Source organism: Pavona decussata, unplaced genomic scaffold (assembly GCF_977016875.1).
Source record: "Pavona decussata unplaced genomic scaffold, jaPavDecu1.1 SCAFFOLD_168, whole genome shotgun sequence".
Taxonomy (NCBI): Eukaryota; Metazoa; Cnidaria; class Anthozoa; order Scleractinia; family Agariciidae; genus Pavona; species Pavona decussata.
This window is the reverse complement of record NW_028145579.1, coordinates 580,339-650,973: the sequence shown is the minus strand read 5'-3', so window position 1 is coordinate 650,973 and position 70,635 is coordinate 580,339. Positions and strand designations below refer to the sequence as shown.

General features: G+C 39.0%; 8 protein-coding genes, 1 long non-coding RNA gene and 1 pseudogene across 14 annotated transcripts in view; 9 read left to right on the top strand and 1 right to left on the bottom strand.

Annotated features, from left to right (window-relative positions):
* The window catches only part of LOC146464187 (uncharacterized), a 5,971-nt gene extending 3,842 nt beyond the window's left edge, over positions 1-2,129 (bottom strand). Inside the window, exons 1-2 of the mRNA XM_085130090.1 lie at positions 1,756-2,129; positions 1-114 (exon numbers count right to left, since the gene is read on the bottom strand). The exon at positions 1-114 is cut by the window's left edge and continues 558 nt beyond it. Coding sequence (XP_084986216.1) covers positions 1-114; positions 1,756-2,020 — 379 coding nt within the window. The 5' untranslated portion in view covers positions 2,021-2,129. The remainder of the gene's footprint in view (positions 115-1,755) is intronic.
* Positions 1-10,128, top strand: part of LOC146464186 (monocarboxylate transporter 10-like) — a 25,979-nt gene extending 15,851 nt beyond the window's left edge. For 3 of the 5 annotated variants that reach the window (XM_085130112.1, XM_085130111.1, XM_085130113.1), the window contains 2 exons: positions 2,466-2,574; positions 3,064-3,202. In XM_085130112.1, the coding sequence (XP_084986238.1) occupies positions 2,466-2,533 (68 nt within the window). In that variant the 3' untranslated portion in view covers positions 2,534-2,574; positions 3,064-3,202. Of the gene's footprint in view, positions 1-2,465; positions 2,575-2,916; positions 3,366-7,383; positions 7,580-9,310 lie in introns of those variants that run through there. The other 2 variants (XM_085130116.1, XM_085130115.1) reach the window with 2 other exon arrangements.
* A 3,293-nt stretch (positions 10,129-13,421) lies between these two features.
* Positions 13,422-15,747, top strand: LOC146464185 (uncharacterized). The gene has a single exon (XM_085130053.1). The coding sequence runs from the start codon at positions 14,162-14,164 to the stop codon at positions 14,948-14,950; it is 789 nt and encodes a 262-aa protein (XP_084986179.1). The 5' UTR covers positions 13,422-14,161; the 3' UTR covers positions 14,951-15,747.
* A 2,371-nt stretch (positions 15,748-18,118) lies between these two features.
* Positions 18,119-34,835, top strand: LOC146464184 (uncharacterized). The gene is made up of 15 exons (XM_085130092.1): positions 18,119-18,313; positions 18,467-18,544; positions 20,507-20,563; positions 22,089-22,181; positions 23,203-23,344; positions 26,014-26,114; positions 26,619-26,818; positions 27,847-27,961; positions 28,914-29,053; positions 29,437-29,598; positions 30,480-30,632; positions 32,053-32,166; positions 32,749-32,805; positions 33,245-33,422; positions 34,062-34,835. The coding sequence occupies exons 1-15, from the start codon at positions 18,235-18,237 to the stop codon at positions 34,205-34,207; spliced, it is 1,815 nt and encodes a 604-aa protein (XP_084986218.1). The 5' UTR covers positions 18,119-18,234; the 3' UTR covers positions 34,208-34,835.
* A 1,852-nt stretch (positions 34,836-36,687) lies between these two features.
* LOC146464183 (alkaline phosphatase-like) lies at positions 36,688-46,390 on the top strand. The gene is made up of 8 exons (XM_085130100.1): positions 36,688-36,841; positions 38,717-39,046; positions 40,027-40,272; positions 41,243-41,479; positions 42,314-42,454; positions 43,888-43,995; positions 44,337-44,618; positions 45,901-46,390. Exons 1-8 carry the CDS (start codon positions 36,805-36,807, stop codon positions 46,131-46,133), a joined length of 1,614 nt encoding a protein of 537 aa, XP_084986226.1. The 5' UTR covers positions 36,688-36,804; the 3' UTR covers positions 46,134-46,390.
* Positions 46,391-47,633: 1,243 nt separating this feature from the next.
* Positions 47,634-55,599, top strand: LOC146464182 (alkaline phosphatase, germ cell type-like; annotated as a pseudogene). The gene is made up of 8 exons (XR_014868592.1): positions 47,634-47,831; positions 49,583-49,938; positions 50,392-50,396; positions 50,798-50,901; positions 51,588-51,728; positions 52,752-52,859; positions 54,366-54,655; positions 55,329-55,599. The product of XR_014868592.1 is annotated as an alkaline phosphatase, germ cell type-like (transcript).
* A 3,169-nt stretch (positions 55,600-58,768) lies between these two features.
* On the top strand, positions 58,769-61,847 carry LOC146464181 (uncharacterized). The gene is made up of 4 exons (XM_085130139.1): positions 58,769-58,871; positions 59,215-59,534; positions 60,734-60,902; positions 61,834-61,847. Exons 1-4 carry the CDS (start codon positions 58,769-58,771, stop codon positions 61,845-61,847), a joined length of 606 nt encoding a protein of 201 aa, XP_084986265.1.
* LOC146464180 (uncharacterized) lies at positions 61,848-64,299 on the top strand (the record flags this gene model as incomplete). The annotated part of the gene is made up of 2 exons (XM_085130138.1): positions 61,848-62,156; positions 63,909-64,299. Coding segments are annotated over 2 exons (513 nt in total), but the record flags the coding sequence as incomplete, so codon positions are not given.
* Positions 64,300-64,721: 422 nt separating this feature from the next.
* The window catches only part of LOC146464178 (CUB and peptidase domain-containing protein 1-like), a 26,695-nt gene continuing 20,781 nt past the window's right edge, over positions 64,722-70,635 (top strand). The window contains exons 1-2 of the mRNA XM_085130131.1: positions 64,722-64,930; positions 65,373-65,664. Of these exons, the coding sequence (XP_084986257.1) occupies positions 65,440-65,664 (225 nt within the window). The 5' untranslated portion in view covers positions 64,722-64,930; positions 65,373-65,439. The remainder of the gene's footprint in view (positions 64,931-65,372; positions 65,665-70,635) is intronic.
* On the top strand, positions 65,960-68,732 carry LOC146464179 (uncharacterized). The gene is made up of 2 exons (XR_014868591.1): positions 65,960-66,333; positions 68,673-68,732. It is a non-coding gene; the product is annotated as an uncharacterized LOC146464179 (long non-coding RNA).

Genomic DNA, 70,635 nt, shown 5'->3' with positions numbered 1-70,635 from the left:
CTAATAAAAGCTTGTTGATCTTGAGCATCACGTCTGTTGTGCTTTTAGTGTTCGTCGTGTTCTTGGGTGAATCGGCATTGCGCCTGTATATGTCGCGTTTAGAGGAGAGGAATTCTAAAAGGCAATAAAAATATTTTAGAGACCGATATAACTATTTAGGCCATCCACTGTGTCAATTTGACAGTAAAAACTACACTGGTTTAGCTGAACCAAGAGATGAGTGAACCAGCAATGCAAATATGGCATAGCAGCAAATCGATAAATGATTAACCAGTCACTCATTTACTTTTAAACCTGTCAGAAATTCTTGGTAGTGGACATAAATGGGGAGGAATTCGAAGTCAATCAATCAATCAATCGATCTTTATTTTTTTGTACTTGCTCTTGCTCAAAAATAAAATTACAACAAAGAAAATATTAAAAGTAATAATTGGAGTACTGGCTGCCTGGAATAACCATAGGGGCTAGCGGAACCAGGTAGCCAGTTGACATCAGCAAGAAAGCTGAAGCACAAATGCAAACATAAAAAGAAAAAGAGGAGAGAAAAAACGCTAATTCTACTCTATGAGGGAAACCTAGAATAGTTAAATTTAAATATGAATACAAAAAAGTAATATAAGAAGAGCACACAATAGCTATGGCAACTAATAACAAGCTTTATATTAAACTATAGCAGAAAAAAAGAAAACATTAAGGCTTGGAAAGGTGACAAAACTAAACAAAAGACTAATTTACAGGTAGTTTGGGAAACATCACAACTGCTAATAAGAATACAAGAAACTAATAATCTTTGACAAGATCGCTTTTTACTGAGAGGGTTTTTGAATTTTCACTAATTGAGTTCCACACTTTGGGGCCCTTAAATCTTATATTGAAGTCTGATGAATCTCTTTGATTTTCAATTCCGGACTGAGTTAAAAGTGAACGGCGGCATTATGATATGGAGCTTATCTTCTTTTAAAAGCTCTCTATATGACCTGACATTTGTTTGTCACAGGAAACGACATTATCTTGACATTCAGATATTAATCCCGTTACCGTCGATTTCAACAGTCACGCGAATTTTTTTAAAGCCCGCTCAAAGACACAGCGAGTGAACCGTAGCATATACGACGACTTTGGCAGATCGGCTGTAAAACGCTGTAATATCGAGAGCTCGTCTAAACGGGATTGGTTTGACAACGTTATCGGTAATACCCCTACACTGCTAATGTTCCTTCAGCGTTTGTGTCAACTAGTTTTGGTATTCAACACTATTCTCATGATAGAACTTCCGGGAGCAGAAGATATTATCAACTCGGTTATGAATGATCTCTTCTTTCGATGAGATATGCAGAGAAATCTGTTCCAAAGTTATGTCCTGATATATGATTTGAAGTTGGAAAATACATATTGACCCGGCCAGGGTAAGCTTTCAAGGGAGACACACACAATAGGGTCAATGATCACGTCTGTAAATTCCTGACATTGTGTCTTTGTTGTTTGTTTAATTTAAGCATTGCTTTGGCTCGCTTAGCTGAACTTAAACAAATTCTTATTTTTGCCAGCTAAAGGAACTAGAAAACTATTTCGTTTGGTAAACTATTGAGTTTTCGAAGCCGGTATAAAAAAAATGTCAGTTTCGAGGGCTTTAGGGAGAGTAGACACCGCCCAGGTTGTTACCGATTTACTTTCTATACCAAGCCATGATTTGACCCAAAATTGTTCTACTTATAACCATTTTGCTAAACTGAAGCACCAAAATAAAAAAAATACCAGGAGTATCCTTGATTAACTTCATCCGGTTTGAGTCGTCGTGCGGTAGCTTTGCCTCTCCCTCTGCGACGTCTTCAAGAGCATTTATTCTCTTCTTTTGGTCTTTTAACTCTAATTCAACTCTCAAAAACCCAGCACAGTATAATACAATTGACACAACAGAAATAATGGTAGCAAAGGAAGGCAAACCTTGCCTCTGAGTGATCATTTCGATGAGTATGCTGCTCAACAATCGGCGATCGACTTGATATGTGATATGCAACATTCAGACCAGATTAGATCACGCGCCTCTACCGGGAAAATTGCCAGTTTTCACTTTGAGCTATTTATGTAACCTGTCTTGTCAATCATGGTGTTGAAATTATCTAGGGAACACTGGCTATCAAGACCCTAACCCTATCATGAGACCGGGCTTTTTCCGTCTTCTGGGGCCCGGGACCCCTCCATAAAATTCTGAAAAAGTCATCACGGTTCATAGCGTTTGCGCAATATTGAAAAAATTTATTTGGGTTCAAAGTCGTCGCGGACAGATTCTTCCCCCTTCCCCCATCTTGATAGGGTTAAAAGGCAATTTTCTTATAAAATTAATTAAGTGGCATAAAATGCATGCACGCGGGCAAGTGATCTTACATTTCCACTGTATAAACTAAAGGACTTAATTCAGTTAGTATAAATGTGATGGTATATTTTTTGTAATTGCTGCATTGCAGGTTATTTATCCGGATCTTTTACGCGTGACCTCGTGCAGTCAATGCCCAAGGTTGAAATTAGATTCTGACAGTGGAGGGGGAGCTGATGAGGCTGACGCCTATGATCGAGGTAATCCTATGCCGGGCACTACCTCTGTCTCACGCTGCCTTACGCCAAAAATCACAATCGTGTGCAAGCACGCTGAGCAATTTTGGAACTCAAGCCGAAGATCTTGGGAAAATAAAACCCACATACTGAATGCAGCCTTGGCCACGAGTCCCGAACTAAAACAAACATGATTTCAACGCATTTTATCCTTTGACACAATAGGTCCTTGTTCATTGCTAGTGTAACTATGGGAGTTGAATCAAAAGGGTAAAATGTTGACTCGCTATATATACAAGCAAAGAGAGAAAGAAAGAAAAAAAGAAAGAAAGAAAGAAAGAAAGAAAGAAAGAAAGAAAGAAAGAAAGAAAGAAAGAAAGATTCCCGCCAGTTCAGTGCTTAGGCCCCTGGCCATTCTGAGCTTTACTACTGCCTGGCCGCAAAGCATTATGTAACTGCAAAATCTATGAAATCTATATTTCTGTTGTGCTTTCTTCTTAAATCTCCGTTAAGATTTACAATGGCACCCAAGCGAGTATCATCATCAGCATCAAACGAAGGATCCCCTAAGAAAAAGCGAAAAACTGGGGGCAAGGACAGCAAAACCAAAGGGACGCTTTTATCGTCAGGGAAACCTTCGACAAGCTCAGCAAAAACATCGCCAGTTAAGAACCTTAACCCGAAACGCGACAAACAGGGCAAGCTGATTTTCGCCGATTTTCCAGACTTCAAACCAAACTTGACTCCAAAAGAGGTTCTTCAAGCTGGCAGCTTTGGAGGAACTTACTTTCGACCAATCTATTCAAGCGTGACAGGTACGTACAGCAGTTTTAATGAATGGACAGTTGTTTATTCAGAGTGCGGGACTACATGTATTGTTAAAGTAATGGAAACCCAATGCTTGCGGACAACACTAAAGAACAGAATGCCTACAATCCCACAATATGACAAGAGCTTACGTGGTTTTTCTGTTTCACAGTCTTGCGTACAGTGCACTTAGGATACCCTGGCCTGCATGTAAAAGGCCTTATCACGGTTTTCGACGCCATTTTGACGGGTAGGCAAACAGGCTTGAAATAACAGTGTTTGTATGAAAATCCGATGTCAAATAATTTTCATAAAACATTGCTTCTGAAAAAGTCATGAATTAAAAACTTTTGGCACTAGGAAAAGGACTGTAAGAACAAAAATTGGAGGGATGTAGCTGTGACAGAAAGCGTCCAGTCGTGTTTTGAACTTTCCATACATTTGTCTGTACAGCGATAGACTGCAAAACAGTCGTTTTTTCTCTTACAAAGGCAAAACAGTCGTTTTTTATGCGGGATGCCCTGAGGGGGCATACCGTGTCTAAAAACGAGTCGATTTCTTTTTTTTTTTTTTTTTTTTTTTTTCTTCCTCGTAGTCACAAATCGGTACATTAATTTATTCATTAAACCCTCTCCTCTCCTACTCGGGATGTATTGTTCTGATTGTCTTCAACAGAAGCAAGCCAATCAAAATCCATTCTTGTCGCTTACATTGCGAGGGAGGGGACCCACTCACCCCTACCTGTGTGACGTCAACGCATCATTTTATCTATTTATTAAAAACAGATTAAATTTGTCGCCATATTGTTAACATGTTCTGGACTCAAGTGTGCCATTTTCAAACGGAAATTTTACCATTTTGAAGCGGCAAATCGAAAGAATAACTTCTAAGAAGCACCCGACATTCAAAACGGTGGAAATTGGTAAGTTCCTGGCGAAGGAATCGTGCTTTGTTTGACAGTCTTAGACCACGACGCGAGACTGAAAAGAGGTCATTGAGAAGCTTACGTTATCGCAATGGAATTCCCGCAATTTCCCTTGAAACCCTGAGTAGCGTAACGCAAGGGAAACAACGTAACGCGATCGTCGTGACTCAAACTATTCCATTAGCAAGGATAGTTTTATCAATCGGCGAAGCATACAGTTGAAATAAATGAATCAGCCCCAGCATCACGCGTAATGCCAGTATAGCAGGCATCTTGTTCTCTTACAAGAGTGCGAAGCGCTGTAAGCGTGGATTCGCGCACACAAAGCGCGAGCGCGAGCCTCACACGCCCTGCGAGGAAAAACGACTGTCAGCTTTCCATACAACGAATTCGTTCTGACTCAGATATCACTGGGTGCGAAAATTCGATGACAGCTCCGCCCACATTTAAATATGATACACTCGCTGGGTTTATTTTCACAGGAAATTACATAGGAAAGTTGTCACATCGGCAGAAAATCTTGATTTCAACGGAGCTCTTCTTTGTGCATTCAATTTTACCTCCTAAATGTAAGCGTGTTCGGCTTTTAACCGAAATGTTGGTGGAAGTGTTCTGTTTTTAAATATGAATCAAGCAACACCAAAGAAACCTGCTTCCTCGATGTGGAAGAAAGTCAAAGGAAGCGACCACGGCGGATAATTGCAGATTGTGTGGTCGTTCTTTTAAAATTCAGTATGGGAATTTTAAAACCGGTTGGATATCCTCAGAAAATATGTTTGTTGAGCCCAGAATAAACGGTAAAACGTTGCCGATGCTGGCGAAAGTATCAATGTATCAATGAAAATACTTTCAAATCATAAGCCGTACCATGTGAAAACAGTATGCGATTCATCCACAACAATGAGAGACAACGAGCGACGAGAAAAGGACAGTCTCCTTCAATGTAAACTTCTCGTTTAAAACTTGTTCAGCATAGACAACTTGAATTTCACTATTCCTAACAACATTTAACATCTCGCCTTCAAACTTCAGTTCAGCTGAGGAAAGGTTGAACTCATTTGATGTTATCGGCTCTTCTATGATGCTTAGTGGGCAAATGACAATGATCGTCAGCCCTTCGACTGAAGGAGCTGCTTTTGGGCTCGCGTTCTTCGCCACTGAACAAACAGTTGATAGATAAGACTTTTTCCAAAAACACCAAAAACATCCCTTCCTCTGAGAAGCAACTCGACCGCTTCCTTTCGCTCTGATTTCAGAATAAATCCCAAATCTCTCGCAAGCACATCCAAATCCACGTCTTCCATTTTCCCGCGAAGAGATCATTTGAGCGTGAAATTGACATAGGTTCGATTATCTCTGATAAGGTGCGATTGACATTATGTTGACAGGTAGCGTCATAATTCAACCAATGGGAATTTCCCGTTCGTACAGCAACGGGAAATTTGAACGAATTAGTTGTATGGATAGCCGACAGTCCTATTTTTCAGCGTCTCTCCCCAGTCCCACTCTTCGTTTTCACAGTCGGTCCAGACCTTTCGATCGAAGACCGGGCGTACTACTACGACAAACCAACGCAAAAATACGACTGTTTTGCAGTCTAGTGTAGCAAACCAGCCGTGAGCTGCTACTAAAAATGGTTCGCGGGAAAAAATACAGGGAAATGTATGGAAAGTTCAAAACATGACTGGACGCTTTCTGTCACTGCTACATCCCTCCAATTTTTTTCTTAAAATCCTTTTCCTAGTGCCAAAAGTTTCCAATTCATGAATTTTTCAGAGGTGATGTTTTATGAAAATTATTTGACATCGGATTTCCATACTTGTAAACACTGTTATTTCAAGCCTGTTTGCGTACCTGTCAAAATGGCATCGAAAACCGTGATAAGGCCTATCATGTAATACATGGAACACCAACCTCCCCCCCCCCCCCTTCCCAGGAAACAGGAAACCCCCAGGCAAACCGACCGACGGTCTGGCCAGTAGGTCCACGGCTGCTTACTACTAGTGCCGTGAGGCTTACAGCTGTACAAGTCTTGAAGTGGCTGGTGGTTATTTCCAAATTTCTGCAGGTACCCCAAGCTCCACAAAATTGTATCCCTGAAAAATGTTAACATAAACTTAAGAACTTAACCAAAATAGCAGCATGATATTAACCAGAAGATGCACATGGCAGCTGTTGACACATACATTGTATATATATCTTAATGTTTCTTTATTTCTTGGTACGTTGGGATTGAGGACTGTATAGGTAGCTTCAAATCCAACAGAACAAGTATAGTATAGATCTTGTTAGGCATAAGCCTTGTTTGTAGCTGACCTCCAGGGGATGCACCCAATGAGGGATAGTCAGTTGCCCTTCAAGGGATTCCCTCGACTTTGACTCTCATTTTTTTGAACTGTTTGCCTGAAACTTTTGATCTGTTAGTAAAATAATGGGGGAGCAGGCATGGCATCGTGGTGAGAGCACTCACTTCCCACCAATGCGGCCCAGGTTTGATTCCCTGTGTTAGCGCCATAATGTGGGTTGAGTTTGTGGTTGGTTCTCTTCCCTTCTCCAAGGGCTTTTATCAGGTTTTTCTCCCTCCCCAAAAACTAGCATTCACAAAATTCCAATTTGTTGTGTTTCTTTAAATTCCAAGTCTTGGCTGACTATGGTGGTAATTGCGGCAATGTGAATGTGAAAATTACAAATGAATGTTGTGCTCCAAGGGAATAAATATGCGACCACTGCGGTCAGAAAATTTGCCAAATTATGGTACGCCATGACAGCCTATGAAAAGGAAGGGGTTGCTAAAAAGAAAGCAACATATTAAGGTCATATTAAACTAATTTTAGGAGAAGACAACTTTCATTCAGCTAAATAAATACATAACAGGTATACAGGTTACAGCACAGACAAGTACAAAGAAAGGTGAAGAAAAGAATAGTGCTTGGCATTGCTTACATGTATGTGCTTATGGTTGACAATGAGATTGACAGTCTTCAATAGAGAGGCTAATGATCCTTGATCCCCAATGTTTGTTACTGATTTCTGGTTTCCATTTTTCCCTATTTATATTTTCAATTTTTAGTCATAATAATTTTTTTACCCCACTTTTCCAGAAACAAAATATTCTGCTGATGTCTATAAGGAATTTCCAGCTGATTGGTTTGAAGGCCTTAACATCAAAACTCAAGTCACTTCATCAGTGTATCGCAATGAAGTCAACATGTATAAAGTCAAATGTGGTGGCAGCTTGGAAATGTGGGAATCATCTGGCTGGATTCACAAGCAAGATCCCTATGGCTGGTTTCAATGGTAAGTCATAAAGTATCGCTGACTATAAGTAACCTGAGAATGATGTATTATTCAGTAATGACACAGGCAAACTCGGAAAAAGAAATTCCGAGTGCTCCTATCAGGAGTCGAAACTAAGACCTTCTGATTACTAGTTCGGATGCTCTACCACTGAGCTACAGGAGACTCGTGGGAGCTAAGGCCATTAAACTAGGTTCATGAGACAAACATCCTGCATACTGCTAGGATTGAAATGTCAATGAGTGGCATATGAGTAACCTGTTTACAAACCTTCTATAGTTTGTAGAGATCGTTGAGAACAAGTGTAGGGTTACACCTTAAGAGGGCAGCGGGAAGGGGGGGGGGGGGGAATAGGGCTATTACAAAATTTGGCTTTGAGGTAGGGACGGATGCTCACAAGAGGTGTGGGCCAACATAGAGAAAGGAAAAGGGGGGGGGGGGGGTGCTTAAGAGAGTTTTTTTTTATGATGCATGGCTCATCAAAAGCCAAGAGAAGAGATAACAAGTTTACGAGTTGTGTAAACAAGAAATTAATTAAATTAATGATAAATAGCAATTACATTAAAATGCTAACCTAAGCAAAAACGTCTCAAGTTTGCTTTTAAAAACACTGAGTGTCATGTTAACATGCAGGTCAGCCGGCAGGCTGTTCCATAAAGCCGGTGGCACAACAAAAGTAAAGACCTACATGTACACTGTACCACCAAGTTGGGCGCATTGTCTCTAATAATAGGCGATTATTTGAGCGTAATGATAATAAGCTCTTTTCGTTAACTTTATGATCAAAGCTGATATAGGCTTAAGGATGTACCAAGGTTATTGCAAAGGAAAGCAACAAAACACTGAACTCATATGATTGACTAGCACCTCATCCACGGGGGTGAGGGAGCAGAAATACTCTTAGTTGCTTCATGCCACAGAAACTGAATGACGCTCTGGCAATGTGGGCAATCCATCGCCCAAGTATGTCTTTTGCACTTCTCCTGGAATTCTGGAAACTCATGGAAGTATAAATTTTTATCCAGCTGCTGGAGAACTTCTGGAAAATGGTGGTTTTTCCTTGGTCTACTGGAAAACCCTTGCAGGTTTAGAGATATGATATAGTTAAACGAGTTCAAACTGGCAAAGTGATAGGAGTTACTGTCATTATGTCTTGATCAGTAACCATGCATTTTTGAAGCACCTTTGCAAACTGTTTCTTGATGAGCATGAGACTTCAGTCACACCTTTGTAATGCGCGGATCCATTTGAACCTTCAACATCCCCTACCGGTATACCCTGGGCATTTGACCATTTTCTGTGCCCGAGGAGTGGGGTTTTTTGACGCAAATGGCCTTGCTGAGGAGTGTTGGATTTGAACTTTAACTCTATGTACTGGGGAATTTGAACCTCAGGTGGCAAGTTCACACTTTTCTTCTTGTCCGGTGGAATACATGTGGTTCTCCTGACCTTTGGAAAGGTTTAAGGGGAAAAATGTCGCTTTTTTTTTTCAAATACCTGGGAATTTGCAGGGGGAGGGGGGGGGGGGGATGGTGAAGTTTCAAATTGATCGGCACATAATTAGAGGGTGTAATGTCAAGGAAATGTTGCCTGTGTACTCTGGAAAATTCCTGGAATATCAGTTGCTCTAGATCACAAGGAGCAATAATGACCTTTACTTTCTTTTACAAGCTTCCCTCTGTGGGGAGGGCAGAGGTCAGTTTTGGATCTTACGTATTTTTCTCTTTTTAGGTATTGCAGATTTTATCTGGGTCGGCGCACGGAAGATGATAGACGGCAGGTTGATCGCTGGAAGAAATGCGCTGGGGATAAAGGACGCTGGCGAAATAACCTCATCACAAAGATTGTCCGTAGCGGCTGTGCTTACGATAACTTTGCTGTGTCGCCTGTTGTGCGGCAAACTCTTCAGCACTGGGCTTATAAACTGAACAAAGAAGACTTCGATAAGTACGCCAAAAAGGTCAAACTTTAGACTTCGCGACCTCTTTTTAGCTCATTTTCATGTCCTAGCAACTTGGCCGTGCCACCCTTAACACTGTTGTTCTTACAAACGGATCCTGTCCACTTTTTTCGTCCGAGTCATTACTTTCCTGTAGCAACAAGGAGAGTCCTTGATAAACGGAGGACTTCCGGAGCACTCGTGCTGCTTTCTGATGGGACAGTAGGAGTCGAGAACCGTTCGGGTACTCTTCGGCACTTATTCGATAACTTGGTTAAGGCAGAGATTACGTCCTGTATGACAGGAACTGGAAAGTCTCTAAACTTTTGTACTTGTTAAGACAGGTAAATCCAACACGACAACACGTCAACCAACCTGTGTAATCTTTAAATAATGAATGTAGAGGCAGAGAAACCGTAGGTACTGAACACAAGGCTCATACCGCAAGTCCGTTTTCATTCAGTGTTTCACTTCACGATGTTTTCATCAGTCAGTCCCTTTGTAAAGAGCAAATGGATTTTATTTGTTTTTAATGTTATTGTACACTATTTATAGACAGTGTGCCCATTTTTTTATTTTTATCATTATCGCGAATAAATGAATTAATTGACTCAAATCAGCCCCTTTATTGTTATCACTTTCTTCTTCTTCTTCTTCTTCTTCTTCTTCTTCTTCTTCTTCTTAGTAAGTAAGTAAAGCCTTTATTTAAAGAGGGTGTCACTTAATAGCCAAAGGCTAATAAACTTGTGGCCCTCACAACTATTTACAATCTAAATTACTGTAAGCTAAAATATATATATATATATATATACAGTTAAAATATAAAATATGACAGGATTCGATTATAAGATAAAAAATAAGTTATTAAATTATGAAATGATGCAAAAATTGTTGTTCCTTAAAAATCTTGGCAAACATGTTCTTTTCAAAACATGCTACAGAATTTAGTTTCCTAATTTCAATTGGTGTACTGTTCCACAGTCTTGTTGCCGAAACAGCGAAAGAGCGTCCTCCTTCTGTTTCTCTTTTATATTTAGGACAAACAGCATTAGTGCTTGAATATCTAGTGTTGCGGGAGTGCTGCTTATTATTTAAAATTAAGTGTTCATTTAGATAATTCGGCAAAGTCCCATTAATTCGCTTATACATTATTGTGCATTTATTCATTTATATTATATTGTGCATTTCTTCTTCTTCTTCTTCTTCTTCTTCTTCTTCTTCTTCTTCTTCTTCTTCTTCTTCTTCTTCTTCTTCTTCTTCTTCTTCTTCTTCTTCTTCTTCTTCTTCTTCTTCTTCTTCTGGTAACAAGGTGCCGAAGATTAGATGAGTGAGTCCGTTCTTGGCACACGGTCCGACTATACCATACCATACCATATACCATACCATACCATACCATAATTTTTATTAATACGCGGTGAGTTTCAATGCTTTAGCTGTTGATGTCGTGTAGACTCCATTAGAATCGCGTCATCCTTGCATCAACCTTGTACTCCAATGGAACCTCTCTATGCGAACCTACAGATTTTAGTATCGTCCTTTTTTTTTCCTTTCTTTGTTTGTTTTTCATGTACGATTCGTCGAATTTCAAAACCGACTCTGGCTGACATTTGCACACAGATACACAAATTTCAATGCCCATAATATCTTGACCATCTACTTACACTCGCTGGGTGTCGGGTGTATTCAGCCTGAGGAGTTTTGTCTTCAACACAGTTCCTTTACTGTTGGTCTTGAGGCTTTTAACTTTCTGCTGGATCTGGCCTTTTGTGTTGGAGGTAAGCGCGATGTCATTCATATGTAAATTCAAAGTCGTTTTAAGTTAGATGTTAAAGCCTTCCGACTGTTTTTCTCGTGCTACAATCGATCACAAGGAGGAACAGGAACCCCGACAAGCTACCGGCCTTGATTTACACCAGACTTCACATCAAACCAATCAATTTGACCAGAACAATTGACCACTGCACACTCATACCATCACGCATTACCTTGACCATCTTGACCACAGGTCACCAAAGCGTATGTGACACAGGTTACCATGCAAGTTGCCTGCAATCGCTTTCTCCTTTTCCACGCGACAGACAATTTTGCGCACACTTGCACGTTCGCTCCATGCTGGAAGTCTATTAAGGCACGTCGGAGGTGTACCATGGATGCACAGACGCATAGTCTAACAAAGTGATAAAAGATAATCAAATAATCAGTTTCGATTTTATCTTCTAGTTCGACAAAATTAAAAAAAAAAAAATCCCCTTTTGTCTTCGCTATACATGCCCATACCGTGAAGGGGGATCCAAGCCTTTACCCATCTATATAGCATTTTTGACAGAAAAGGTGACCCTTCAGCAGAAAATGGTTCCCTTTCACATACCCACAGTAGAAACACTGCTTCTCTTTTCGATGGGTCTGTTCGAAACCAGCCCTTCTAAAAACCTGAATGACAGTTTTCCCTAGCCCTACCCTTTTCTATACTTCAGCCCGTAAAATCCTTATACCCTTGGCTGACCGTTTTATCAGATATACCTCAGGCTTGAGAAAGGGTACCGCTTTTCGGGCGGAGTCTCCCCAGCCGTATAGTCGATTATAGGGACCCCCTCCCCCGGAACCATACAGCTTCACTACCTAAAGTATAATCAAACTGGCGAACACAATTTGTAATTGGGTTGTATGCAACGGACATACAGTGTGTGCTTTGGAGTTTCCGTCGCATGCAATTACAACTCGGCTTGTTTTGAATTTCAAAATATATGCGTGACTTTTGCGTGATAAGCGCCTATCCAGTCAGTTACGGGTTTACATAAGGGTGCTGATATTTTTCAGTTTCAGTGATATCTGTGCTGAGAGCGAGCAAAACACGCATGGGGCACTTTTCCTAAGTAACTTGCGTGTTTCGCCAATGTTACTAGAAAATCAAATGAAACTCTCCGTTTTCTTTCATCAACCGCCGCGCCGCATTTCCTGAACTCAATCAATTGTTGCTTTGTTGGGTGGTTATGGGGGCGTTGTTGGAGGTGTTTGGTTCAAAGCAAGTGTCAGCTTACAAACTGATGTGACAAGCCCGAGGCGACGACTATATTAAATTTAAAGGCACACAGCACATATCATTTCTGGCTAGACTCGACTCCCTCTGCGCGTTTAATTTGTGAGTCGTGTCTAGTCTTCGTCTTTAATTTATTTACCCCTCAACGGCAAAAAGATCTGTACGTTGTAAACAGAAGGGTATGCAAGATAAATATTTGGGGACAACTTCATGGCACTCAGGATCGACGCATTAAAGATTAAATCAGTATGGAATTTTGTTTTTGTTTTTTGGGGATTCGATGCGTGAGCAATGATCAAGTTGAACGTCGCGTGATGTAAGCGATATCAGCTCCGTATCTCATTATCCACGGTCTTAATTTAATCCCACTCATGCATGCGACGGCCGTTTGCCAAAACTCACAGGTCTGTTTACTCAAGTTAATTACTGAGGTGCTAAAGAGGGAATCCGAAAAAAATTACGAAAGGATGTTATGTTATATAAAATCCTAACGACTGTAGCGAAGGTGTTGTAGGTACATACGGGATGTTGTCTTTTACAATACTTCAGGGTCCTTCAGCTAATTCAGGGGCTTCAGTCTTCAAGGCAATACTTAGGTACCTTGCTCTGTCATCCTCTCTTGGTTTCTGTATAGACAGACGCAGTACAAAGAACAATAACAGGACTGACTGAAAAGTGGTCTAATCTCACAGTGTGTATTAAAACAGTTAATGCGCTCCTGGCAAAAGAAGTGATCGGCACAAGCACCGCCAAACTCACATTCTGTTACACCGTAAACCCACTTTGCTCGAGTAAATAAAAATCTGTCATCATAGATTTCTTATCAGCTGGGTAGATTTTTTTTTGTTTGTTTGGGATTTTAGACCTTTGCGTGCAAGCTGAGCTTGAAAAAGCTCTTTTTCGCGCACTTTCCTTGCTGTAATAGCGTTCAGAAGGTGGGACGAGGCGTGAAAAACGCGCGCAAAAAGCGAGAGGACACAGTGCGAGGGAGGCGAAAGAACCCCTATCTCTTCCTTTCTTTGTCTTCTCTCCCAAGACCCCGGCCCGCCCAAGACTCCCGCGCGTGCATCGCAATAATTTCTCGCGCCGCTTCCCCCTGGACTGAGTCAACTGAGACCTCTTTCATGCGCCGCTGCGCGTGCGCTTAACGAATGCAACCATATGGTAAAACGATCACCGTGGGTCGTAATTCTATCTCCTGTCACGAGTGCCTGTTTTGATTAAACACGCGAAGGGTTCAAAGCCTTTTTACGAGGTGTAATCTGCGAAGCGCATTCTTTAGTTACGTCGTATTGCAAAATAGATCGGAAACAGGTCAGCACATGCTCCATAACAAAGTTATCGTAGTGCAAACTGAAAGGCTTCCTTTAAAACACGAGAGGGAGATTTGTTTTGAACGAGCGTCCGAAAATAGCCGAAAGCAGGAGCCCATGACCCTGCCGAGAGAGAAAGAGGAAGGTGAGAATACTTGGATTTTCACGGTGGGTCTACGTTTACAAATGCTAGCGACGTTTACGTGCGTCCATTGTTTCTCGAGGAGTACGGACATTTAAATTCGTTGGTTTGTACGATCTACTGCAGCCGGCTCAAAGTTCGGCAGAGAAACATGTCTCGATATTACAATACAAGTAAAGATGAAATGGGATTGTCGCGACAGAGCACGAAAACTTACAAGGTGATACGCCAGAAATCAAATGCAGAGCTCAACGAGAAGTTACGTCGCTTGGACATCGAACATAGCACGAACATCGCTAAGATTTTGAACGAGAAGTACAACCTTAGAACAATACATTATAATTTAACGCATTCTGGGGGAGAAACATCATCCGACAGTGAGAGCGACGAGGAACTAAACAACGGCTGTATTTCAGCTGAGAGTGAAGATGTTCAAAGCTTAGAGAAAAAGGTTCAAGTTCCCACCGCGGACAGCAGTAAAAAACAAAACTTTCTCCAGTTACCAAGCATAATGGAAGGTTCGCCTGTGAATTTAAAACAACAGTCGAAGTCTCCAAAGTTGGGTCGAAGCCCTCTTCCCCCATTGTCGGAACACGGCCTTCCGACCCGTTTACGATTGACTTCTGAGCCGAGTATCTACGGAAATCCGACGTCAACGCGATCGCGTCAACGAAGTTCGACCCTCCCGATAGGACATATGCCAGGGGACAGGCAGAGAAAATGCGAATTTAAAAGAATTACGAAGCATGAAAAGTCAACCCATAGCGACGGAAAACGAGTCGACGACGACAAGTCGAATCATAGCCGAGACGACGATAGATCGGCGAAGCCGACATGGGAAAGCGAGTTACATGGTTGCCGTTACTTAAGGCATAAGAAGCATTCAACGCCGGACTTTCTTGATACAGATGCGATATTCGATAAAGTACCAGAAAAATAGATTCCATAGGTGAATAGCAGGGTAACCTGTTCACAGGCTATGCATGTTTGACTGAGATGAGATACGTGTACGTAGTGAACGTTTTTCAATGACCCCTGCTCTTAGAGGCCAAAGGGCAGTAGGAAGAAGAGTATCAAACTTCCTATTCTAAATCAGTAATTTCTCATGGGAAAATAAACAGCTATTCATGGATTAGGAGAAGATTTAATATCGTAGGGAAATTTTTACGACCTTTGCCGGAATGCGTATAACATGCATCAAATCGGTTGTCAAACTATTAGCTAAGATGATCTTATCTCCTTCTAGCTGTAAACCTAGCCACGGCCATTTGCGTGACAACGTAGTTTTTACGGCTCAAAAATAATCTTTTTTTAAGCTGAACTTTTTTGTATTATTTAATGAGCATATTATATTCGAGTTCAGAAATTACTAAAATAAGTCGGAATGACAGACAGACAGACAGACAGAGACAGACAGAGAGACAGAGAGAAGACTCAGAAAATGCCTTGTAAATCATTAACTGGTATTTATGGTTCAATTATCAGTTAACTGAAATGGCTCGTTTTGTAGTCTCCTCTTTTTTTTCCTTCAATAGACTTCTGCATTCACAGCATTCACGGTGCAAACGTTTCTTGACTCTATCCTCGTTTCTCCCCGCGAGGCTCGAGGAGTAAACAGCGGCAAAAACGTCTGTGAGGGCGTTCTGCAGCTATATATATCTACATTCTTAGTTGTTATGGAACAAAAACTGAACTTGTGCTGGCAATGGAAATGAAATTAAAGATCCAGAACCAGAAGTACCCTCGTTAGTTTTTTATTTGCATTTAGAGGGCCCCCAATAGGGTTCTTCAATCCCGCAATCCTGGACATAATTTTCCCTTAATCCCGTAATCCCGACCGCTGTTTTAGCCTAATCCCGTTCCCGCTCAGCTCATAATGTTTCAAGCCCCTTACCTCGACGAAAACAAAAAAGGCATTTTCAGTTGGATGTAAATTTTAATTGAAAATCTGAGCACTTATCTTTGCACTGGTCTTTGGCCACCGAGAAATAAGCTGTAAGATTATTTCTTCTATTTCTTTCCACGAAGACATCGTTCATTTAAGACGTTTTCAAGGTTTCCCACGAATCACGCCAGTCAACTTTAAGTCGGTTAGCAATTTCGTTTTAGAGCTTGTTCTTTTTCCTCTTTTTTTTTCTTTTTCTCTCAACTGAATGGTGAGGGCTGCCTTTCTAATCACATTAATCCTTGGAAAACTTTTCGGTCTGAAATAATGGCTATCAAAGTCTGAAGAGCATTACTATTCACGTACCACAATGTGGGACTGCAACAGATAGGTGACAGGCCAAACACGACTCCCGCTAGTTTCTTTGTCCCTTAGACTTCTGAGAGATTTTCCTCAGTTTCCATCAGAATATGGTGAGATCTCTATGCCAGCAACCTTTTGATTTTAATCATGAAGGAAACTACTCAAATTTACTGAATGGAGGTCTGCTTAACATTCGGAACCGTTTGAATTAGTTACTTTATGCCATTGTGTACGCTAGCTCTGTGGCATTTGTCACTAAATCAGATTTGTTTAGGCTTATCGGCTCAAGATAACTGCAAGGTCTCAGGGAGCACTGAAGAAATTTTACCTGTAAAGACATAGGATCCGTAAATTTGTTTTCTCGTCCAAGACAGTGACAACTAAATTTTCATTGTACATTTTCGACACCTGACTTCCCGGATCTCGTTTCTTCAAAGTAACATTTCCCGCATCCCGCTTAGTAAAATCGTCAAATCCCGCATCCCGTCCCTTATTCTAATCCCCAATATCGTCGCTATTTCCGCTAAAATCCCGAATCCCATACGGGAAAATTTGCTTATACCTAGTTATCCAGTCGTACTTTTAAATTTCAAATTGTAACGTTTTTGTTTATGTAACTTTAGCCTATTTTTTCAGGTATCTATTGTAACTGTTTAAAATTGTAACGTATCTTGCCACAGGGTCAGTCTCAAACATACCCTGAAGAAGAAAGGCCGTACCTTTCGAAATATTGGAAAATACGTCATGATCAGTCTCTCACTAGTTTTAAACTGAGATTCAAGAAACATTGAAATTACCTTAGTTAACTTCTCACCTTCATGAATTCTTTGAATGATTTTTTGCTTTCATTTCTACATTTTATTGTTTATTCTTATTATATTATACAGATCTCCAGCTGAACTGGAATTTCTATATAAATAATGTATATAAATAAATAAATAAATAAATAAATAAATAAATAAATAAATAAATAAATAAATAAATAAATGAATAATTAAAAAATAAACAAATAAATAAATATACTTATACTTCCCTGACCGTGAAATCAGCCTTGCTCTTTTTTTTAAGATTACTTTTTTTAACAGCTTTATTGATCATCACACATGTTAAATACAATAAATTAAACAGCCAGAAAGAAATGAAAAATATGTGCAAAGTGATTTAAAGTGATAAGGTCAAAAGGGCAGGTGCGAACGGGACCCGGGGGGGCACTCCCCTATATGGGCTATACGGGGACGTGCCGCTGGATAGGGTATGGTTTTTGGCCTTTCTGTCCTGCACAGGGTATATAATTTCAAGCGAGTCTGTCCCGGACCCGTCCTAGACAGGGTATGGTTGCAAGACTGCCGTCGAGTATTTGGCAATCCGAAATCAGAGACGTTAGTCTGCATTTATTTTAGTGAACAATGCTTCACGTCAATTGAGTTACTATTGCCAATAAGCTCTTGTGTAACACAAGAGCTAGATGTTGTCCTCTGTCCTAAATTGGGTCTTAAAATTGAGGACATTGTCCTACACGGGGTAGGTATTTAAGGTTATTTTCGTCCTAAACAGGGTCAGGGTTTCAAATCCCCAGCGGCACCCCTACACCCAAACATGGGTCAAGTGCCCCCCCCCCCCCCCCCGGGAACGGGACGCGAGGTCTTTTAGCAGTGTACAAAGTCAGTCGCGTCTCTTGTATTTCGTGTAGTCGGCCTGTTTACTTCCCCCTAGAGAAACAGCCATATCTAGCCATAACTCTGATCTAACGAAGGACGTCGAATTCTAGGACAACTTTGGATTTTTACAACCCAAAGTAGGGCGTAGCGCGCCGCGCGGAAAATAGACTGATCAGCGGTATGTAATGTCACTGATGAAAGGAGTGGTTACCAAGGTATTTCAACATTCACGTGCGTTTGTAGTTTCCTTGAGGTTTTGTTTGGGTGCATGCTCCTTGTAAAGATTCGCGATTAAACAATCGCATTAAGAAATTGATTATGGACAAGCATATAAAACAGAAGAAGAAGAAAGTGTTAAAGCGTAAGCTGCGCCTCAGTGAGACGGCAATTGATAAAGGTACGAAAGAATTTAACGGTTTATGTCAACGTGTTTATCTGCCGGCGAATGCTTCTCAAGACTAAATAGTTGTCGATTTGAGCTTGAAGTTTGTGAAATGTTGGGTTCCTATATGAGATTTAATCATGTGACATTTCCTTTTTACAACTGTAGCCCCTATAAAGGCAAAGAAACAAAAAAATACAAAGAAATCTCAAGGAAAATTCTCAGAAGGAAACAATGTTGACCAAGGTACATACATATTATTATAATGTCGCATGTTGCTTAATTTAATGTTCCTAACGCTGGATTAAGTCCATTTAGCGTGTAGTGGGATCCTTTTGAGGACTACTCATTTGATCTGTAATAACATAGAACCTGTCTCCATTTTGATCTAAGGTAGAAGTCTGTTTTGTGTACAGTGTTTGGTCTGAAATATCGGATTAGATTTTTGTGACTATGGTACATGTATGCCCTGAAAAGGGTTAACGTTGAGGTTTTTATAGGTCATAAGATATCTCGCTACACCGTTAAGTAAGAATATATGATTATTTGTTATTCTTTAAGTGAGTTTGGGTGAAAATTATTTAAGCTGTTTCTGCATTTCACACTGTTTGCTTTAGAAGTAAATATTGAGCTCAAATATTAGAGAATAATAATATGTAAATTTTAAAACGTAACGAATCGACTGAAATGCAGTGTATCGAAAGGACTTTGTAACAAAATGACCCATAAGCTAGCAATAATAATAACCCTCACCTTGACAATCATAGATAAGCAACTTAGCTGCCTACAATAAGTATGATTGTTAAGTTGAGGGGTGTCTAGAAAATGAAGACCTTTCCATTTCCTAAACACCATCAACATATGAACATGTGCATGTTGGTGAGTGTAGTTCTGAGAAGGATTTAATTTTTTTTGTTGGTGACATTAATATTTTTAACAACCCAAGCAGACATTATCTTCAGAGAATGTCGAATCAGTGCCACGCAAAAAAAGCAAAACTGCCCAAGGTCAAACTGGATTTTGCATGCCGTAGTTTTTATTTTCTAGGTGCCTCGACATTTAATTCTTTACCTTTAAGTCTGAGAAGCATTAATTCTAGATTTTTATTCAGGAAAGCCTTGGACGATTTTTATCTGTAAATTTTTACTGTAGTTCTAAATTAGTGCATGTTTTGCTTTTACATATCAGTTCTTAATTATTCTTATTTGTAAGTTTTTAATTCTTAGTCAACAGGACCCCGTTGATAACAGTATTCTATACTGAAGGGTTATCCTGGATAAATATTCGATTATTATTATTATTAATGACATTGACTGATGGATCTCAGAATGACATGTACACAACCTTTCTCCCCTTTGACATACATGTACAAGTCATGTAACTCCTGCATGCATGGTTAAAATTTGGTGGTTCCCAACTCCAATCTCTCCCAGCTGACCATTTACTATATGTATATATATTTCCACTCCAGAAACTATGGGGAGAATGAGTGAGGGATTTTGGGATCATTTGGGTAGACAGATGGAAACTGTGCCAGTGACAAGTATAGTTCCTTGCAATCAGTCGTATAGGAAAATAATACACTCTTAGGTGAAACATATTTAACCAGAGCTACACTACCCGCAGAAAATGTCAAACAGTGCACTAACATGCATTCGTCAGCCTGATTACCCAAAAGATCCCACAACCCATCACTCTTACCAGTCTTTTCACAATGTATGCAGTGGAACATAATAATAGTACTAAGTCTTTATATGAGTCTTCAAAAAAGGCTTTGTTGTACTCACCAAAAACTTGTCCGACAAAATTAGTTGAGAGAAACCCATATTTCTCTACCACACTTGAAAGAAGATACAGACAATATGGTGAAAAGTCCATCTCCCCTCTCTCCTTCTCCTCATTTGGTGTCATTTAGAAGGACTGATGATCCATCAGGCTTCATTTCAGTGATGGAAGAACATCGATAAGGGAGAGATTGGAGTTGGGAACCTACAAATTTTAACCATGCAATTTATACCAAAGTTATGGTGTCTGTTTCAAGTTGATATTTATGTACAGTGCAAGGTCTGTTAATGTTGCAACACTTCTTTACCATTGTTCTTGTTATGTAATCTATGGTCACTCCAACAGTAGCAAGGCTTTTGCCTAACCTCCATTGAAATTTTGGCATTTAAAGCTTTTGTTTATTAATGTTTATCCTTTTGCTAGAAATAGATGATGAGAAAATGACTGAGGATGAAGAGAAACTTCAGTGTGCAGAAAATGGTAAGTTCTTCAGGGCTGATGTTATACTGTACATTGTAACTTATTAATTAATGGAGTTTGTTTTGAATTGATGTATTTTTTGAATATTTGAGTTATTTATTCTGCTTACCACATAATTACATTTATGTTAATACCATTTTTGGAAATTACTAAAGGGGGGGGGGGGGGGGGACTTATTTCTAGGTTACAGTGTACAGCTGTAGCTAATATTGTGCCCCTTACTTATACTTATTGGTATTATGGTAAATGAGAAGAATAGTTAATTTTTATACATATCCGTTTATAAGGAAGAAGATACACTAGTATAAATTACACAAAGTTCATTTGAGAGAAGAACAGATATTTGTACAATTTATAACATAGTATAACAAGAGTATTTTATAACATACAATTCGATCATAGCAGTAGTACAATGTACGTACTGAATGCTCAGCATAATAAAGTTTCAGTGCTATTTTAAATACTTGTGTTAAAGATTTTTGATGAATAGATGGAGGAAGGAGTTTGTTGCCTCCCACTAGCCTACTAGCAACTTGAAACCTGAGACTTAACCACTGTGACAGTGTACATTGTAGCCAATGGTTTTGTCATCTAGCCAGACTAGGGCCTGTTCCTTGGAAATGTCAGTTTAACTTTGTACCGAGTGTTAAGATTATTAAGCATCCATCACTTGTGCCACTGTGACATGCCACTTCTAGTTATGCCCACTTCTTTGTTGTTGTTATTGTTGTTTTGTTGCCGTTTTCTTTTTTTTTTTTTTTTGATGTGTTTCTGTCACCCATCCCAGACCTACAGGTATCACTGGGTCAAAACATTTGTGAGTTCAAGTCAGTGACCACGGTGGAAAGAAAAGTTTTTTGCTACGGAATTCCATGTAATACAGCGGTAGCCCAAGCTCACTATCTGATAGCATGAACATGAATAAAAAAAGGGATGCCTGGTAAAAAGCCCTAAGTGACTCTGGTAAATTGTTCAATTCTCCTCCCAGATTGTCTTGCATTTGCTTGTGAAATAAAAGGAGGATTTGACACTGACAGTAAGAGTACTTAGGGTAGGGCCAATATTCTGCACACCCCTTCAATAATATAATATTGTAATTTATTGATCTATAGAGTATGTACGTTTTTATTTTGCTGAGAAAAGTGCTGTCAGTGTTGAAAGGCTCGAATAGATTGAGATTGTGGTGCAATTATAGTAAACTTGGACTGGTCAAAGTCAGTCAGGTCTGTGTGGCACAAGTGATAAGGTGCAGCACTCCCATGCCAAAGGTCTCATTTGGGGCAAAGGAAGATTTTGTTTTCTTTTTCCTTTTCAATTTTAAATTTTCATAAATTTTTAAAAATATGAGTGGCGTAGCGTGGGATATGAATACATGTATTTTATGGAACTTACGCACTGGAAAGTCAAAATCCTGTCCAATTTAAATAACAACAAATTGGTCTGAATTATTTAGCCCTATCAGTAGTGTATCAGCAGCCTGGGTACATTACTATGGAGTGACTAATTTGTTGTTCAATCACTGCAGGTAGTGAATCCACTCTAAATTCAGATGGTGACAGCATTGAGCCTACAACAAAAAAGAAAAAAATCTCATATGAGAATGTAAGCTTATCTGAAGGTAGGTTAAATCCTTCCATGTACTGTACAGTGTATGTACAGGTGTAACAGCACATGTGGTGATTTGATCTACATATACACTGTACATGTACAGTATGTAACAATTACAGTATAACTTAAGGTTGTACAATGTAGATTCAATAACTATCATTGTTAATGGTTTAAGGGTTTCATGTAAATTTGTTGGATATATATCAATTTTAGCTCTTGAGTCACTTTACGATGGCCAAGCTCAGTTGATAAAACCAAATAGATAATCATGTATATTAAGCTTGAGCTTTAAGGGGGCATTACACCTAAATGTGAATGAAATTTGAAGAGGTTTTAAGAAGAGATAGAAGAAAGAAAATGATTTTTGGAACGCCAACAGACAGTTGTTACCCATGCAAGAGCACCCCAGGTTGCTAGTGGACTAACTTGGTGTCCGTCTATTAATTATTAACTACAAATTCTAATTTAAAAACTTCACTAAATCTTCAAGATTTCTTATTTCTCTTAATTTTACCAATCCTTCTAGAAAAAATACTCCTCCCAAATGTACCCAAAAATTCACACAACACCCCACAACATAGATTCACGGGATGATGATAGGGTTTTTGGATTGCTCGAAACATGAGCAAGATATTTCCATTAAAGCTATGTCAAGTGGCGGAAAAATGGTGTTTAGGTGTAATTCCCCCTTAAGTCAATGAACAGTCAGGTCTTGTTATTAAATGATGTGCATGTCTTGGGAACAGTTTGAAATTTAATTATAGCCATTTGGTTAACTAGTGTTGTATGCTTTCAGAAAGTAAGTATTCATACCCACCCCAAGAAGGTCACTGGAAAACCTGATTTCAATGTGGGCATTACATCACTAAACTAAGATTCTTACTAAGAGGGGTTGGGAGAGGGCTCAAACCAGAAAAAAATCCTCATGGGGGGGGGGGGGGGGGCATGAATATTTTCTTAAACAACACATTTAAAGTTTTTTTTTTCTATTTTGGAAAGAACTTGACTAACTGCAAAGAGTTTTTGTTCAGATGTAGCAGTTGCAGACAGCAAAGAGTTCAAGTCTCTGGAGGGATTTGTGAGTGAGAAAACACTGAATGCCATCAATGATATGGGTTTCACTACCATGATGGAGATCCAGCATAAAAGTATTGCACCACTGCTTAAAGGAAGGTATGATCAACTGTTCAGTATATTTAGTAGATCTGTCTGGCTGAAGGATCACACTGAGAGAAAAAGGAAAAATTGTTAAAGACCAGTAAAAGTGCTCATATGTTAAAGGAAATTTTTACACCATTAAATCACTTAAAGTATTATACATGTATGCATGGTTAATCAAGGGACTAGTTATGAAACCTTTCCATGAAAAAATTGGTGCTGCAATTTCTGTTGGAAGGGCCGCGACTGTGTAAAATCCTTTGTAATAATGTTCGCACTACAGTTTAATATCTTAACAGGAATGCTTCTATTGGTCAGTTGGTTCAACATGTTTCAAAATCTGTTGTGGTTTGTTCACAATGAAGGCCAAAAATGCTAACATAAACATATAACAAAGAAGTTGCCAGGCTTCATAACCGTTGCCTTTTGTTCACTATGATGAATGTACTTCTTAAGGCCTACAGTGTACCTCAGGGCTCGAAATAATTTCTCCGGTCTCCGGACACGATGACCGGCCCAATTCATTTTAGCTCGGTCACGTACCGTTTCTGGCCGGTCAAAGTATATAAAATAAATAACTCTTAAAACAGGGGCCCATGAACCAAAACTGGCGTTATATATTTCCAAAAAAGTTAAAGCATTTAAAGCACTCATTGTCAACAACAAAAGTAAATTACAGCAGCAAAATTAAAATAAGCTTACAGTGTATGTGTATTAATGCGTACTGTACGTTAAATATCGTTATCGTATACATTAAATTTGTAAATAAGTAAGTGGGGGGGGGGGGGGGGGGGGCTTGAAAATCAACTAATAAAAGTGAATTAGAAAATAAATTATTTTTAACTTTGTGACCTGAAGTGCGTGAGCCCTTATGTCTGTTTTCAATGCCCGGATTGTAAACAACGGTTTTTGTTGCATTTCACCCAGGATTTCAGATTCAAGTTCCGCAAATGACAATACACAGCTACTTGCTACAACTGAATTAACTGAACAGCATGGAAATTTTAATTTATTTCATTTTCAAAACGATCAAATGTGACCGGTCAACATGACCGGCAAGACGAAAGGTTGACCGGTCAACTCCCAAATCAGTCCGGACATTGTCCGTTGACCGGCCGTTATTTCGAGCCCTGTACCTAATATTTTCTGAAGGCTTTGTATAATTTTGCAGTTAACTCAGATATCAGTTAGTCATGTTGTTTCATGTAGCAGAGAGGATTGATTTTGCTAGCAGTTGCATGAAGAGAAATGACACTTTTGTGCAACAGATGTGATTTGGTCTTTAAAATCCAATTTGGGTCCAAAAGAATTCTACAGTGTTTCAGCTTGCAGACTGGATTTCATGCAAAAAAAAAAGAAGCAAAACACAACAAACAAAACCTGTGTGTTTCCTTTCATTTGTCAAAACGAATTGCCTTTATTACTTTTCACAAGTTGAGCAATTGAATATAAGGAAGGGTTGATCCTTGAAACAAGTTATTAGTGCCTTGCTTGAGTAGGTTCAGTCTGTAGGAAAAAGCAATGAGCTATAGATAATTCTTTGAATTTAAGCTTTGACAGTGCAGGTAAAAAAAAAAAAACAACAACAAAAACATTTTGTACATTTTATACAGTCTCTTTGGTAAAATAGGGCTGATTTGGGACTGGTTAACCCTTTAAGCCCCAAGGGAAATGCCAAATTTTCCAAATCATTACCTACTGTATGAACCAGGAGACCACATGTGATATACCCTTTGCAGGGTGTTTTCTGGGTTATGCTATAAATCACACCAAAAGAAATGGAGGAGGTCACAAATTTAATTGACAAGTGCCCAAAATGAAAAAATAAAAACATTTAAAATTTTCTTGTCCCTTGTACAGATTGGGTGTCCCTAGACTATAGCTTAATTTCCAGCTCTCAGTGCATTGGTCAGATATTAACTTGGCCTTAAAAGTACAAACTTAAGGTAAAAACTTCCAAAAGTTGCAGGGGTGGTAAATCAAGTCTTGTATAGGAAGGGGGCATGATATTATGCCTTCCATGTGCAGATCTTTCCAAGATTTTTTAGGTGTGCAAATTTCATGCACATTGACTGAATATTGAGCATGTAATAAATTATTGCATCTTGTGCCAGATGGCACTCCTGGGGCTTAAAGGGTTAAGGCCAAATCATACATTTTAGCCTCTATTGAACCAAGTCCATAACTGCAAATTGCTAATATTTTGTTTGAATCCTAAGGGCAGTAATTTTAAAATACTCTTCGTACTACTGTTAAGGACGCTGCCTACTTTTGTTGTTGCGCACACGTTCTGCACATCTTGAGATACTCGGGTTTCCTATTGGTGGTGCCTACTAATACAGGGATATTTTGCACAGTTTAAAACTATGCGGAGAAAGCAGAACTTAGCAAGTGCTCTTGGTGTCCAAAAAAGAAAATTGGAAGTAACCATGCATTTTTCAGAGATAATAAAGCTTCAATTCAAATGGAAAAAAAATGCCATACATTCATATATATTTTACAGCTTTTTATAATTATTGTTGCTTAATTATATCTAAAAATTGTGTGGTTACCCCCAATTTTCGTTTTGGATTCCGATATCCCTTGCTAAGACCTGCCCGCAAATGTAGTCATAAACTGTGCAAAAATACTTCTGTATTAGTAGGCACCAACCTTAATCCAGCAATACATTGTTTTTCTTGTAGGGATTTGCTTGGTGCTGCTAGAACTGGCAGTGGTAAAACACTGGCATTTCTTATTCCAGCTGTGGAACTGCTGTACAAGCTAAGCTTTAAGCCAAGAAATGGTAAGTGAATACATTTTTGGTGCCACAAAGTCATAATTACAGTACAAACCCACAGTAGTAGGCCTGGTTTGCGACGGTTCCTAGCTCATTGTTTAGAGCAGATTGCATTTCGATGTAATAATTAATATTATTATCACAAAAAATCGAAAGGTCATTTAGGATGTTTTTACCCAAGCTGTTCTATTGTATAGAGTGGTTTTCATTTGAATGTCGTAAAAGCAAAACCAAAGGCTTAGTTATTACTCTGGCCAATCATAACAGGTGCAAACAGCGCAATGAACCTATCAGAATTCAAAGCAAATACATGTAACCAACGCCAAGCGCGGGAAAAAACGTTCGAGGGAGGGACGATTGGTTTTGGTTTTACATCTTAATGGTTGAGAAAGTGGCGTGAGTTTTATCAACCAATCACAGAGCGTCGTAATGCAAAACCAAAGCAAAAACAAGATTACTCTCAATTGAAAACCGCTCTATTACACGTATGTGTTTATTGTCCTTATACAGGTACCGGTGTGATCATAATCTCGCCCACTAGAGAACTCTCATTGCAAACATACGGCGTTGCACGAGATCTGCTCAAGTACCATAATCATACATTTGGTATTGTGATGGGTGGGGCCAACAGAAAGGGCGAGGCTGATCGACTGCAGAAGGGAGTCAATCTGTTGATAGCCACTCCTGGAAGACTACTGGATCACCTTCAGGTTCGTTAAAAGATTCCATCCATTGCATGGCTTTAATTAAGTACAAGAAGTGGGCAGAAACATTACATATAGCTTGTAGCAAGTTGTACAGGGTATCCTTGCAGCAGTTGGTTATTTACACTTATAAGAGTCTTGAGCTTCTGAACAGGCGTGATTCTCCGTAATAGGCCATTTCCGAGTTGCTGTGAACCTCACTATGAAAGCGAGGCTAAGTGCAAAACGTTTCATATGAAAATTAGTTTTGTTTGCATATGAATGGAACTACTTTTCATAACAAAAACTTTGCACTTAGCCTCGCTTTCATAATGAGATTCAAAGCAACTCAGAAATGGTCTATTGTACGAAGATTATTCGTCACATTTAAGAGATTAAGCACCACGTTTGCGGCAAACGGCAGAAATGACCACGTGACCATGTTTATCCTTCAATTGCAACTCGCTGTTTTCAGTTTCTCAGAAAAATTGAGTGTTTTTGCGTTAGAATTAAAGGCCAGAATTATCTTGTACTATTTTCATCTACGTACTCTTATTTTCAAGAAAACATAAACGCGAATCGCACGTTTGCCGCTTGCCGTAAACGTGGTGCTTAGTCTCTCTATTGAGTTTCAAGTTTGTCGAGAGCGGGGAATTTAAGCTTCCACTTATAATTTCTTGAACTACATTCTGTTACGTTTACGTGAAACTTAGGTTGCGTTCCTTTGGGAAAATCCGAATCCGGATTTTTGATCCAAGATCACTCGAAATCAAATACCCGGATTCGGATTTTCCCAAAGAAACGCAACCTTTAATACATGTACATTGTAATACTCTCCGACTCCCTAAGCATTTACATCTTGTATAAAGAACGGTCTTTTTACATTGTACATTGCAGTTTCAGCATGAAATGCAAAGCAACTGACAAAATAGTTGAAGGACTTTCCGTAAAAGGGGCGTATACAGCTTTTTGATGAATTTTTTTTCCCCAGGATCTCGCTAAATCTTACTTACGAAGAGATTAGAGAGCTGATGTTCCTTTCCTCCATTTCATAGAACACACAGGGATTTGTCTTCAAAAATCTCCAGTGCCTGATCATAGATGAAGCGGACCGAATTCTTGAAATAGGATTTGAAGAGGAAATGAAACAGATTATTAGACTTCTACCAGGTAAGATTTCAGTCGCTTTGTTTCAAATTTGTCGTACACCTGGAAAATAAAGAAACTTAAAACCTACAAACACAACCTTTTCTCATCAATTCCGGCCGCTAGTGTACTCGCGAACGCCCCTCTAGTTGCCGGGCGCGATAAACGGTGGCTGTACATGTGGCTGCAGATTAAATGACTCTTGATTATCTCTGCACCGTATGTCTTGTAGATATGTCCGAAAATGAACTCGGGGGATTACCGTAGCTTTGTCTTGAGGTTCGTAATAACTTCAAGAGGTTTGTGATGTGGGCAGGTTGTCCCTTGTAATATGGGCGGGCGTAGTTGTATTGGAAGGTTCGTAATGCCAGGAAGTTTGTTATGGTGGGAAATTTTGGAGTTCGTTACACTGGTAGGATTGTTGTATAGAGAGGCTCGTTATAACAGGAGGTTCTTCATCCTGGAAGTTTTCAGATGTAGTTATTCCGAAAGTTTCGTTATTAAGTTTTGGAGGGTTGTTTCACCAGGAGCTTTATTATACAAGGAGGCTTCTTAAGCTGGCGGCTTGTTATAATTACATGCCCCAGGAGTTACATGTGGGATCACTGTACTGAGAGATTCAATATACTGGGAGGCTCTTTACATGTGTAACGGCTAATTCGTTATACAAGGGTTTCGTTCTGCTGAAGGTTTCTTGTTTTTAGGGGATTGGTCATGTACGAGTGTTTGTTGTATAATTATTTCGGCATAATAGTCTGCGAATACAGCCTACAGCTGCCTCTCATGGCCTCCAGCCCCCTAGGGGTGGGGGAGGGTGGGCAAAACGTCGCTCGGGGGGAGCCGGTAGCGATGAGAGGTGGTTGTATCCTCAGGCTAGGGGCGCTAATTTTATCAGCAGTGATCCGTTCTGTAATATTATAGCCTTGAAGTTTGTTTAAATTAACAACTTAATTGTTTTTGTTTTACAACCATTTAGTTCGCAGGCAAACTGTTCTATTTTCCGCCACTCAAACGAGAAATGTTGAAGACCTCGCACGCGTTTCTCTCAAGAAATCTCCACTCTATGTCGGAGTCGACGATCACAGGGAAACCTCAACAGTTGAAGGACTTGAACAGGTAAACTGAACTTTATATCATGTCTTTTTTCCGTTGATTTATTGTCCAAGCGTGAAGCGCGCGGGCCATAAATCAATGGAAAAAAACGAGGATCCGTAACTTACAGTACGGATCGAGAAAACGAGGTTAGTAAGATATTAATTTATTTTAAAAATCTATGAGGTTAATCGGACGAGTGGGAAAGGAAAGTAGTTGAAGTTAAGCGGGCTGTACAGTGAAATACGGCCCGCAATATTGGCCAATCGCACCGCGCGAAATACACTGTAACTGAGAGATATAAGAATAAATATTCCACTTGTCCAAATCGCATATATTTTCGTGCAACTGTCTTTCTTCAATTTCTCATAGGTGCTAAGAGTGTTTTTGTTTTTTCTGCATTGCAGGGATACATAGTAGTTCCTTCAGAGAAGCGTTTTCTCGTGTTGTTCACCTTCCTCAAGAAAAACAGAAACAAGAAAGTCATGGTGTTCTTTTCCTCGTGCAACTCTGTCAAGTACCATTACGAACTTCTGAACTACATTGATCTGCCAGTCGCTCATATTCATGTAAGTATCTTTCTCCACACAATCTTGGACAAAGGAGTTAACCCTTTTACCCCTAATATCAAAGAAAAAATTCTCCTCTCTTGTCCTTATACTTTTCTTATAAAAGTACGGGAGAGAAGTTATTAAAATCATATCCTTAATTCTCATGAACTCAGGTGTTGAATAAGCATTGATATCACAGTGAAAAATTTGATGCTGATCACAGTTAGGGCTTAAGGGGGAGTTACACATGAACGCCATTTTCCGCCACTTGACATGGCTTTAATGAAAATATCTCGTTCGCGTTTCAAGGTATCCAAAAACTCTATCATCATATTGTGAATCTGTGTTGTGGGGTGTTTTGTGAATTTTTGGGTGATTTTTGGGTATATTTGGGAAAAAGTAGTTTTTCTAGAAAGATTGGTAAACTTAAGAGAAATAAGAAATATTGAAGAATTTAGTAAAGTTTTAAAAATGGAGTTTGTTGTTAATAATTAATAGATGGATACCAGTTAGTCCACTAGCAACCTGGGGTGCTGTTGCGTGGGTATTAACTGTCTGTTGGTGTTCCAAAAATCATTTTCTGTCTTCTATACCTGCTTAAAACCTCTTCAAATTTCATTCAAATTTAGGTGTAATGCTCCCTTAAAGGGTTAAGCAATAAGAAATATACAATCTTCAGCAAATCACGAGCATTGGACTTAGAAAAAATTCTGGGTTCCGATGCGAATCGAGCCATAACCTTCTGTACGTAAAACTCGTATCGTAAAATTTTATATGTATGGCGTTGTATACAGTTTTTAAAAATTTATTTGAAAGCTGGTTACCGTTATTTCAATCCGAGTGTGAGCTAAATAAAAGAAAAATGGTGGAGTTAACAACATCCTTGTTTATTTTTTCAGGGAAAACAAAAACAACAGAAACGTACAACAACATTTTTTGAATTCTGTAATGCAAAATCTGGAACATTGCTGTGTACGGATGTAGCCGCGCGTGGCCTGGATATACCGGAAGTGGACTGGATTGTTCAGTTTGACCCTCCAGATGACCCAAAGGTATATGTACAAAATAATGATAATAATAATAATGATAATAATAATAATAATAATAATAATAATAATAATAATAATAATAATAATAATAATAATAGTAACGTAACTCTTTTTGCTGGTTTTTACTGTAAATGTAGAAAGTTCCTGTTAATTTGGCAGCACGACTACTGCTTTTCGTGGGTTTGTCTACTGCGTTTGTCTTTAAGCATTTCAGTCAGCCACCACCTATTTCCTCTGGTGCTTACGGCTGTTACATCTTTATGATTTCCTCAATGCAATAACCTTGATTTGATCTATCGATCGACCGACCAACCAAACAACCAACCAGCCAGCCACTCAACCAACCAACCAGCCAGCCTGTCAATCAATCAATCAATCAATCAATCAATCAATCAATCAATCAATCAATCAATCAATCAATCAATCAATCAATCAATCAATCAATCAATCAATCAATCAATCAATCAATCAATCAATCAATCATCAATCAATCAATCAATCAATCAATCAAACAAACAAACAATCAATCAATCAAACAAACAAACAAACAATCAACCAATCAACCAATCAATCAATTGATCGATCCTTACTGTATGGTTACCACTAATTATAGTGGACAGCATCGTGGCAGGGAGTGGAAGAAAAAAGAATATGCAATGTATTAAAGAGACATAAACATACTACAAGAAATGAAGCAAGTGCAGTACAATATAAGAAAGCGAAAGCAATTTCATTTGATGCCACAGTTTTTCATTTCCTTCTAAAACTTTACTTTTTCGTTGTTAGTTAATTGACCTCAATGACTGATTTGACTTGAAAATTTTAAAATAACGTAGACCGAAGTTTTACTCAAGTTAGTATCATGCAAAAATAAAAATTGCAGCATTACGACAACAGCAACAACAAGAACAACAACAAAAATCATTCAAACAACAAAACGATCACAGAGAACACTTGTCAACCCACAGATATTCATCCAGCTAATCGAGGAGGGTGCAAAAAATACGTCTGTCAGTATCCTTAACAACAGAATTTTCCAAGACTTTTCACATCTGGACGATCACAGTAGACATACTACCAAGAAACTTCAACCCGGTTGCGCAAAAGTGGCCCAACGTGGCTAAGCTCTTTTACACGAGTCTCTGCGTGTAAATCTTATATACACTGTGTTGAATTTGTTTGTGATTATTTAAATGCACTAACGTGTCGATTTTTTCACTCGCGCGTTAATCGCTTGCAATATGGCGGATTTACAATCATTGTACGCGCGTGTAATGCTGCTATCCCCGCGGTCAATATTGTTTGACCTTCAGCTACCTTCGCAGACTGGTTTCTTTAACTTAAAACGTATGTGCTAGTTATTGGACAGCGCGCCAATAAGTTTCAATCCATTTACTAACTCATTTGTTTGTGTGTTTTACAGGAGTACATTCACCGTGTTGGACGGACAGCGCGTGGGAACGAGGGGCGTGGTCATGCATTACTTCTGTTATTACCAGAGGAGCTCGCATTCTTAAGATATCTCAAACAGGCCAAGGTCTGGAAAAGACAAATAACATGAGTATTATTTGCTATAGTTTGTAACTACAGGTCGACGGACTTTTCTTTACAATGCTAGAAGAAGTGTTAATTTAAAGGGCGGGGTTCACATTTCAGCGCATGTGCATGAACCTAAATGCCTTTTTCTCCGGCGTTGTTATCAACTTTATGGCCTTGAAATTCCCACTGACATGTACTTCAGTAATCACATTCTATAATTAGTCCAAGCAAAATGATTGATGACCAAAATTCATAGAAAATGCTAGTGGATTGTACTCATATTGTCGATATTGAATTTAGCGTTGACCCGTAGGATTTATTCCACGGTTGATGTGTTTACAGTTATTTGCATGCGAAATAGCGCAATCATATGAAAAAATTACCACTCGAGTTACCTGTCCCCTTCCGAATGGTTCATAAACAACGAATTAAATTAAACAGGCTTGGGTTATAGCGAGCAAAGGCGAAAAAGTATTTTGATTCATGGACATGAGTAGAACCGTGAACCTCTCCCTTTAAACGTTTTTTGTATTTTTGATTTTGCATTTTAAGTTGATATCGTTTTGCTTTTTTGCCATAGGTTCCACTCAATGAGTACGACTTTTCAGCATCAAAAATATACAACATCCAGTCACAGGTGAGGTACCAAATGTTAATCTTTGTTCGTTTTACAGCTACATGTCAATGTATGTTTGCGTTCTGAGAAATGCCAAGAGCTTTCATTCCAATGGCCGCATTTCTACATTTCATCCAAACCTTCCTTGCAGCTTGTTGTGCAACAAATGTTGTGTAGCAAGTTGGGATTATTTCTTTGCGCTTATTATCTGCCTCCGCACGCAACTGAATTTCACGTTGTACAAAGTAGAAACGACGTCTGCTTTCCGCCACATGAAAATTTGTCGCGTGCGGAGATGGTAATACTCGCAAAAATCAAACGCAACTTCAGCGCGACATTTCCTGAGTGACAGGTTTTGCACGCATTTCTTGGCCTTCAAATCATTTGTGAAAAAGTTTAGATGTTTTCTTTTAAAGCAAGGTAGATTCATTTCATATCTCTTTTTGACTGTCTATTGTAGCTGGAGAAGCTCATAGAAAAGAATTATTACTTGCACAAATCAGCGCGGGAAGCTTACAGATCGTACCTTCAGGCGTATGCCTCGCATCAACACAAGAGCATCTTCAATGTGAACGCCCTTGATCTTCAGCGAGTTGCTCCTGCTTTTGGTTTTGTGGTGCCTCCTCGAGTGAGCCTCAGTATCCTTTGTCAACATTGATATTCTCTTTACTGTCTTACATCTATTCCTTGTAATTCTATTTGGGAGACTTTGTGTAATACTTAAACTTTCAACTTCGCGTTATCTGCCACTCCCTCCCTCCATTCCACTCTCACGGGTTTACCGTCTATTACTGTGGATTGAAAAAGGCAATGGTGAAGGTCTTGCGTTTACCATCACAAGCAGGACTGCGTGTTAACTTATCTCGCGGTGATTATCCTGCTCTATGTTCTCAGATGGTGGAAAAGAGAAAAAACGAACTAAGAGCGAACGCGAAAATGAAACGTCCGGGGACTGAGTAAGAAGGGGCCACTGCCTCTCCTCAGATCCCGCACGTTTTATTTTCGCCGTTTCCACTAGGGTGGAGCCTGGAACAGGGTAGGCAGTGATGAAGTCACCAGTGATCAGATGGAAGAACGAAATGGTAAAAATGGTGGCGAAATGGAAACATGGCTATTAATGCAGGGTCGTTTCCTAGAATGTACACAGTGTTTCAGCCATACTCATGAGTTTTTTCCAACGAACTTTTGTCAGGAAAAAATGTTCATGTTGGCCATTTGGCTTGCGCAGTTTTCGTTGCGTAAAAGTTGTTAGTTAATGCCTTAATGAAGTGTCGCAGATGTTCACAGCAGCAAAGGAGAGCGAATTCAGAGACGAGGTGGAGGTGGAGGCTTTGGTGCAGGATACAAAAGCGCTAAACTACAGCAAAGAGCCAAGGTGTTCAACAAACAGAGAAAAGCGGATAGCAGGCAGTTCAGTAGATGAGATGGAGAATCGGATTGTATCGTGAAAAATTGTGCATAATGTAAGGATTGGTGCTAGCAGGAAGTATCACAGTATACAGAATAAAGCGAGACCCTGTTATATTGTAAATGAAATCCATTCAAGTTTAATTTATAATTCTACACGGAATATTCAAAATCAGACATTGTTAAAGGCGTTCTTACTAGGCAGTGCGAGACTTACAAGTGCTCATTTTCGTGTATTTTTATCTGGAAGCTGAACACTCATTTTTAAACTATTGATCTGTTGAAAAAGGTTCAGTCTGAATTTAGAGGAATGGGTCCTTTTAGTGGGATGATTGACACATTTTCATTGTTTTAATTGGCGGCGAAATAGCTTTGTCAAGAACGGTTTACTTTATGAAGCTCTACATGTAAACCTCAACCTTGGCGATGCATGAAATGCTCTGTGATTGCTACCGCTATAGTCAACCATTAATACACGGATTAGCACCCATACAGATTGCGTCTTTTAGCCCTAAAAGATACGACAAGCATTCCGGCAGTGTCGTAGAGAGTTCATTTCCTCCACTCATTCCCTCGTGTTCGCAGTACACTTTCGCCGCTTGAAGGAAATCACGCCAAATAAAGTCATTTCAAGCTTTAACAAAGTGTATAATTGCTCATGGCTCTGCCAGTATACGATACCGTGTTTCATAATGTCTTTTCCAAGGTACCTCCAGGGAAACCTATTCGCAAGGCAACCACAGACCCGGTTCTTCCAAAGCCGATTCACACTCTTCCACGGAAAATCTAACTCCAGCCTCTGAACAGCCATTGGCTACCGATTTTTTCTGGATTGGGTGGCTGTGCACAGGCCATCACCGCCATCAAGTCAAATTGAGGAGGGTAAAGTAGAATGCTTTCAATTGGTCTGTTTCCCAGACTATAGCTTGTGGAAATCTCGTTCCTTTTGTCGATTCTTCACCCCAAACACTGCCCAAACTCCGTGTGTTCCGTTACAATCCGAATATTTGATCCTTGCGAAAGTCTGAGACAAAATTTCAGACAAAAAAAAAAGATTTGTTGACGAATTCTCGTGTACACTTTATACGTCGCTTACCCTGCTCGCAGGGTAGCTTGCCTCAAAATACAGGAACAAATCTTTTGTAATTCTATACGACTGATCCACAAATAGCCTCGTGTACACATGCTATAAATAGGGGGGAGGGGGAGGGACTAAGCAAGGCTTTCGCGGGGGATGTTAGTACAAGGAAAGGAAGGCCAAAACTCGCTGGAATCGCTCACATTCCCACGTCTCAAATTAGTCATAAGAGGAAATGAAAACTAAAAAACAGCGGTCATTTTTATTAGGAAATACCCACGTAGTACTAGTCTCCTACGCAGCCGTTCTCAGCTTCCAGAAAGTGGAAGCTTGAGTCTTAAGTATACGCGCGCTCGCGCAGTGGCCCTAGCCTGCGTTGCAGCCGGATTGTCACTCAAGACCCTGATTCGGTCACTCAAGACCTATAGAGAAGTCGGAAATCGGGATTGTATAGACTGCCTGCGACGCAGGTTACACGTGGCCCAAGCTCTTACGATTTGTGTTGACTTTTTATACCTGCCAACTTTTTCTGAGTCAAATGCGTGAGATTTCCGTCTCGTCATGACCGGGATTTCCGAAAACGTCCTAGCCACTTCCGAAGATTTTTGACTATTTTTCGAAGACTTCCGAACGTTGTCGAAAATGTCCGGAGATGTTCCGACGACAGTTTGAACACTTCTGATTCGAACGGATTGTAGACGTTTGAAAGCTTTTGCAAAAACTTTAGTGTGTTGCAATACAGTTAGGATACAAAGTCAACATTAAGCGCCTTTTCAGGGGATTTTTGCTATTAATCGTGTTAAAGAACAACTTGTCCGGATTTGTGAGTCAGGCGTGAGAAATTGTCCTCGATGCGTGAGATCGATGTCTTTAGTCCGCAGGCGTAAGACTCACGCATATTGCAATGCGTGAGAGTTGGCAGTGTCATGTAATTTTAGCAAGATGATCATGGTGTAACGGCGAAATTATAAGGGTTGCACTTTGTACGGGGAAAATAATTTTCGTATTTGAGGCACAATTTAGGAATAAAAATTTCAATAAAAATTTCTTACCTGTCAGTCTGTTGTAGGTCCTGACCCGGGGAACTTGATCTCTGTTTTCATTTATAGGTCTCTATCAGTAATTTTGTTGTTGAAACTTTTACACGACGAAGTTCAAATAATAAAAGGGGTTTGGGGAGCAAGGAACCAACGGATTCTAAATAAATCGGGGCAACAGTAGAAAAATAAATCGATCCGATTCAGTTCTGATTTAATTGACATATACGCGACAATTTTCACATTCGCGGGGATATTTGGTGAACCAATCAGCTTGCAAGAATAAACAATAGAACAAACGCTGCCGTACTCAAGTGAAGGGGAAAATTTCCATTCCAACTTCCGCTCACAGCGTGATCTGGTACCCATGAATGACAGGCCCTTATCTATTGTGTATGGTGTTTTCCGGACTCCGGGTCAGGTTACTACACTGATAAGATACAAAGCGCTCTGAGTAGCGCTATCTCTTCTTCCGCTGAGTACGCCATATAAAGTACAATGCTATACTCATCTTTGGTGCTATGCATCCTTGCAGGTAAGTCACTTTGAAAATGTTTATTCTACTACTTCTTTCGATGTTGCAGCTTTTGTCGAAATTGTGCCACATCTTTATTGTTTTCTGCCGCTAGCTAAGCGGCTGTATTTCACAGATGTTTCCTTTCTTGGAATTAAATTTAAAAGGATAATCTACCAAGAAAAGTGGATCAAACGCTCAAGATCGCGGCTATTTGCTCAACGGTGAAATCAACCATATGCATAAAGGTCCATAAAATGTTCATGAAGACTTGAACAATTCAAAATTGCTGTACACTACTTATGTCTGGGATGCTCTTAATTTCAATCTACACTTACAGTCGAACGTTTTTATCATGGTTATACTTTTGTTAAGACTCTGCGAAAAAGCGAGAGAAAAAGTAGGCGCTGGACTATTCATAACTTTTTAGATAACTTTACGAAAAGAGTTGTTATTATGTAATGTTTGCGCCTTCAAATGCAATGAAAAATATATAATATATTTTTAAAATTCCCCCGCCCCTCCCCCAAGCTTCTCCCCAGACCTGGCTATCCAGGGAAGGACAAGTGAATATTCCCTGTCCCTCTCGTCTCGCCACCTGCTAAACATAGGAACTGAACATCAATAGTTTTTGACATATGGCTTGAAGGAGAAGGAAATACGGTAATTATAAAATGATACCCCAGGTGCCAGCTTATTGTTTATAACTGGGCCTCGCTCCAGGGACGAGGTCGGTCGCTTTTCGGTTTATCCATTCTGTTTTGTTGTCTTTTGTCAATTGTTTCAAAGTGGCATCGATCGCCAATCCTTTGAAATGCCATTGCCGTAACACTCCTTGCCATTAGCAGTTTACGGTTTTAGGCTTTTTTTTGGGAAGAAACACAACGTTAATCCGTCAGAGAAGAAAATTTAGACTTTGGAGCTGGACTATTTATCACGCATGGACTGTGGAATGTGGATAGATATGCAGCGTGTCACGCGATAATATTGTTGTGTCTAAAAATTTGGAAAGACTCAACTTACATTATTTGTTTAGTTGATCTATTGAATTCGGGCATGATTTTAAAATTAATTGATGTTTGTCGTTTTGTCGTTTATAATTATTCAACTGTTAGGACAGTAATCCGGATTTTCAGGGAGAAACACAATTTTTAATTTACTTTGTAATTGAGATCTCCGTTAGAGAAGAAAATTTAGACTTTGGAACCGGACTTTTGAACACTCATGGACTGCGGAATGTGAACAGATCGTGACTGGCAACGCAGAAAGATTCAAGTTACACTCTTTGCTCAGTTGAATTTGGGCATTATTTTAAAATTAAATAATCTTTATTGCTTTACTGTTAACTGTAATCCGGATTTCCAAGAACAAACAGAATGTTAAAAATATTTTGATTAAAAAAAGAACAGTGAAGCTGTATCATACCTTGTAGAAAATAACGTAATGCGTCACGCTACAGTTAAATATCAAGCTTCAATGTCATGCTGTCAACTGCTTACCTCACATAGTACCAAGAAGACCGAAAGAATAAATCTTCTCGAGTGCATACGAAATCAAGTATTCATCCCAAGAAAACATTCTAGCTTAAGCCTTATTCCCTTATTGCTGTATATGTCGGAGGGTCATGCAGTTGAGAGGTGTGGGATCCTGTAAGCTATGCCTGCGTTCGAGAGACAAAAGCGCCGACATTGGGAGCTTCTATGCTGAGCACCGACGCGATTTATCTTTAGTCTTCATCAGGGCGCAGGTATTGATTAAAGGACGAAGTCAGGCTAGTCAAACATTGGAATTCAAATTGAAATAGAGGTCGAATACGATTCATACGACTCCTTTGCGTCCCGTGTCAGGAACGTATTTTCTATGCGTTACTGACGACGTTTCTCTCTCTAATTTCAGTTGCCAATGGCAACATTGTGAACAACCAAGACAATAACCAGTGGTACAAAGATGGCGTCAAATTGATTCAAGATAATCTGAAGGTGAAGCCAAATACGAACACCGCCAAGAACGCCATTTTGTTTCTGGGTGACGGAATGGGTATCACAACAATCACTGCCGCGCGCTTCCTGGACGGACAGATGAAGGGCCAATCAGGAGAGGAGAATGTGCTGAGCTGGGAGGAGTTCCCGTGGTCAGCTATGGCTAAGCCGTACGCTGTCGATCAGCAAGGGCCTGACTCGGCCAGTTCTGCTACGGCATTCCTGAGTGGAGTGAAGACTGACCAGGGTAAGTAACTGATGACAATAATGATGATGATGATGATGATGATGATGATGATGATGATGTTGATGCTGACGACGACGAAGACGATATTCATTGTAAATGATGATGATGATGATGATGATGATGATGATGATGATGATGATGATGATGATGATGATGATGATGATGATGATGATGATTTGGTAAGAGGCCATTCGGGTAAATGTTATGGCTGTATAACTTTTCAGCATTTTCCTTAATAATTTTCTGGAGGTTTCAAGCAACCCAAAGTGCCTCAAATGGAGTCATACTGTGCTGTGGGCCATATCAATCTGTCAGACTTTTTAAAAATGATTAAATTGTAATAAATGTGGTAGTATATTTTAAGCCTGCTGAATGAATGAGAATGATGTATTCTTCTTCTTTTTTTTTTTTTTTTCGGTGAGTGACAGAGACATACTCAGAAAAAGGAAATCCGTGTGCTCCTATCAGGAACCGAATCTTAGACCTTCCGATTACTATTTCGGATGCTCTACCACTGAGCTACAGGAGACTCGTGGGAGCTAAGGCCATTAAACTAGGCTCATGGGAAAAATATCCTGTATCCTGTTATGATAAAAATGTCATTTGTGGCATATGCGCAATGGAATAAATGTGATAGAATAAATAAGCCTGGTGAATGAATGAGAGTGATGTATTTTTTTTTCACCTATATCGCTGATAAAGGGAATTCATTCTCAATGATAGAACTGTTATATTGATGAAAAGGGTGGGTGGGCGTTAGATTAATTTTGAGGAAAATGAGAAAAGTTTAAACTTTTAAAAGTGGTTAAAGATTATATTTGAGGTTAGTAATGAATAGGTGGACACCAGAACAGTCCGCTACCGATTCGGAGCGCGCTCTCTTGGCGGACTGTTTGGTTGTGTGTCAAAAGGCTTGATCCCTCTCTTATTTAGAATAATACTGATATATTTTTGTTTTTCGTTTTACGTTATCTTTTAAGGTATTGTTGGAATGGATGAAAACGTGAAATGGGGCTACTGTGCATCAGCTGAAGAGCAAAGGAAAACAATATCCATTTTAACCCTCGCAGAAATGGCTGGAATGTCAACTGGGATCGTAACAACCACGCGCGTCACACACGCAACGCCCGCGGGCACGTACGCGCACTCCGTGGATCGTCGCTGGGAAAGTGACGCAAGCAAGAAAGAGATAGCTTATGATAACGCAACTGCTTGCAGCGATATAGGTAAAGGAAAAAACCTCTATTATTCCACTGCTGCGTAGTTATATCATTCAAGAAACGGTAAACGCAGAACGTTTGATGGATGCTTTGTTGAGGTTTGACCATACATGACTCAAAAAGCATTCATTTAATTGTAGAAAAATGTTCATCTGGGCCCAGTTGTTCGAAAGCCGATTAACGCTAATCCCCGATTAAAAATTTTGTTTTTAAAAGCTTATTTTAAGCGGGCGGTGTAGAAAACTCTAAGCCAAGACTGTGGAACAAAAATCCTTTTGAAGAGTCTTTATTGATTAGTAATTAAGCTCAAAGCCAAGTTCACGTTAACCCAGGATTAGCTCTTCTCGGGCTTTGAACAACTGTGCCCTGAAGTATATATATAGGTACACGGCATTTGAAACGACGCGTGGTGGCATGAGTGTTACTGGGATTGTAGCCAGCAGTAGAGAAAAAAACTCTGGCCGTTCTGAAGTCTTTACGGCTGACGATAAAACTTAATAGGACCATCACTATCACTAGCTATAACACTCCTCCTCCTCCTCCTCCTCCTCCTCCTCCTCCTCCTCCTCCTCGTCCTCGTCCTCCTCCTCCTCCTTCTCCTCCTCCTCCTCATCATCATCATCATCATCATCATCATCATCATCATCATTACCATCAGCTTCGCCATCATCATCGCCAGTGTAGTTGTAGTGGCTGTCACAGCCATCGTCATCGTCGACGTCACCACCAGTTCAGAAGAACCTCATCACCACCACTACACGACCCCACGAGTTGTTAGCTTTTTATATGAATTAAGTTTGATGATTGGTTGATTCTTTCTTGATGTAAGTAATCAATGCAAATGAATATGTTAGATAAAATAGGTACGTATTGCGTACATGTGGGTAGTACTAGTACTGTGCACGCGCTTCGAATCTGTGCACTATACAGTGCACTACCCATAATAATTGCCTCGATGTCTCTTGCCCATCAACAGCCTTGCAACTCGCTGAATATTCGTACGGCGATGGAGTTGAAGTCATCTTTGCTGGAGGCCGCAGAGAGCTCATGCATCGAAACCAGACAGATCCTGAGTACCCGGATAAAAAAGGAAAGAGACTGGACGGCAGAGACCTGATACAGGAGTGGCTGGACAAACATCCAAACTCACAGTACGTGTGGAATAAAAAACAGTTTGACGAGATTGAGGTCGAAAAGGTTGATCATGTGATGGGTATGTCAAGACTTCTGCTGTTGTGCATATACATCCCCTTAAGTTAAATTGCATCTTTAAGACGAGTGTGTCTGTAGATTGTACCGTGTTTTTTTAGGGCATGTTTTGTAGACTTTCCGCTCTCCCTCATCAGGTTTCCGAAGTCATAAAAAGATATCGACATGCTTTCGTGTGTGAGTATGGCATTTTCGTGATTCCATGTGTAGCATGAGCAAGGAGTGGCCCAGGCACTGGCTAGCTACTGACATTTTGTGAATGGTTTCCAAGACATCTCTGGTCATCTCTGGAAATCGAGCCTACGCGGTTTAAGAATGAAAGAAAAAAATATAACTATTATTTTTTTTACCAAACTTAAAACATAAATAACATTACATCTATTTCACACACACACATTCAAATCCTAGCAGAACGTAGGATGTTTGTCACATGAACCTAGTTAAATGGACTATAGTTCCCACGGGTCTCTTGTTACCAAGCAGACCGAGGCAAAAATATATGGTCGTTTTTTACGAAATTCATTGATAGAAAAGACGGGAAAAGACATAAAAAAGAAGTTAAAAGTAACTTCGTCGACATGCGTTTTCCTAGCCAAGACGGGATAAAATATCTTTATAGCGCGGTTTGTAACGAAGTTACCTAAACCCAATTATTACATAGCATACTCTAAACGATCATAACACAAGTCAAAACAAATGCATAAAAACGAATGAGCTGTTGCGGCTCAGGCTACTAAGGTCATATAATATATACTGAATTGTGCACTGCTGAAAGACTAGTGTTGTTCTCTTTAATTCTCCTATTTGTTTCATTAATTTGATTTGTCCACGTTCATAGGACTTTTTGAGTACTCTCACATGCAGTACGAAGTGGACCGAGCTGAAGACACTGCTGGTGAACCATCAATAGCTGAGATGACAGAAAAGGCCATCAAAATACTGCAGAAAAACCCTAAAGGATACTTCCTGTTAGTGGAAGGTCAGGGCAAGATAGACATGATAACATACGTGAGAAGACTAAAGGCCCATTTAAACGGTTTCAACATTTGCTTCAACATGCGTTCAACACTTTGTTGAACCAAATGTCGGGTGCGTTTTAACAGGTCGTTCAACATTGTGAAAGCGTAAAAAAAATGTCGAAAGCTTGTTCAAAGCGTGTTGAATCAAATTTAACTTGGCTTAAACTTACATTCAACATCAATTCAACATTTCCTTTGTTCCTGAAATTGTTGAATGGCGTTAAAACCGTTTGAACACTCCGTTCATCCAACATTTGCCCAACATCCGTTCAACGTTTGTTGAACGAATGTTGGGCAAATGTTGAAACCGTTTCTGAAACGGGCCTTGAGTTACTGGTTACACCACAGAATTTACACAGAACCCTTTTTTATTATTTACGTCCTCTCTGTAGGCATAACGTAACCGTAACTTCAAGAGCCGTATATAGCTATATCCAATGACATCCTCAAAACGAACTGATTACGCAAATCACGTGAATAGAGCGCGTGTTTTGATTGGTTGACAGTCACCAACACACGTTTGCCAACCGTTCACACGTCAAATACGAGTTTACCAACACGAAAAAGTTGGTAAAAAAGTTGGCGAGAATAGAGGCAAGTTCTATTTGTTTCCAACAGCTTGCCAACGTGTTTGCCGACTGTTTTTGTGCCGTTCACACACACCAATTTGAGTTTGCCAACACAAGTTTGCCAACTTGAGTTTGCCGTGTGAAGGCCGCTTAAGTTTACTTTCATCCGCAGTTCAAAATATATGTTTCATATATTTACATTTATTTATTCATCCTTCACGGGTATACCAGCTCCCAATTGGCTTGATAGCTCAGTTGGTAGAGCACTGCACCGGCTTCGCAGAGGTCATGGGTTCGAATCCCGTTCAAGCCTGAATTTTTTTGTTCAGGCTTTCTTTTCGCAACTGCTTAAGTTGCGTAGTAACTACGAGGTTCTTTCTTCTATTTGATTTACTTTCACTACACGCATTGAGCGGTTTCCAATTGAGTGTCGTAAAACCAAAACCATAATTATTACACTGGCCAAACGCAACAGATGTAAACAACACAACGAGCCAATCCAAATTCGAAGCGAATACATGTAACTGGCGCCAAGTGCGGGAAAACACGGTTGGTTTTGGTTTGGATTCCCATTGGTTGAGAAAGTGACGCGAGTTTTGTTAACCAACCACAGAGCGTAGTAATGCAAAACCAAAGTAAACGCGAAATCACTTTTAACACTCAATTGAACTGAAATACTCTGTATTGATCGAGTTACAGGCAAGAATACGGGAAAATCTTCCTACATCAACTTCAATGTTAATAATTTTAGTTCTCATAGGTTAGCCCTATCGTGATTATGAATTGCATTGCCTGTGGTTTCTTATCGATGTTGTATTTGACAGGAGGGCGTATTGATCTCGGACACCACGATGGCCAGGCAGTCAGAGCTGTGAACGATGCAGTCGCTCTCCACAAAGCCGTGGCGAAGGCGAAGGAAATCATTGATAAAGGTGCGTGATTAGCTACAAGTCTTTAAATCGTTCATAATTGCCCGGCACTGACAGGAAATACACTGACCTTTATTTCCGCTCGTCACTGTTTTAAAAATTAACATGAAATAACTAGGCAATTTTAAGGGCAATCTTTCAGCCGAGGGCATTGTCATCCAATCGACCAGCAAGCTGGAAAGGGGCTTATTACCAAGTGCTTTTAGGAGAAAACTGACTTTATGTTGCTTGAACATTCTACTTCTTGCTGTTACACCGTGCTTACAAGAGCCAACCAGCTCGAAACAGCTGTCCACGGTTGCAAAAGTATCTTGGTATAAGGAGGCACAATCTTATTTTCACAGATGAAACCCTGATAACAGTGACCGCTGACCACTCTCACGTCTTTACCATCGGCACATATGCGAAGCGTGGGAATCCTGTGTTTGGCCTAGTGCAGTATTTGACCGGCGAATTTGATGTGGACTTGAATAACAAAACATATACACCGATTGGGTATCACAATGGCATTGGAGGCTTGAACGGGTCTCGGCCAGACCTGAGAGGGGTGGACACAGCGGACAAGAATTATCACCAACAAGCTACGGTTAAGAGGAACTATGAAACTCACGGATCTGAAGATATTGGTAAGACCAGTGAAAGGTTTCAGAACAGCTTGTACTAAGATACAGACATGTCCTTGATTCTTCTTATTTACCATCTTGGATTTTAGATTTTAAGATTTCTCCAAAACCTCAGAAAAAGCATGAAGAAGAGAAGCAAAAACGGTGTGAAAATTTCGAAGTTTTGGAAAAAATGCCATAAATTGAAATTTTATATCCCTTGAAAGAGTATAAAATTCCAATTTTTTAAAAAGTATGGCTGCCAAAATTTTGTTGCCATGAAAAAATCAAGCTGTCATTCAAGGTTGTTACCAGGTAAATTGTAGGAAAAACCTCAGAGTTTGGTATTGATCACTTTAATATTAGGAGGTAGCGACTGAAATAGAAATTAAGATATTAAGGTAACCAAAAATAAGATTTGATAATTAACGTATGTTATTAACCAAAATTTCTTCGCGTGATGGCTGACTAACTGACTGCAGTGTTTTATATAAAAAAAATATCTTCCACGATTTTATTTTTATTTAATTTTTTTGGACATCCACGGATTTCAAATGAACAAGATATAAAATATATACATGTGAAAGATGAGATATAATAGAGAGAGAGAGAGAGAGAGAGAGAGAGAGAGAGAGAGAGAGAGAGAGAGAGAGAGAGAGAGAGAGAGAGAGAGAGAGAGAGAGAGAGAGAGAGAGAGAGAGAGAGAGAGAGAGAGAGAGAGAGAGAGAAAGTCTCTCAGATTTCAAGGACTGAGATGTACTCAAGGAATAGTAGATATATTATTTTTATGATTTAGTAATATTCAAGAGATTTTAACTTTTCCATCCTCCAAAACACCGGCTAAGATTTGATAGGTTTCTCTGAAAAGTTTCTTTGGTAGATCTCCGGCGAAAATAGGCTAGTATCAGATTCCCACTTAAACACCGTCTTTTTAGAAGTATTACATCAAAAACGAGAAGGTGTGTTTCATCAGATATTCAAACACTGAAAAGTAGGTTTTTGATTTCTGATGAAACATACTTTCGAGTGTTTGATATGGTTTCTTTAATGATCACTAATTCTTGGAAGAATTCAAGGCTAAAGTTGGCAAAATTTCATGGTAATTAGGAACACATATCCAAACCACGGTCACAGTAGTAATTTTCTTTGTTTTCTCTTGATGAATTATTAATGAGCTTGAGAAGCATTCTTGTGCCATTGTAGTCTAGCCAGTTTTCAATGTAAAAGATTTCAGACGCAACAAGCCGCGTGGGTTATAAGGAAGAATACTGTAGACTGACTTAACATCCATGCATGTTTTTCTTAGGGGTGTTCGCGGACGGGCCTGGTGCTTACCTGTTTCATGGCGTATTTGAACAGCAGTATGTCTTCCACGTGATGGACCACGCGCTGTGTTTGAGTAGCAGCAAGCAAAAATCATGTGAAAAGCACGTGAAAAGGAAGAGCAAACCGACGAATGCAGCTCACGTCCTTTCCGTTCCTTCTTTTTATCTCTTGGTGATGGTGGTATATGGGATAATCATAGTTGTCAAAAAGTGATGTAACAAAAACAATGAACTGTCGAGGAAGTTGATTATTTTCTTTCTTTGATCGAGAGCGGTTGATATGGGGCTAGTCCCTCTTGATAACAGTGTTATCTTTATTACATTGAAACTGAAAGTTTTGACCAAAGTTTTCCATTAAAACAAAGAATAACTGTTAGTAGACTTAAACTGACAAGTTACAAACTTAGGGTATTCCTGATTGGTTTTTGTTTCAGTTGTTCCTGAAAAGAATTAAAGAAACGTCGGAACACATGTCTGTTTTGGTTCCGTTGAACCACGTTGTAGAGTACTAAAGCCGCACTGAATCGAAAACCGCTGTTTCTTGCCACGCCAATTCTGATCTTGACGGACCCTCTTAATTATCATTGTCTGAGGAGCACAGGTGGTTCAGCACATATAACGAGCTCACTTTCTTCCTCTGTGATTCGAGTTGAAGTCTTGTCTTGGGGTTTGCTCGCCATGTCTATCCAGTCTTCTAAGATATTGTCACGAAACCGTTGCTAACGAGCCACTTAGGACGCGAAACAGTCCATCTTGAGCGGACTAAATTCCAACCCGATCCTAGTGGGTGTACCCGCCTTAACTCAAACGTCTCGTAAAATAAGCTCGATTTAATTATCTATCTAATTATCAAAATTGAACTAAGTCGCATACCCAGGTATGGAACCGTTTGTGACTTGTTTTATTTATAATCTCACAAAAATTAGAAGAACAAAGGTTCGGTTAATGTTCCTACATGTTAAATCCCCGCTGTTGTCCCTGCTTCCGGTAAATGGCCCCGGTCAAGCCGACATTTTGTTAATTTCCCCACACCCGTTGTTATGGTTGACAGGCAACCATTGTTCTGAATTTGAACTGGCCGGGACACACTTTCAACTCCATAATCTTGAAGAAGGACGACCTCACCAGCTTTAGATAAACCTACATTGTTTACGCGTTCCCGTTGACTTAGTTTGGATCGGAGTGGCACGCGACATTTAGCTGAAGCGGCATACATCATGCCTTCACGAAAAATCCAAAACGAAAACAACCCTGCCCCAGTTTTGTTACTTGTGGTTATTTTAACTCATGGCAGCTTTCTTTTATCAAAACACCCCAACAATATGTTACAAAGAGTCCTCCTTGAACAAACTTGGAGTTTTTGGTTACTGGGATGTCAGAAGGGCAGCCACTGTAGACAAAACATACGAGAGGGCGTAACAGGCGCCGTAAATAACTCCAGCAGATGCAAAGGGACCCGCTGGATAAAGAGAAAACGTTTCATCAAGAGGGAAAAATTCATTTGCACGTTTACCAATTTTCATGATCTAAATACATGTTAGTAAGGTGCAGATCGACCGAAAGTAAATGTCTCATATTTAAAAGGACTCCGGCAGTCGAAACTCAGTTTAAGAGCTTTTCCTGACTCATTTTGTATCTGACAATGTCATTCACTGACACATGTTTCCCGACCTGCACACTGATAAAAAAAAAAGCTTTTGTTTGAAAAGCAAACCAAATCTGCCTGCCAAAATCACTTGGTTTCATTGCATAACTAGATGCAAAACTGAGAAAGCCTAAACCGAAGTTATCAATTTCTATAAGCTCTGTCGCTACACTATTTGTTTTAAAACCTGCTGTGGTCAACTGGGAAGTGATTTCACCATGATCTGTACAATGGTATGCCTGTGTTTGGCGTTCCGTGTTGCTACAGGTAAGCTTTTACAAGGAGTAATTGAAATTCCCTTCGCTTCCATCACATTTTTTGTAGAGCCATGATCTGTTGTCTTTGGCTAGTGACTGTCTGTTTTGTTTAATCCTGCCTGATGAATTAAATACTGTCACCAAAACTAGTAAGTTACTACAGAGGCGACGACTTGTTCTTTGGCATGTTGAAGAAGGGGCGCTCGGATTTTTGAGAAACACAAGAGACTGCTTAGTAATTCTCTCCATAAGAAAAGCCATTATAATCAGGCTCCTGTTTTAAAGTATTGCAAACTGTAACGCGAGGAGAACCAGGAGAACATATACATAACTGCACTCTCACACTGTTTTACCCATTGCCCAGTTCAACTTCCGCCCAGTCCTTGGTTACCACTTGCCGTGCCTTACTGAGGTATCGCGAACGCATGATGACTTGAGATCACGCGAATTTCCGACATCGTAAATGCGGCAGTCGTAAAGAGTGGCTTATCAACAGAATGCTGACATGTTTAGATAACCTACATAAATTGCGCAACTCAAAACTATTGTGCGAGATGCATGCAGGGGCGGGGGGGGGGGGGGGGGGGGGAGATCGCGTTTCACGTACTAAAAAACGCATTTTCACGAGTAACGGACAAACATTTGGCGTGACAAAAACGGGCTGCATCTTCATTTGCCCTGTTTGTATATTTGTGTTTATAAAGCATGGCAAAGATATAAATATATTGAAATGAAAGACTCAAACGGAAATGCATAAAATAAATAAATAAATAAATAAATAAATAAATAAATAAATAAATATATAATCAAATTTAGTGTCAATCACACGGGGAGTGCTTGCGCAATCTCCCGAGTCAGAGAGTCATGATAAAGTGCTTGAAAATAATCCAGATCGAATTGCATGAGTTTTGGAACATTTTGTGTCCCAAATGGACGAATTGAAAACGGGACTATAACAGAAACTTTGGTTAACTAAATGACAAAGACCGTGTTAACAAGTCATGATTGAAAGAAATCTAAAGTTATAGGCTTTAAAGCAGCTCTTAAAGGTCTCACGTGATTGGCTTCTAAGCCTTCCAGAAAAACAGAACAATACTCCCAACCCTAGAAACAATGGCAGCTGCTACACAATTAAAACAAGCTTACGAGAACTGTTACGCTACTGAAATTTATTCAAATGAATTATGAAACATATATTTTGAACTGCAGATGAAAGAACAAATAGAAGAAAGATCCTCGCAGTTAGTTCGCAACTTATAATTAAGCAGTTGCGAAAAGAAAGCCTGGAAAAAATTCAGGCTTGAACGGGATTCGAACCCATGACCTCTGCGATGCCGGTGCAGTGCTCTACCAACTGAACTATCAAGCCAACTGGGAGCTGGTCATATTGCAGTCTCCTTCGCAGCCGTTCTTATTGTCATCACGCGTCACGCAACGCTCCTCCCCACAAACGAGGAGGAGCGTTGTGTGACGCGTGACGACACTGAGAACGGCTGCGTAGGAGACTAGTCGTATTATATACCCGTGGAGGATAAATAAATAAATGTAAATATATGAAACATATATTTTGAACTGCGGATGAAAGATCAAATAGAAGAAAGATCCTCGCAAATAGACAGTTAGTACGCAACTGAAAAAAATTCAGGTTTGAATTTTGAAATTTATTCATTTAAAAAACGAAGGCTGTAAGATGGAGAGGGTAGTAGCCACATTACAATGTCACCTAAAAGGACTGACAAAACGTGCACTACTTACTTGCAGTTTCCAGTGTCGACATTCTAAAAAATCAAGGCAATAATCAGTGGTACAAGGATGGCGTTAAGCTGATTCAAGATAACCTTAAGGTGAAGCCAAATACGAACACTGCCAAGAATGCCATTTTGTTTCTGGGTGACGGAATGGGAATCACAACAATCACTGCCGCGCGCATCCTGGACGGACAGATGAAGGGCCAATCAGGAGAGGAGAATGTGGTGAGTTGGGAGGAGTTCCCTTGGTCGGCTATGGCCAAGACGTACGCTGTCGACCTGCAAGGAGCAGATTCCGCCGCCTCCGCGACAGCCTTTCTAAATGGAGTGAAGACAAGAGATGGTAAGAAAATGAAGATGCAAATGAACGTATGTAAAGTTTCGCGTTGAAAAGGGTCGAATAAGTGATTAAAATGTTGAGACAAAACTGTTACGACACTTTCATTTTAACGATTATTTTCCAGTATTTTCAAATTTAATCCATTTTAATTCTGTCAAGTTTATTTACATTAATTATTTTATTGCTTCTGTCCTGTTGGTTAATATGTGATGACACCACCCACTTCTGATTGGTTTGTCAGCAAGCTATTGTTATTTGCCTATATAAGCGCGACACCACCCGGATGGTTGGGCGGAATCAGTAAACTGAGCGAACAGTATATAAAGGGAGCAATTTCCTTTTGTCATTCAGTTTATCCATCGATGCCAGTGCTACAGCACAATCACCTTTCCATCCAATCATTTCTCAAAAGATCCAGTACAACACAAGCACAAAAGAGCACTAAACATAACTAACATTAACACACAACATTCAATCAATAGATCCAGTACAACAGACATCCACAAAACAAAACAAACGAAACACACCAACCAACACAATGCTAAACAGCCAACACAACAAAAACGAAACAAAACAAAACTACACAGAGCAACTCACAACGCAACATAACAACGCAACTCAACAACAAGACTGCAAGACTACAAACAAACGAATATAAACATAACAAATTAGCACAACGAAACGAATACAACAAGAATTATACAAAGTAAAGAACACAAACAGATAACAAAACAACACAACACAAACACAATACACCATCGTATCGTATTGTGCTGTGTTATACTCAATTTTAAATGCATTACCAGACTCGATAAATTGATGAGGCCAGCTGCTTTATAAAATGTTTTGGAAATGAAATTTGTTTGAATTTTTTTTTTGAAACGGCAGAGACCTGATACAGGAGTGGCTGGACAAACATCCGAAATAACAATACGTGTGGAATAAAAAACAGTTTGACGAGATTGATGTGGAGAAGATTGATCACGTGATGGGTATGTTTTGTATTTTACATACGAGATGGTATATTTAGAATTTTCAACTGTGATCTTCATTCTTAACTGTAATTTCTCCTTTCAAGTGCCAAGTAACCAAATTGTATATATTTTAATTTATTTCCTTAAAAATGAATATGTATACAGTGTACACAGTAATCAGTATACATTCATGTTTTGGTTTTTATATATTTTTAATCAGAATGTAATAGTTGTAGCAATGGTGTTCACAACCAGTTCTATACTGTATACTTTTAAGTGATTCACTGAATTAATTCGATTCGTTCGTTCGTTCATTGGAAAAGATAAGCTTTTTCTACTTATTCTTATTATTATTGGTCGTCAAACACTTTAACTGTAACACAATTTGTACCCAACAGTACAAAGGTTGCCGCGGCTGTTTGTCAAAGGAGGTCGTTGGCCACACGTCATGTTTACAACTTCGCATTAGACCTGCACCCTTCAAAACCTCTATTTTCACTGGATCCTAGTAACCTGCAGCTACCTCGTTTTTAGGGCTGGGAACATTGTTTTGTTGTTCGTTCTTTTGGCTCTCTACCAACCATGTTAGATGTTGCAACGCCCCAAAAATCGTACTAACAAATGTTCTAGGAAAAGGGCATTGGACTAATAATGACCTCTTAGAAGGGAATGGCCGCTAACATATGTTATAAAATGCATTGCAGGACTTTTTGAATACTCTCACATGCAGTACGAAGTGGACCGGGTTAATGACACTGCTGGTGAACCATCAATAGCTGAGATGACAGAAAAGGCCATCAAAATACTGCAGAAAAACCCTAAAGGATACTTCCTGTTAGTCGAAGGTAATTAAGTTGTCAAGTTGCTGTCCAATTAAAGTTCTTCAACATATCCTTTTTCATTTAAGAAAATTTCATTCATCAGAAAATGTTTTTGTTTTGATAATCCTTCAAACTGACTATCGTTACAAGCAAGTGTCTTCTTTGGGCTGATTCGTGCCAAAAAACTAACATCAGTTGGAAGCAATTATTCATAATAAACGAGTAGTACTGAATATGACAAACTCAACCGCCATAATTGCGCCAGCATAGTTACTCATGACAACTAAATTGAGTGAAATAACTTTTGTACAATATACGCCTTTATTATGAATAGTCTATTTACTACCGAAGAGAAACCATTTCATTTATCGTTTCCACTGCTTGGGTGGCGTCTCTGCTCCAGTAGGAAATATCCTCTGGGCCCGGTTGTTCGAAAGCCGATTAACGCTAATCCCCGATTAAAAGTTAACCGAGGTTTTGATCTCGCCCGTGTTTTTATAAGCTAATTAATTTGAAACTAATGATAAAGGAAAGCCTGAGTTAACTGAGGAATAAAAATCTTTTTGAAGAATCTTTATTGATTAGTAATTAAACTCAAATCAAAGTTCACGTTAACCCACGATTAGCTTGATCAGGCATTGAACAACTGGGCCCATGCTATGTAGCATGCAACCATCAAAACACCCGATTGCACATATTTGGAGCTGTCAATGTAATGGTGATAATGGATATCCAACCTCAACTTCGACTGGATTAAAAAATATTTTTGTTTATAAACTAAACAAACAGAGAGGGTGAAAACGCTCTTGAACAAACTTAACCCTCCACATATGACGAAAGGCGCGTATCGAACCTTGAACTAGTTTAAGTTTAAGGTTAGTACTCACACCTTGAAGTGATCAAATGATTGCCATCCCTACTTCAAGTTTTTTGTTTTTGCAACATTTTAACTACAACGTACAGCTTCACCAATTTGTCCCACTCTTAGTAAGGAGCTTTAGCAAAGTCGACGTCGTCATTTTTCTTAAAATTAATTTTATTCGACAGGGGGACGCATCGATCATGGTCACCACGGTAACAATGCCTTCAGAGCTCTACGTGACACGGTAGCTCTGGATAAAGCAGTGGCTAAGGCTATAGAAATGACTAAGAAAGGTAAAAAGACCCTACTAAATAAATCAACATTGTTAAACGAGGATGACACAACAATCCTTTTGCGACTGACAAACCTGTGGCCCTCGATCAGAGTCCAGATCGAATTGGAATTTAGAAATGTTAGTTTTTGAGGAGAAGGGAAAACTGAAGTACCGCCCCTGTTATTTACCACTGTTCCTTTAATCTGCAAGCAGTCCTCATCCTTTATCTGATTTCTCAGTAGATGACAGCTTTGGAACGATAAGTAATTTAATAATAATAATAACTTTATTAACGTGTCAAGAAATGTAGCTGAGGGGAGAAGTCCCCTCTACTAATAGTGGACACCTAACTAAATTCTAAAAATTCTAAAAAATTATAAAAATGAATTAAAAATTTACATCTTAAACCATATTAATAAAATTTCATACATCAATCGCAAAAAAAAAAAAAATCATGTAAACCCTAATCATTCTCGGCATAGGTTGCAGCCTCGACAGTTACTGACATTTTCTGCTAGGGCCGTAAGGTCCTGATTACGTATGACTCTTTTAAATTGCTTCAGAGAGGGTTGATATCTTATTCTAGGAGTAATTTAAGTTAAAAATGTAAGAAATATAAAGTACATAAAGAAATCTACCACCTTAAGTCTTGTCAGCGTGTCAGCACGCTTTTGTGGGTTAAAAAAAAAAAAAATTCAATTGTCCATCGATGTGCACACCCCTTATCATATATCAGATAACGTTTCTTGTTTGCAGATTGATATATAAATCGGGTAATTTTGGGAAATGTCCGACAGATATTTTTCTGTTGTTGTCGTGGTTGTTGTTACGGGTTTTGTCACAAGTATGGTCTCTTCTTCTTCTTCTTTTTTTTTTTGGGGGGGGGGGGGGGTGGGGGGGGGAGCGAGGGGGGTTTCTGGTTGAAATTTCTTTTCCTGTAGGATCGACAATTTATTGCAAATGACGTAACGTTTTTCTGGTATAGGCTTACGAAAAATTACCTAACTTACTAGACCACAAGTTAAGTTTGATGAACACCACCTCTACTCTAGACGTGTTCTCTACTAGATCTGGCTTAACGCCTTATCTGATAGCAGATAACAAACTTGCTTTGCTCGAGTCTAAATTCTAGGTTTTCAAAGACAACATAAGCATGGTTTACCAGGCCGGTGCTGGTAAAAAATGTCTTATACCAAGTACTGCATTTTCAAAAACATTTAAATACACGTACGTCCAATTATTTCTTCAAGATTATAATGCACAATTGAAAACAGCAATGTTGATACCTGCGCAATATAAGTTAACAAATTATTATTATTATGCGCAGTAAAACTATCTGTATGCACAGTATAAGAAGCACCACAGGGCGCGTAGCGTAACCTGTGAGCCAAGCGAAACTTAAAATAGCACGTGAATAAATTATTATTATTCTTATTATTGTTATTATTATTATTATTATTATTATTATTATTATTATTATTATTATTATTATTATTATTATTATTATCGATTACCTTCATTTTAGATGAAACCCTGATAACAGTGACCGCTGACCACTCACACGTCTTTACCATCGGCGCTTACCCAAAGCGTGGGAACCCAATATTCAACACTGTGCCACTGTGCTTGGGTTAGACGGCGACTTTGCAGTGGGCTCTGATAACAAGACCTACACTCCTCTTGGTTACGCTAATGGAGAGGGTGCTACCGATGGTGCTCGTCCAGACCTGAGAGGGGTAGACACAGCAGATAAAGACTACAAACAACAAGCTACAGTGCCGCGTAGTTCTGAGACTCATGGAACTGAAGATGTTGGTATGTGAAAGGTCGTTCATCATCATCATCATCATCATCATCATCATTATCATCGTTATCATTTTAACTCCTTTATTATTTTTATCTCAACGGTATTAATTTCATTAAAATTTTGATCAAAGAAAAAAACATATATTACAGGAGCTAAATTTTATGCTTGGTAATTAAATGGGAAAGGTATAATATTCATGCTCTCATGAGCGAGCGAGGGTGCGGGCAGACAAATAAATTACTTTCTTTAGCATTCCTCTACACTTAAAGAGAAAATTTCCAATGTTAAAAGCTTGAAATATTTTCTGTTTCGCTACACGCTTTGTCGAATTTTGCCTATATTGTGCAAATGTCTTTATTACTAGGATTATTATATTTTTATCTAACTAGGATAGTAACTGTCGGAAGTATCGGTTTAGTTATAAATTCCTATTCAAATGATGCGCAGTGAGCGGCTTCTCCAGGAGGAATCGAGCATGCTTACACCCTTTTGCCTTAGCTTCATGACACAAGTAACTCATTACCTAACTGTGTAGCAAAATTTGGATCAAATCATTCATGGCAAAAAAGCATTATTCATTAGAAAAATGTAGCCTTACATGTACCACTGCATTTAATAGTTATCACTATTGCAGTAAACTTTGTGCTTCTCCTACGCACGTAACTAAATTTTTTTCCCTAGGTGTGTTCGCTGACGGCCCTGGTGCCTACCTGTTTCATGGCGTATTTGAACAGCAGTATGTCTTCCACGTGATGGATCACGCGCTGTGTTTGAGTAGCAGCAAGCAAACCTCATGTGAAAAGCACGTGAAAAGAGGAGGAAGAGCCAAAAGTACTGCTTACGCCACTTCCCCTAATTCACTCTTTGTCATTGTGGCAATGGCCTGTTGGAAAACCCTGACTGTCAGAGGATAAAAGAAAACTAGAAATAGTATTTGCAACTAGAAAGAGCTATGCGACTTGAAAGTTATCCTGGCTTAAATTGATGTTTTATTGAAGTAAATTATTAAATGGCATGAAATATCTGGTAGTTAACAAGATCAAGTATACAGGTGAAAAACCGGTTTTATGAATTAATCAACGTAGTAGAAAACGAACTGACAAATAAAACAATAAACATAATTATGCAGATAAATAAACAAGTTTGCTTTCTAAAGTTTTCCGCGTTTGCAATTGTTTTTTGTTTTATTCATATTTTTAATTCTCAGCCGAATAACAAAAAGAAAATGGAATCCTCTGCTTTAATCTCGGGTTTCGAATTTTTTTCCTTTTGTCCTGTAGAATACGAGTTTTTTAAACTCGTTTAGCTTAAGAATGGGAGAAGTCGGATTTCATATTCCCTCGTATTCCTGTGTCACTAACTAAATAACACATCATTCTCATGTATCTACCCATCAAATCCTAGCAGTACTCAGGATGTTTGTCCTATGAATCTAGTTTAGTGGCCCACGAGTCCCCTGTAGCTCAGTGGTAGAGCATCCGTAATTGTAATCGGTCTTAGGTTCGAGTTCTGTTAGGAGCACTCGGATTTCTTTTTTCCGATATGCCTGTGTCACTGACTGAATAACACATCGTCGCCAGGCTTAAAATATACCATTGCATTTATTTTAAGACTTTAATAGTTGAATATAGATACGCGCATTTTTACTAAAAGTTTTGCTTGGTTAACATACAAGAGCGAATAATGGTGGTGATTAGTCGACCAAAAAAAAGGCTTCCGGATCGTTTCAATCTTCTACTTTCAATCACGATATTCCCTTCTTAGGTCAATCACTGCGATCCAAATAAATTTTCTTCCTGAAAGTGCTTTGTAAGTGAGATATATGAAATGACGGTTACATGTATTTGAACTTCGGATGAAGAATTCATAAATTAGAGACCATACAGCAGCGCATGTTATGTACTCAGTGTTCGTAAGTTAAGCAATTGCGAAAAGAAACCCACATGCCCTCTACAATACCGGTGCAGTGCTCTACCAACTGAGCTATCAAGCTAAGCGAGAGCTGGTCATTTTGTGAATTCTTAATATCTCCGTAGAGGAGGCAAGAGGTAGAATTAAATATATGAAGTGTTACAAAATGACCCAGAGCACTGTCACCGGTATCGTGAAGGACACGGCTTCGGATCCAGTTGAAGCTGGGCTTCTTTTTTCGCAACTGCTTAAGTTGTAATATTTGTCAAACATCTTTAGAGGCATAAACAAAATCACCGATAGTCAGGAATACTAATGAGAGACCAAATAGCGACTCAGCGAAACCAAACTAGCAGAGAATGTTGTAAGCCGTGCTAAGGGTATTCCTAAAGAAATATCATTTTGCAAACAACAGAGATACTACAGATGTCCAACTGGTGTTGTTGTTTAAGCAATAGACTGCATTTTCTGTGGGTTTTTACGGCGGCCCTTCTCCCCAAATCCTAAGGTCTACATATAACAAAGATCTGAGGTATGGATCTTCATCATCATCATCATCATCATCATCATCATCATCATCATCATCATCATCATCATCATCATCATCATGCCTTACTAAAAAAAAAGAAATCATGCAATTTCAGGTCAAGGTAATGGCGAGGAGACCTCAAGAAACCACCAGACTTATAAGAGAGGCCACCTTGGCTGTCATTAATAGATAGAAAATATGTATGAAGCATGGAAATTATACCCCTCCCTGGATTTGTATGGGTATTATAACTGAGGTATGAAGGATGAAGGCTACACTACTTGTCTTGAGGTTGTTATACCTCTTGAGACCTGTGATAAATATAGCGTCCAACTGACGTAAGGTGTGATTGCTAATCTCGGAAAGTGAGCATTCCTGTTTTATGAGTGTTAAGAAGGATTTAAGAACTTAAAGTTTAGCTTTGTTGCTTTCTTTTTGCAATCCCGTGTAGGATGTTATTTACTGTCAAAGAAGAAAGAATTGAACTTTGATCGCCAATTTGCGCGCGTGATTTTCGCGCGAATTTTTAACCGTGCAGTTCCAAAAGAGATGGCGTAAGCTTGTTCAGCAAGCGTTTTTCGCAAGTTGAATAAAGATTGTGACAAGATTGTTGCGACAACGCCGATAAAATTTTTTTTCTTCTATATATCCGTTTTAAGGCAAGTCTATAGTTTGTTTTGGAGCCCTTCTAGCCTGCCTAAGTTGCCGAGGACATTTTAATTTACCACTGCCTAACAAAGAGTTTTGCAAGACGCCTTTCTGTTGTAATCACATATCTTTTCATGTGGTAATGGGGCTTTCCTTTACGTACGCGGCATTCAAGGAGACCATTATCAGGGCTTATAAATAACACCCGATGTCTTTTAAACAATGCTGCCATTCACGCCGTTGCTGGTAAAACCTGAACCTTTTCGAATCATTAAACATTTTCTTCTACATTGACTGAAAATACCAGTACCAAAATGTTTAGATGTTTTCCAATTCGGCTTATCATTTTTGTCGTTAAGCAAGTTACTTTAAAGATTGTTCTTAGTCAGAAGTGACACCAGAGTTTGTTGTTGTTAGATCGCTTCTTAACAAAGTTATGGTTATGAAGCAAACTCACTTAAACTGAATTTGATTTTGTACCTTCCCTAACCCTACTTTTTGGCTTTATTTTTTTCCCTAACACTTATGCCTGATCAATTGTTTGACAACAAACTTCATTTGAAGGAATGCAATGTGGTTTCTGTTCACAATTGCAATTGTCTAGATAGCGCTCATTTCCCTTGATTAATACCCTCTTGCATACGAACTCAAATAAGCAACGCTAAGCATTCAGGGGCCCGTTTCTCGAAAGACTTTCGAGAAACGGGCCCCTGACCTCTAAAGATTGGGAGTAGATGTTGGTTTTGGTTCTAAATGTTTAGTCGTAATTTCACTGAGCCTGTTGTCTGACATACACTAGCAACACTACGGTGCCCGAAGAAATGCAATTACCGTTTACCTACTGCTGGTTTTTTTTTTTTGCTTCTGAGGTGTCAGGAATTGTCCAATTTTTATTACTGTTTGATTGTTTATGAAATGCACTTTTCAGGAACTAAGTGTAATTAAGAGCAGTCGCAAGGTTTTATCAATCAACCATTATGTCTAGTTATCTTACATCTTTCAAGTTGCGGCCACAGCTAATTAAGAGCGGACGATGTATCGTTTCAATTTCCCTCTTTGGGCAATATTTGTGTTTTCGCCGTTTCCCAGCGAAAATTATATATATGTTCAGGGAACAGCTGCAAATGACAAACGAAGTAAGTGCCAAGTTATATATATGTAGAAGTAAATGCTTCTGTGTCGAGATAAGGTCTAAGAAAAGGCTCATAGGGAATAGGCAAGATATTTATTTCTAAGTGACGGTTTTGTTGGTGTTAATGCTGTCGTCGTACTTTTGTAAGGTCCTTCCCCGCCTTCCCTCCTGATCACCTGTTACCCAACGTAAATATGCCTTACAATGGAGTACTATTTGATGTACAACGCGTTCACGTCAGTGTAATTGTTAAATACAAGAGCGTTTGAAATTCGTTTATATCATTATTGGATGAAGTTGAGAGAACTTTTACTTAATAAGTTATTTCCGCCTGTGTTTCCATACAGAATGTGCAACATTTGATTTCGAAAATGGAGATCTCGCTGGCTGGACTCGAACAGGAACAGCATTCAACAACCAACCCACGTTTGGCGACAATTCAGCGACTAGAAATGGTGGAGCATCAAACCATCAAGGAAACTGGTGGATTGGAACCTACGAGAACAGGCCCTCACAATCACAGACAGCTGGAGCCACTCAAGGGGACGGGCCCCAGGGGACCTTGACGTCACCACTTCTGCGTTTGACGGGCGATAGTATAAGTTTTTTGATTGCCGGAGGAGGGGGCGATGGGGCAATTGGAGTGCAGCTGTTGGTCGATGGAGGGGTAACTTCTAGTGATTGATTCTTTGTATTTACTATTTTGATTTTTTTTTGTTATAAACATCCATATTATGCTTCAAGGAGATAAAATTTAATTGTTGAATTTCTATATTTTTAGCTCTGGAATAAGGCCTGTCTTACGTAAGTTACTGCAACTTCAGTTGCCACGATGTCCATTTATTCCTTAAGGACGGTGCCTACTATTGTTACTGCGCATACGTTCTGCGCATCTCGAGATACTCGGGTTTCCTATGGGTAGTGCTCACTATTATGGGGATATTTTTGAGCGGTTTAAAGCTATGTGGAGAAAGCAGAACTTAGGAAGTGTACTTGGTATCCAAAAAGAAATTTGGGGGTAACCATGCATTTTTCAGAGATAATTAAGCTTCTATTTAGGAAAAACTGCCATACATTGCTTTATATTTTGGCGCTTTTTATAAATACTGTTGCTAAATTATCTCTGAAAAATGCGTGGTTGCCCCCAATTTTCTTTTTGGGTTTTAATAGCCCTTGCTAAGATCTACTTTTCCTGCATAGTCATAAACTGCACAAAAATACTTCTGTATTAGTAGGTACCGTACTTAATTCAACTAGACTGTTCACAGTCCCCTATTTTCCGTGCGATTTTCGATTGAACTCCTGCCATCTTGGTTTGTAAAGGCGAGCACATCCTGGGGAGAGTGCCTAAACTACCAAAGGAGGCCCTAGTATGGGCACGTTAAGTCAGTGAGGAGGAGCGCCTCCCCACTCCCGTTCCCCTCAGTAGTCTAGACACCCTCCCCCTGCGGTTGCGCTCGCCTTTCAAACCAAGATGGCGGGAGTTCGATCGAAGCCAGTACAAGTCTCGAAAATCCCACGGAAAAATAGGGGACTATGAAAAGTCTACAATTCACCATGTTCAGTGGACAGATAAAGTGTTTTGCGTTACCATTATGTTTAATCTTCTCTTGACAACAACAACCAACCGATCGGCACAGCTCGCCGTGTGACTTTGACTCGAAGAGTTGATCGCCGTGAAAGGTCACCCAATTAAAATAGCTTTTTGAGTGCATAAAACGTCTAGCAGTGATGTATAACCCGGATAACCCGGGTTAAAGTGATGTATAACTGGATAACCCGGCAATGCTTCAATTCATAACATCTTTAGAAATAATGAGTGGTCATTGCCATTTACAGTGTTTTTGTTTTTGTTTAACTCATTAGGTTGCCGTACAATCCAGTACTGGAAACTCAGAAACTATGACCAGAGTGAGTTGGGGAGTTGAATCTTTCAAAGGAAAGTATGTGAGGATTCGATTGATTGACAAGTCAAGCGGGTCCTGGGGCCATATCAATTTTGATGACCTTAGAGGAGACTTTGAATGCGCCCCAGGTTTGTAATAGTAGTAGTGGTGGTGGTGGTGGTGGTGGTAGTAGTAGTAGTAGTAGTAGTAGTAGTAGTAGTAGTAGTAGTAGTAGTAGTAGTAGTAGTGGTAGTGGTAGTGGTAGTGGTAGTGGTAGTGGTAGTGGTAGTGGTAGTGGTAGTGGTAGTGGTAGTGGTAGTGGTAGTGGTAGTGGTAGTGGTAGTGGTAGTAGTAGTAGTAGTAGTAGTAGCATTTACTTATACCACAATTTCGGTGCCAAACATTGTTTATGTCTCCACTCAGTGAAGGTATCTCAGTCTCCAGTTTGGCATTCACTACGTTAACACTCAGCTCCTAAAGTTGTATAATGTTCTAAGTAGAAAGGAATTGGAACACTACATATAAAATTAAATAAATACAGCCAACTCTTTCTCTCTTTGGACACCATCAGGGACTGTAGACTGTGGAGAGGGGTCATGATCAAAAGCTTGATTACAGGCATACGATAATTGGGTTCGGTTGGGAATAGCCATAGCCAGAATGGTGGTGTCCGTATTAGATACATGTATTGGTGTCTGTATTACAGTGATGTGTATGATTACTGTACCAATTGTGCATTAGTACGAACGGCAAATGCGTAATATGAGCTAGCGTTATTTTATGGCAAGTGTTAATTCCATTCCATGTTGTGTGACATTCTCCTTGGCTTCAAATTGACAAAGTTATTTGGCATTTGCGATAATGATATATTATTTTTATAATTATAATAATTATTACGAGATGCTAGATTTTGCAAAACTCATTTGAAAACTAATGATCAGAGCAAAGCGAGCAACGATTAAAATAGTAGTCAATATCATAGGCAAATTAAATCCCCTTTACCTGCGGAAGGGTCCATATAATAACATACTTACGGATTAAAGTTTACAATCACAGTATGACCTCTCTTTTTTTTTGTAGAATGTGCGACTTAAATTGATTTCGAAATTGAGAATCTCGCTGGCTGGACTCGATACGGGACAGCCTTTAATAACCAACCCACCTACGGTGACAATTCAGCGTCTAGAAATGCTGGAGCATCAAACCATCAAGGAAACTGGTGGATTGGAACTTACGAGAACAGGCCCTCACAATTACATACAGCTGGAGCCACTCAAGGCGACGGACCCCAGGGGACCCTGACATCACCGCCTCTCCGCTTGACTGGTAACAGTATAAGCTTTTTAATTGGAGGAGGGAATAACATGGAACACGAGAGAGTGGAATTAATTGTCGATGGGCAGGTAACTATCTAAACGGTTTACTAATACGAAGCATAGCTGAACGGTGGAATTTGGAATGCCCGAAAGCGGAACAACATTTATAATTATTTGTACCCGTTACATTCACATTGCCGCAAATATCTGGCTTACTGAAACCTTAAATGGCTTACTGAAAACCGCAGCTAAAAATAAGAAGAACGAAAGCAATCTGAGCAAGCTGGAGATAATTCTAGTTTCTAAGCCAGGACAGACATATTCTGCCCGACCTCCTCTAACAACATATCAAGCGTGTTATTACGTCAAAATTCCTTTCCTTTGTGGTCCGCAATGTGGGACGATGGCGCATTGTAATTACGTCATTATTTCTGAACAGCCGCCATCTTGAATTCACCGTCTCGGATTTCTGGATTACTTTAAAATCTCAGAAAGCCAGAAAATAAAAACAAAAACAAGCAAACAAACAAAATAACGTCCTCATTGTCAAGTGTAGGAGAAGTAACATAAGTGGTATGTATATGTACAGAAATGGAATCCTGATTTAGTATAATGGTACGAAGATGCCATACTATCATCAGGACAAAATAACAAGCAACGCCAAAATGCTATAGAATGGAGAAGCAGCGAAGAGCAACAGATATTTAAAAAAAAAAGACCGAATAACTAGAAATCTCTACAAGCATTACTGTTAATTTGTTCTTGCCATGGAAATATTTAGTTAAGGACTGATTTGCCATACCAAATTGTTTCCATATAAATTTCAAAGAAACGTCTAAAGACTTCATGTTGCCGTTAGCTTTCAGTGCCATGAATGTTCAATTTTAGGTCCCTTTCTGCCCGGCCTTCCTTCCCTATTTGGATAACTTAGTGTGTAACTTGCGAGAGTCATAACAGGCTCATCGTTCTTGGATTAAATCACGTATTGTAGACTGGATGCTTATTCGAGCAAACTTTGATGGGCTTTCTAATTTTGGAGAATTCGCGTGAGAATACCTCATGGAATTTATGAATGCGCAGTCTCGACATTTATATTACTGCCACGTTTTTCAAAAGAAAGTATAAGTTTTAAGAAAGCTTATTGTTTACTTGACTAAATAAACACCTAGATGTCAGCGTTATAATAAACATAAATAAACAATTTCATAGTTTGTGCGGGGAATATATTTGGGTAAAATAATGATAGACTCTCGTAATCTATCAAAACTGTCAATGCCACGCATGTACCGGACAACGATATTAATTATGCCAAAAAAACCGCATGGGCCGTGGATCAAATTACATTTTCAAGTACGGTTCCTTTTAGTTTGGTAATTTATTTTTGGAGCGTGAGACGTTTTATTTTTTTGTTGTAATTATTGTTTTCTAAACAATGTCACATCATAGCATACTGATGTCTTTAGTCAATATACAACATATATTTATTTTTGTAATAACTGTTCATATAATAAGCTAAATTCTACACGCATTTTGCTTGGTTTTTACTTATGATCTATTGGAGGACAGACGCATAGATGACGTCACCATTAACAACTTTAGCTTCTTTATTATATAAAACAAATAGATTCTATTCTGCCGTGCGTCTGTTCAGTAATAGATCACAGAAGACGTCAACATTTGGTAAGAACATCAGTGACACACTCGGCTGCGCCTCGTGTGCAACGTTTTTGTTCTTACCACATTTTTACGTCATCTGTGATCTCTTACTGAACAGACGCACGGCAACATGGAATCTTTTTGTTAAATTCACACAAATTTGTTTGTTTACAAACTCGTCAGGCTGTTTATAAAACAACTGGACGAAACTCAGAGGCGATGCGTCGAGTTACTTGGGATATCAGTGCTTATAAAGGAAAGTTGGCACAAATTCAGTTGATTGATTCTTCAAGCGGATCATGGGGACACATTAACTTCGATGAACTGATAGGAGACTTTCAATGTCCTCCAGATTTGTTCGAAGAATTTTGCATTAGTTTGATATAAATTATGCTAAAAGTGTATTGAAGGCTTGAAGCCTGATTGTATCTGGAAAGCTAATCGTACAATGATGGGAATCAAGATGTAAAGAAGCATCGAATGCATGGTCGTAAGTATTGGTTAGAAGAAATTGTGATTAGAATGCATGTCGATCATGGCGTTGCGAGTTACAAATTTCGAGCTGGTGTTGGAGTTGTCCGGCTACCGCAAGTTATAAGGTTTTCCAGCCATTCTCTTTGCAACTACCTATATTGAAAATGTTTTAAAAGTGGTTAGTGGGTCTAAAACTCATCATGCAAGTGAGAAATGGTATGGAGCACCCGTTGCAAATTTAAAAACGTTAAATAAATATTTAATTTTAGAAAATCAGAGTGCACCTATGTAAGCGTGCAGATCTCCTCATCCCTTAGTGGAGGGCCAAACCAGTTTCCCATTGGTGCTGCGAGTCACTTTCATAAACATTGTTGCAGCTAACGAAACATTTTTCCAACAAATGTGACTGTAAGAGAAGCTTTTATAGTATCTCATCATAAAGTACTTGAGAAAAATAAATAGATGCGGAAAGGTAATATTATTAAAAGTTTAAGTTGTTTCCTTTTTTTTTATCGTTTTATTTTACTGGTGGTAGTTGTGAGCTGTGGTGTCAAATTGGCCAAAAGAATCGTCGGTGGGCAAGTTGCTGATCCAGGAGAATGGCGCTGGCACGTGCAACTGCATGAACATGGCAAGCAGTTCTGCAGCGGTTCTTTAATAACTGCACAGTGGGTTATCACCTCAGCTCACTGTGTTGATCTATGGTTCAATTCTTTGACTATTCGTTTAACGTAAGTACATACGCGGGATAGCCTCAGTGCCATTTTTTTGTTTTGGAAATTCACGCGAAAATGAAGACGTGGTTATCGGACCACTTACAGTTTTACTTCAAAGAGAAAATATTAGTAGTGGGATTTTTAGAACAGGATACTTACAAGTGCTTTGGTCGGAAAAACATACCCAAACATGGTTTGAAAGTGAATTTTATGAACTTTTTAAATCTGAGTAGTAACTGGTGGGAAAGGCCAAAAAAACGAAACCTGTCGAGAGCATAACAAACTTAACCAGGGCTTCAATTTCCTGAACTGTAAAGGAGTGTGCTGACAAGGGTTCAGCAAACAAACTAATAAACAAACAAACAAAACAAAGTTTTACACTCAAAAGCTATCAAATTTACTCGGTATCTGATTATAGTATCAGAGATTACACTTGATATTTCGTTTCTCCACGCAGACTTGGTGAACACGATATTAATGTCAAGAGTGGGAAGGAGCAGATTCACACTATCAATAAACGCATCATGCATCCTCCAAGATATGACTTCGCTTTGCTAAAGCTGACGCAGCCTGCCACTTTGAACGAACACGTAGGTACCATTTGCCTGCCCGAATCCACCGAGAAGCTGCCGCTGGGATCTGTCTGTTGGGAAACCGGCTGGGGTAAAGTTTCTCATCATGGTGAAATGTCAGAAGTGTTGAAGGAGCTGGAGGTCATTGTTGTTCCTCGACATTTCAGTCGTTGGCGGGTAAGTTGGGAATTACGTTGAAAGATCTCATGAAGTTTTTTTTCTTTTTGATCTTCCGCTTTTGTTCGAATATTGATTACAGAAAAGCGTAAACTTTACAAATAAGGTGAATTTTGAGAAGAAAACGACGAAGAAAGAGAAAGAAAAGTGGGCGTTTTTTTTCGATTTTTTGGCGATTCCGCCTTCGTAACTATAGAAGCTATGAAAATGAGGCTTACAGGATAGATAGTATACGTCCAAAAATGTCTCCTATGACGTCCGCAACGGGAAGTGATATTGTCGGTTGAGAAAAGATAACATCGGCCTAAGGGAGGTGACGGCATCGGGTTATTCTTCGGAGCAGCCACGATCCGAGATCCGATTATACCGGAAATTGACCTGCGTTCACTCTCTTTTAGTAGTAAGACTAGTAATGGCGGACGACGTCGGTGAAATAAAGACATCGAACGTTTGTTAGGATTCGTTATGGTAGAATACAGAGTTCTTTCTACTTTCGTTTCTCGGCGTATGAACACTGATCTCAAGGATTTTACGCTCGATTTGTGGAAGAAACGTGGAACTATGAAAACAGTCAAGATTTGCTCAAGTAACATCGACCTATTGGAGGATAACATCGGCCTAAGGGAGGTTAACATGGACCTACGGGAGGCTAACATCGACCTAAGGGAGGTACGTTTTAGAGCACCACGTTTGTATCGTATGTGTTATACTGGCACAATCGTATACATGGAAAGCTTATTTGCAGCATTAAAGCTTACAATCTTGCAGGGACTTTTCTAATCGTTGACCTGAGTGTCATTTCAAACTCATAACATCCACCTACAGGAGGTTAACATCTACCTAAGGGAGGTAGAGTAGCCTACAGTGTACATTTTATAGTTTATGTTTTATAATAGTCAATTCATACGCATATAAGCTTACACTCTAGCAGGGAAACTCGGGATCATAAGTAGCTTTTCTATCATTGACTTGAATTTCATAATTTTCATTTTTACCAACTCATAAACATAACATCCACCTACAGGAGGTAAACATCTACCTAAGGGAGGTTATGGTATTATAATAAGGAAGGATGGACTTGAAGAAAGCTTACGAATCTTAAGGGGCTTTTGCACTTCGTGTACATGCCGTTTTAGAATAAATTTATTTATAAAGAATTATTATTATTATTATTACTATTATTATTATTATTACTATTATTATTATTATTATTATTATTATTATTATTATTATTATTTGAAACTCATAACATCCACCTACAGGAGGTTAACATCTACCTAAGGGAGGTAGAGTAGCCTACAGTGTACATTTTATAGTTTATGTTTTAGAATAAATTTATTTATAAAGAATTATTATTATTATTATTATTATTATTATTATTATTATTATTAATAGTTCTTTTCTCAACTTTTAACTTGTAAATAACAATTTCAGCTGCTTGGTATATGTTAATAAAGATTATTAAATTTATTATTATTTTTAAAAAAATTATTATTATTATTATTATTATTATTATTATTATTATTATTATTATTATCAAGAAAGGGGAGCAATATGCCAAAACCATGTCATGGATCAGAAGCCGAATTTCATTTGCACTGTTAAGATCTGCACTCGTGTGTCTTAGAGGTTCTAGGACATTACGAAGAATTCAACGTGATATCAAGAACGGGGACATTGACATTGAAACTGCAGAAGGGGCCATTTGAGAGATGAATATTTTGTTTATGTTTTCTTCTCTTCTTTTTATCAAGTGGAACTGATTTTAACATGCCAAAATTCATTTTTTTAAAAACTTCATGACATTTGTTTTTTTTTCTTTTTCTTTACAAAAACATTATGCTTGAAAGTAGTGTCAGTTTCTTTTTCTTTTTTTGCAATCGAATATTTAAAAAAAATTATCATTGAAATTTTGCTTGAAAATATTATCTTTTTTTAATCGACATGAATTGTAAATTGGTTTTTAATAGCTCTTTTTATGTACTTTTAACTGGTAAATATTATTAAATTATTATTATTATTAATATTATTATTATTATTATTATTATTATTAAGAGCGAAGGTATCCTTTGCCATTCTACGATCAGCCTTGCTGTGTCTCAGAGGAACCAGGAGAAAGAGAAGAGTAGCCAATATGTCTGACATTGACACTACATCAGAAACTGCGCAAGCCAGAATTTAAATAGTGACTTTTTTGTCAGTCGTCTACTTCAGGATGGTTGAAAAGTTGCAAACTCGCGTTATCTGTGATTCGACTCTAAGAAATTTCCAACACTTTTGTGAACAAAAAGTTAGCATTTAGTTGCAAATAACCGATTTACGCTTGCTTTTCGGTATCATTTCAAAGAAAAAACTCAGTTTTACTTAGTAATCCGTTTCACAATAATAATTATTGTAAATAGGTTTTAATAGTTCTTTTTTTATACTTAACTTTTATCTTGTAAATAAGCAATTTTCTTGAAACATGTAAATAAAGAGATTATTTTAAATTATTATTATTATTATAATTATTATTATTTGGAAAGCCATTTAATTTCACTAGAATGAGATTAATGAGAGTTTTCTCATTTTTTTATTTACACTCATAATATTATCAATATTATTTTTTGGCAACACACTGACCTACACTGGGCCATTTATATATTTATCTTATGAAACACTTTTACAGCCATAAAAATTTGCTGTGAGAGGTGTTATGGGTTTAAATAGAAAAATTGCAGGTGCATTAAAATAGCATAATAGCTTGTTATGATGATTAAAGGCAATTGTTTTCTTGTTGTTGTTGTCATTTTTTCTTGGTTGACCCCATCAACCTGTAATTTCCACATTAAATTTTGCTAGAAGTGACTGTTTATGACTGTTGAAATGATAGATCATTTCTAAAAACATAACCCTTAATATGTCAGAATTTATTTTAATTTAATTTGTGATCAGTTACAAGAGGTTTGACTGTTTGACTGCTTACTACAGTACATTAACAATATTGGTTTTATTTTATTTCTTTTCAGAATGCAATACTTAAACCGTTGAGACCGCTGAAGAAAGTGCTACTTGAAAGACACCTATGACTCATTAATTCCTGAAAAGACATTAAGTACAACAGATGTTGTTGAACTGTTATTGTCAAGCTTGACCTCTCGTCATGTAGCAAAATTATGTAAAATGTGTTATTCAAGTTTGTAGGGTTAATTGATGGAGGATCTCCCATATAATGGTGGATTGGATGCAAATGGTCATAATGTTGTTCCTCTCTGGCAGGAAATTGTGTAGATTGGTATATATGTACCACTTAGAGTGCAAAGATACAAAATGACCAACATTTTTTAGTAATGTTTAATTGGAAGAAAGATGCTTTAAGTCCTTTCTACAACTTAAGGAGGGTGCCTACTATTGTTACTGCGCATACGTTCTGCACATCTGGAGATACTCGGAATTCCTATGGGTGGTGCCAACTATTACAGGGATATTTTTGCGCACTTTAAAACTATGCGGAGAAAGCAGAACTTAGCAAGTGATTTTGGTATCCAAAATTGGGGGGAAACCATGCATTTTTCAGAGATAATAAAGCTTCAATTTGGAAAAAAGTGCCATGCATTGCTTTGTATTTTGCTGCTTTTTAGAATAATTGTTGCTTAGTTATCTCTAAAAAATGTGTGGTTACCCCCAATTTCCTTTTTGGATTTCAATACCCGCTACTAAGATCTGTCTTTCCCACATAGTGATAAACCGTGCAAAAATACTTCGCTATCAGTAGGCACCGTCCTTAAGCAGTTGTGAAAGGAAATCCCAAAAAAAATAACTGAGGGTCTTTCTTCTACTTAATCTTTCACCTGATATTGAAATGTATCTTTCAAATATCCATATTCAATTACAGTTATGGTTGCTAACCTTTATGGCTATTGAGTCAAAAAGATATGACATAAAGAGCTATTATTTTGTAAGTCAACAAATCTGTACCTCAAGTAAAGGTCAAAATGAAATTGAGCCATGCCATGAACCTTTGAGTGTGCTTTTCAAAAGATCCAAATGACCACCCCTAAATGTTTTCATTTTCATGTTTTAGGCTCATGACGTGTCATTTGTTATCAAGTAAGCTCCATGCTTCTAAATACGGGTGGAACTTTGTCATGAGTTGGAGAACAAGTCAAATTTGAACAAAAAATAAATGCCTTCCCCCCCCCCCCCCCCCCCTCCACATGGCATTTGAACATGTACCATGCCTGGGAAGGAGGGAATTGAATTTGGCTAAGGTAGAGAAATTGAACTGAATTTACACTGCACCTTTGGCATGGGAGAATTTGGACCTTTCTCTTTTTTTTTCTCTTCTGTTTGAAAACAATAATTATTGAACAACTGAGACAATATAATATATAATGCTCTTTATTTATAATAATAGTACAAGAGAGTGCATGGTAATAAGTATAAATCGATATTGAGATGCCGAAGCCGGGGGCTTATATGGCACAATTCATACAGGAGATTGGTCAAAATGGTGCAATTACTTTACAGTTTACAAATAAATAAATAAATAAGTAAATAGAATAGATAAATATTAATGTTAACATCACGAGCCAGAGATAACCGGATGTGAAAAAATTCGCCAATTCTGGTTGCTAAGGGGTGACGTCACAAATCTGCTTAGTAGCCGTCATCGTATTCGATTTGCGGTCATTTGCGGTTTCACGGTTGGAGGTTGCGGTGACGAAGTCATAGCAGGATGGAATTATTGTTTTATGTTGAAATAAATCTTACCAAGAGCGCAGTGGCATATTGGGAAAAGTAGCTCGCTCTTCCCCTTTCTCATGGACAAGCTATATGGCAACTTTCGACTGTCTTGGATTTGAATTGTGTTCAAGTGAGCCCTTGAGAGAGTTTGTTGTTCTTCGATTGTGCGATTATGTAAGACGTCAGTTTCACCGAGCATATTTCATGAGGTAAGGCCAGGTAATCCGTAAGCGGCAAATGTTCGCG

What these genes read in the sequence shown, in the direction of transcription:
- LOC146464185 (XM_085130053.1), top strand. Translation starts at nt 14,162, where the DNA reads ATGTCTCGATATTACAATACAAGTAAAGATGAAATGGGATTGTCGCGA.
- LOC146464184 (XM_085130092.1), top strand. Translation starts at nt 18,235, where the DNA reads ATGGACAAGCATATAAAACAGAAGAAGAAGAAAGTGTTAAAGCGTAAG. An exon ending in ACTTCAGTGTGCAGAAAATG is followed by an intron (nt 20,564 to 22,088) that starts GTAAGTTCTTCA and finishes CAATCACTGCAG; the next exon opens with GTAGTGAATCCACTCTAAAT. An exon ending in GAATGTAAGCTTATCTGAAG is followed by an intron (nt 22,182 to 23,202) that starts GTAGGTTAAATC and finishes GTTTTTGTTCAG; the next exon opens with ATGTAGCAGTTGCAGACAGC.
- LOC146464183 (XM_085130100.1), top strand. Translation starts at nt 36,805, where the DNA reads ATGCTATACTCATCTTTGGTGCTATGCATCCTTGCAG. An exon ending in AACTGCTTGCAGCGATATAG is followed by an intron (nt 40,273 to 41,242) that starts GTAAAGGAAAAA and finishes GCCCATCAACAG; the next exon opens with CCTTGCAACTCGCTGAATAT. An exon ending in GAAGGAAATCATTGATAAAG is followed by an intron (nt 43,996 to 44,336) that starts GTGCGTGATTAG and finishes TTATTTTCACAG; the next exon opens with ATGAAACCCTGATAACAGTG.
- LOC146464181 (XM_085130139.1), top strand. Translation starts at nt 58,769, where the DNA reads ATGTATCGTTTCAATTTCCCTCTTTGGGCAATATTTGTGTTTTCGCCG. An exon ending in AGCTGCAAATGACAAACGAA is followed by an intron (nt 58,872 to 59,214) that starts GTAAGTGCCAAG and finishes GTTTCCATACAG; the next exon opens with AATGTGCAACATTTGATTTC. An exon ending in AGCTGTTGGTCGATGGAGGG is followed by an intron (nt 59,535 to 60,733) that starts GTAACTTCTAGT and finishes TTAACTCATTAG; the next exon opens with GTTGCCGTACAATCCAGTAC.